This window comes from Quercus robur, chromosome 7, assembly GCF_932294415.1.
Source record: "Quercus robur chromosome 7, dhQueRobu3.1, whole genome shotgun sequence".
Taxonomy (NCBI): domain Eukaryota; kingdom Viridiplantae; phylum Streptophyta; class Magnoliopsida; order Fagales; family Fagaceae; genus Quercus; species Quercus robur.
In genome coordinates this window covers 37,274,575-37,335,522 of record NC_065540.1, presented here as the reverse complement: position 1 = coordinate 37,335,522, position 60,948 = coordinate 37,274,575, and the positions used below count along the sequence as shown (strand labels likewise).

At 36.6% G+C, this 60,948-nt stretch overlaps 4 protein-coding genes across 12 annotated transcripts; 2 read left to right on the top strand and 2 right to left on the bottom strand.

The window, feature by feature from the left end:
- The first annotated feature begins 1,053 nt into the window (after nt 1–1,053).
- Nucleotides 1,054–17,358, top strand: LOC126693290 (calmodulin-interacting protein 111). 9 transcript variants are annotated; one of them, XR_007645274.1, is made up of 13 exons: nt 1,054–1,311; nt 1,915–2,230; nt 2,329–2,484; nt 3,860–4,731; nt 9,328–9,532; nt 11,780–11,987; nt 13,232–13,710; nt 13,998–14,424; nt 14,613–14,693; nt 14,812–15,002; nt 15,079–15,242; nt 16,494–16,564; nt 16,866–17,358. XR_007645274.1 is itself a non-coding variant. In XM_050389209.1 (12 exons), exons 2-11 carry the CDS (start codon nt 1,937–1,939, stop codon nt 15,220–15,222), a joined length of 3,057 nt encoding a protein of 1,018 aa, XP_050245166.1. In that variant the 5' UTR covers nt 1,054–1,311; nt 1,915–1,936; the 3' UTR covers nt 15,223–15,242; nt 16,494–17,358. The 9 variants fall into 9 exon arrangements, 5 of the variants coding, with proteins under 5 accessions (XP_050245166.1, XP_050245165.1, XP_050245163.1 ...); XR_007645273.1 differs by having other exon boundaries at nt 15,079–15,255; XR_007645271.1 differs by having other exon boundaries at nt 15,079–15,265.
- A 3,382-nt stretch (nt 17,359–20,740) lies between these two features.
- On the top strand, nt 20,741–23,164 carry LOC126693289 (transcription factor MYBC1). Its single transcript, XM_050389205.1, has one exon. The coding sequence runs from the start codon at nt 21,205–21,207 to the stop codon at nt 22,201–22,203; it is 999 nt and encodes a 332-aa protein (XP_050245162.1). The 5' UTR covers nt 20,741–21,204; the 3' UTR covers nt 22,204–23,164.
- Nucleotides 23,165–28,107: 4,943 nt separating this feature from the next.
- LOC126693287 (uncharacterized) lies at nt 28,108–35,261 on the bottom strand. The gene is made up of 4 exons (XM_050389204.1): nt 34,907–35,261; nt 30,009–30,633; nt 29,213–29,492; nt 28,108–28,397 (listed from the first exon to the last, which is right to left on the bottom strand). The coding sequence occupies exons 1-4, from the start codon at nt 35,019–35,021 to the stop codon at nt 28,347–28,349; spliced, it is 1,071 nt and encodes a 356-aa protein (XP_050245161.1). The 5' UTR covers nt 35,022–35,261; the 3' UTR covers nt 28,108–28,346.
- A 23,971-nt stretch (nt 35,262–59,232) lies between these two features.
- LOC126691339 (uncharacterized) lies at nt 59,233–60,501 on the bottom strand. Its single transcript, XM_050386391.1, has 3 exons — nt 60,204–60,501; nt 59,587–59,798; nt 59,233–59,400 (listed from the first exon to the last, which is right to left on the bottom strand). The coding sequence occupies exons 1-3, from the start codon at nt 60,499–60,501 to the stop codon at nt 59,233–59,235; spliced, it is 678 nt and encodes a 225-aa protein (XP_050242348.1).
- Between the last annotated feature and the right edge of the window lie 447 nt (nt 60,502–60,948).

Sequence of the window (60,948 nt, the reverse complement as noted above, 5' to 3'; positions counted from 1 at the left end):
AATCGAGTTATGCCCGATCAAACTTAAAAAAAAAAAAAAAAATTCCATGGAACTCGAGTTTCAGGAAATCGAGTTCCATGCAAAAAAAAAATTTTATAAGTGTGATTGCCCTATATTCAGGGAGCCCTATAGTAGCGTTTTTAAGCCCTATAGTGACGTTTTAAAGCCCTATAGCGGCGTTTTCCTGCAAATTTTTTTATAGGTGTGATTGGCCCATATTCAGGGTGCCCTATAGTGGCGTTTTTAAGCCCTATAGCGGCGTTTTTATGCAAAAAAATTTTATAAGTGTAATCCCTCTGTTCTGGGTGCCCTATAGTGGTGTTTTTAGGCTCTATAGTGACGTTTTTAAGCCCTATAGTGACGTTTTAAAGCCCTATAGCGGCGTTTTGGAACTCGACTTCCCTAAAATCGAGTTCCATGCTTTTTTTTTTTTTTTTTAGTTTTATTCGGAATAACTCGATTTTCTACGAATCGAGTATTTCATTGAAACTCGATTTTAAGGTAATCGAGTATCAAAACAGGGGCATATCCCTATATAGTTTCGAAATAGGGGCATATTGCTAAATTTTTTAAAAATTAAGGGCAAAAGGCTAGAATCTCCTGTGGGGTGTAAGTGTCTTTTTTTGTTTTTGTATTTGTTGTGGTTCATGGTGTTCGATTAAATTGATTTCAGTAAAATTTGTTACACAAAGTTTAGGTTTTTTTTTTTTTTTTTTTTTTTTTTTTTAAGAAATTAATACTAGAGGAGGGAGATTTGAACCATAAATATCTCCATTGAGCATTTATACTTGTAGGGTGTAAGTGTCTTTTTTTGTTTTTGTATTTGTTGTGGTTCATGGTGTTCGATAAAATTGATTTCAGTAAAATTTGTTACACAAAATTTAGGTTTTTTTTTTTTAAAGAAATTAATACTAAAAGAGGAGATTTGAATCATAAACATCTCCATTAAAAACGTGTTTTTTTTTATAAACCCTTTAGAAATATTTAGAACATTCACGTTAATTTGTCTAAAATTTCTCATCTATTTTAGCATAAGAAGTTGCTTTTTCTATATACACAATCATCCAGCAACAGCAAAAAAAAAAAAAAGCCGAAACAAAAACAAAAAAAAAGAAAAAAAAAATCATCCAGCAGTCGATCGAGAGACAAAGACGTAGCAGCACGCCGCCCAATTCACCGCGTGCTCTCTCGACGACGACGACGGCGGCCGCCGTCACGGAGCATTGGATAGTGACGAAAACTTCTCTAGCCCTCTCCTCTCTTGCGTTTGCGTAGACTGTAGACTGTAGAGCACCCAGCAGCGAGAGAGAAGTGAGTAACAAAGCCCCACCAATTCTCTCTTCCTTTTATTTTGTTTCATGTTTAACCGTCGCTTTGGTTGTCTCTGAAAACGTTAAAGACAGAAAGAAAGAAAAGAAAAAGCTATATTGTTACGTGTTGTTGAAGTTTCTATGTGAAATTGAAGTTGATAGAGTCTGCCACCCATTTGATAAAATGTCACTATGAGACCATTTTTCTTGATTTTTGGGCTTCTCTCTTTATTGTTATAGTGTTTTAAAATCTGGGAACTGGGTTTTACACTTTATTGTTTAAGTATGAATTGCAAAATTGAAAAGCAATTCTGTACGTGTTAGGAGACCTGACATATTGTTGTTTTTTGCTTTTGGAAGTTTAGAGAGTATTTGTGAAATTGAAGTAGATATTCCACCACCCTTTTGATAAAATGGTACTATGAAATCGCTTTTTATTGATTTTGGGTCTATCCCTTTATTATTAGTGTTTCAAAATCTGGGAACTGGTACTGTATTGTTTAATTCTGAGTTGTAAAATTGATAAAAATGCTCATAGCCAAATAGGCTGTGTATGTGTTACGGTGTTCGGACCTGAAATATTGTTGTTTATTGGTTTTGGAAGTTTAGAGCTTGTAGTGGGAGAAATGCCTTCAAAAACCAAGAAGAATTCAAAGGCACAGTCGAGGCTGCTGAATGGTGACCAGTCTGCAGCATCTCCTCGGACACCATCATTGATACCTTCTCCCAATTTTGAAGTTAGTGAAGAGAATCTTGTGTGGTCTTTTGATGAGGCTTCCACCAAATACCCTGCATTGATTGGAAAATCCACTTTCATTGGCAAAGTTATTGAAGTTGAGCGTGAGTCCAGAGGCTGTAAAATTTGGCTCTCAGAACCTTCCATGGTTGCGTCTTCGCTTGCCCCTGGTTCCCTTGTATCGGTAATGCTCCGTTTTGTAAAATGGAATATGTGACTTATGATTGCATAATTATTGTAACCTTTTTTGGTTTTATTGCTTTATCTTAATATTGTTGTCAGGTGTCACTTGCTTCAAGGAAGAAATTTCCATCTAGCTTCCCACTTTGCTCATTAGCAGATGAATGTGCAGCGTATTTTGGGGTTGACACTGAAGAGAAAATGGCAAACAAAGCGGGGAGCTACTTTGCTCTTGCAACAGTTTTTCCTTCTAGCAAGGTTTGAAAGGCAATTCAGTTCACTTCCTGTTTTGATTACTAAAGAAAAAAAAAAGGGAAGTAAATGCATTGATGGATAGGAATAATGTAGGGAACATTTAGTATTATTGTGCTTAAATGTTCTTGTTTCAGATACTCTAGATTGCTGGTATTCCACTTAAATAACTTTGTAAGATTGATTGCTTGATTTGTTTCACTTCTATCATGCCCTTGTTAAATGTATCAGGTTTTTGATTCTTGTATTGGTTGAACTGGATCATTGAATCTACAATGTCATTCCTGCAATCGGAATTTTCACAACCTGATTATCAAATTGTTTTGCTCTAGTAATTTATAATAGTTTTAATTTGGTTCATCAAAAGATGGGTGAAGCCTTTGGGAGGTAGGAATTATGGGTTTTAGTATCAAAAGCCTTTGTCAAGGATATAATGCAGGTTATATTCTGAGTAACAAAATATATTGTTTTCCCCTTAGCATACTGCCTGTGTACTAAGGGATTTTTGTTTTTTTCATTTTTTGTTGAATGGAGCATTATTACTCATCAAAAAATAAATAGAAATTCTGAGTAAAATGATCCTTCATTTCCTAGTGTGGGTATTTAGTGGGAGAGGAATGCTTGGATTTTTGAAGTAACTGAAAGCTCAATTCAAGACTTGAAGCTGCCTTTTTTCCATACTTTTCTTGGGTGGACAACAGCATCGGGTGTTTTCATGTTTTCCTCAGCACACATCCTCTGTGCTTTGGCTCTTTGTATTTGATTATTTTTATTCAATGAAGTTCTATTATTTATCAAAAAAAAATTCTGAGTAACAGGATAAAGTTTGGAGAAATTAATGTTATTTTGTTTAACTGTTGTGGCATTGAGAAGATTAAAGTCATTTGTGTATTTGTGGAAATGTTTAAAATGAGGAGAGTATCACCTGAAAAGCCTGATTGCTGTTTTTCAGGGCTGCTTCTCTGAAAGTTTCTGGAAGGGAACTTTGGCTTGATTCTGTTATAATTTGAAAAATTAGAAGTATGATATGGCCCATAATGGTTCTTGCCTTCTGGAAATAGAATGGACTATTGGAATATGGTCCAAAGCATCTTCCAAAATATAAAGAGACACAAATAGTAAAATTTTAAAGAATATGTTATGTCATACTTCCTATGTCATGAATTTATGAGTTTATTTGTCTGGGTTTATTTTTGAATTTTGAAGTTGATGGTGTGTGTAATTTTTCATCTATTTAGTTCTTGGAGATTTGGATACATTATATTAAACAGAGCTTGGGGTCTAATCTATCATGTATGTGTGTGTGTGTGTGTGTCACAGATTGGGGTCTATCTTATTACTTAGACTTTTTCCCCCCCTTCATTTTTTTTATCTTTTCCAGGTTTTCAAGAATGAAGTGAGATTGTCTTCAAACCTTTCCCACACCATGGGCTGTCCCACTTCAGGCAGTGTTGTGTTTGTTTATCCTATACAAAGTCAACTTCCACCACATGGTATTGTAAATGGACTTGATGAACCAAATAGCAACGGAGTTCAGTGTTTTTCTGTTTACAATTGCAAGGAATTGTATCTAGAGCAAGCTCTTTCGCAGAATAGATCAACAGTGAGAAGTAATATGTTGTCTTCCTTGAACTTCCCAGCTGAAAAGAATCGTAATACATTAGAAATTGGAATGGTTTCATCTCCTAAGACTCCATTGTATCAGTCAAAATTTAGCTCTTCTAGTCCTAGTCTCTCAACCTCATCAATATGTGGAGATCCAGTATCACATTTACCAAACCCAAACAGTTCATATATTGATTCATTTGACATTAGTGATGTAATGGGGGATGAAAGTGCTAAGAAACTTCTTCAGACATGTGCTACTACGTGGTTGTATTCTCGTAATCTACTATGCGGAAATTTTGTATCCATCCCAATACTTTCAAAAGTTTACATATTTCGCGTGATAGGTGCTAAAGATTTGTCAGCAAAGAGTAGCAGTCATGATCTCATAAAAGAGAAATGTCATTTGCCCCCTGACACTCCTGAACTAGTGGACCATGCTTTTGTGATAAACCGTGATACAAAAGTCTGTTTGTATTCACCATCAACTGCGGTGTCTGAAACTTCTATTTCAGGTGTTGAACTTGAATATAAGGATGTTAAAGCTAGGGTGGTAGAAAGTTCTTTGAAATTGGGTGGTCTTTCAAAAGAATATGCAATTTTGAAAGATATAATAATTTCCTCATCAGTGAAAGCCACTTTATTGAGGTATGTCATATAAAATACTTTTCTTGTTTACTTGTTCAAATTTGTAGTGTTTACTTTTTTCCTTTTGATGTCGTACTACTATACTTCTGGAGCTTTGGATCTTCTTTGCAATTTTTTTTTGGCTGAAAATTTGCTTTTTGATTGATTGACTTAAAGAAAAGTTTTCTATAGATGGATTGACAGGACATATTCAATTGTGTAGACGGTACATTTTATAATAAAATAACATTACAAATTAAGTAAGGTTTTATAGTAATCAGTAAAGTTGTTAAGCACTCATGTCAAACAACTATACATGCATGTAGGTCTAGTAGTATGCTTCTTCTCCATACTTGCAAATAAAGATGCATCAACTTAGCCAGTCTGCCAATCCCAGTTAAATCTGGAAACCAATGCATGGGAAATATCAAGAATTTATTCAAAGTATACAGGCATCTACAAGTTTATCTTGATTCTTGACATACATATTTCAATGAACAACATATGGAGTGAAATATCAGAAATTTTTCTGTGTATGTTTGTCTGTCTTCTACACATTGGATGCCTTCTCCTTTGTTGCAAAGAACTGAATTCTCATTACTTCTGCTGTTGACATATACTAGTTGTTGTACAGGATTTTTCGTTTCTTACTTCAATGTTGCCAAAACATAAGGACTCATTATTATGCTTATTTCCAACACTGAAGCACTCCTAATTATTATACTTGTTAACATTTTAGTTCTGAAACTCAAAATGAAAAGTAACAAACAGTTGGAACAACACCTAACTTAAATTTGAAACACTGGTCTATGGAGAATTAGTTTACTGCAAAATTGTGGTTTCAAACAGAAAACACCATGATGGCCTAGATTTGATCAACAAATGGACTTAGGGAGAGCTGAATGGCAAAAGTGGGTCACTTATCCAAAAAAAAAAAAAAGGAGGCAAAAGTGGGTCACTTATCCAAAAAAAAAAAAAAAGGAGGCAAAAGTGGGTCATGGCATCGTCCAGAAGTTGCAATAAGGCTTTGTTAAGCAAATATTATTTGTTTATTATCAATATATTTTATAGGTAGATAATTTAATATGTACTCCCTTTCCTCAACTCTTGGCATTCTTTTTCCGTGGAAGCCTGTGTAGCGTTCAAATGTTCCTTCGAGGGTAGCTTTCTTTTCTTGGACTGCAACCTTAAGAAAGATTTTGATTATTGACAACTTATGGAATAGAGGTGTTACTATTGTGGATTGGTGCTATATTTGCAAAAGGAGTGGGGAGTTGGTGGATCATTTCCTTCTTCATTGTCCTGTAGCTTTTGAGTTATGGACAATGGTGTGGAATTTGATTGGAGTACTGCTTCTTGATTAAAGTATTGCTTTTAACTTTTCACTCTCTTCTTGACTGGGGTATTGCTTTTAACTCTTTTCCTTGATCTAACTTATTAGATATGTTAGAGCTTTGTAATTTAAGTGTTTGATTTATTGCTACTCAAATACACCGTCGTTGTAACTGGGTATTTCCTTTTTTTGATCAATGAACTTTTGTTACTTAAAAAAAAAAAAAGGATAATTTAATATGTAAAAGTAGTTAGAAAGTTTCTTTAATGTTGCCAAGAGTCTTGTAATTCAACTGGTATCTCTTAGTGTTGCCAATGGAGAGTTCAAATCCTCTCCCCCTGCCCCCCCAATTGTTATAATTGAATTATTTAAAAAAAAAATTCTTTAATGTTCATTGTAAGTATGGTTATCATCCAAGGTCATCATGTGCTTGTTTAAAAGCCTTTCTTTGAACTTTATTACCATGGATCTTCCCAACCATAAATTTTTGAAGCTTGATGAATCAATCAAGGATATTTAGATACTTTTTAATCTTAAGTGTCAGCTAAATTTAATATTGAGAAGGCAGCTGTGCTGTTTGATACTCCATAGAAATGTAATACGTGAGAAGGAAAATTTCTGAGGTCTTTATCGATATTTTTTTGAGTGCACCAGTGCCTTCTATTTGGGTTTTTGTGTGTGTTACCATGTGGGTGGATGCATTACTCTTTCATTAATTGGATTATAAGGGTGCCTTAGAGGGCCTCTTTTTCTTCATTCTCTTTTCTTTCAATCCTCCCTCTCAAACTTTCATAACTTTTTCTTACATATAAAAAATTAAAAAAATAAATAAATAAAACTTCAATAAGTTTCTCATCTCAGTTGCATATTTTAAAATGTTCAAATCAATTCAAATTCACCCTTACAAGAGAAATTGGAACCATTCTAAATCAGATAAGAGTTTGAAAGGCTGGGGTTCACTGTTCTGAGATTGTTTAAATCATAATAATTGATTATGGTAAAAAACGTGTATTACTTGTTTTATTCATGGCTATTTGTATTGCATTCAATTAAGACTTTGGAAAATGCAAGAGAGATTTTACTTGGACAGTTGCATTTGTCAAAATTCTTTTTATTTGTCCAGTTGCAAGATATACGAGGTTTCTAGTATTTTTGTTCTTTGGTGTCAAATAGGTTATATGCTTAAGAGAGTGATTGACTATTCCATTGCTGGAACTGGGTGTGTAAGGCAGGCAAAGTAGTAGAAAGGTTTGGAATGTAGTGCCATTATGCCATATGTGGATGTTTTGGTGCAAGAAGATCAAAAGAATGTTTGAAGGTCTTAGCTTCCTTTTAATAGGCTGAATGGTTGTTTTTGAGTGCCTTTTTCAAGGGGATATCAACAGAGGGCAGAATACCTTCTTCTCATTTGTTATTAGATATTTTCAGATTCTCTATATGTTAACTTGTAGTTCTTAAAGGGACCAAAAGTACACTGCCTGTAGTAAAGTCCCTCCTTTTCTTTCCTTATGCTAGAGAGAGAGAGAGAGAGAGAGAGAGAGAGAGAGAGAGAGAACTTTGGACAATGCAGTTGTCCATGATTCAAATTTTCAAAACCTAATTTCTGTATGATTCTTTGATGTGACTTGTTTGATAAGGGGCAAAACTTAGGTACAGTACCTTATGTACAGTACCTTAGGTTCCCCACTTAAATTTTTGACATCTGTCAAATTTAACAGACCAGACAAACGGCGTTAAAAAAAGAACAAAAAAAGAAAGAAAAAATATCTCATACCTCTCTCTCGGTGTGTGCACTGTGTATGCGTGTACCTGTTTCCTTTCTTTCTTTCTTTTCTAATCTATGATTCTTTCTCTCTCTCTCGGTGTGTGTATATGTGTTTACTTCTACTAATCTGTCTTTTACGTCTTTGATTCTTCCAAGTTTTCATCCCAATCCCCATTTCTAAACCCAATCGAATTTGGGTTTTTGCTCTCTCTGCTCTATGCGTGTCTGAAATTCAGAGAAGAAAGAGAGAAAAAAAAACCAGAAGGTAGTCAGTCCAAGATCAAGAATGAAGAAGTCGTGTCTCGATGCAAAGATCGAAAGCTCTACATGAAAGAGGCAGTTTCTGCGCGCAACGCCTTCGCCGCCGCGCACTCTTCTTACGCCACGTATCTCAAGAACACCGGCGCCGCCCTCAGTGACTACGCTCACGGCGAGGTTTCTCACCACCACCACCACCACTCGCACTCCACCGCTCACTGTCCCTTCGTCCTCTGCCTCTGCCCCAATCTGAGCCTCACCCCCTTTCCCCGCTTTTAGATCTCTCTCTCCTGTGTGTGTTTTTTGGTTTGAAACCCAGTAGATCTGCTTTTATTTTTTGATCTTTCCTGTTTGGTTACAGAGAAAACTGGAGATTTTAAGTTGTGGGTACGGGAAAAAGAAGGAAGAAGGAAAAAAAAAAAAAAAATTTAATTGTAACGCCGTTTGCCTGGTCTGTTAAATTGGACAGATGTCAAAATTTTAAGTGGGGAACCTAAGGTACTGTACCTAAGGTACTGTACCTAAGTTTTGCCCTTTGATAAGATTCTAGATAATTGTTGGTGCTATATGAGACATGGAAGTAAAAGTATTAAAGTAGATCTTGATGTTTCTGCCTGTTGGACTTTTCAGTGTTTTTTGTCCATTTAATTCTCAGAAGTCATGCTAATTCCATGTCTGAGATTGGCTCTTGGGTCACTTTGAATTAAAGTGAATCTCCCCAGCAACGTAATAACTAATAACAAGCTTTGCTGTCCCGTGAAGCATTATTTTTAAATTGCAGATAGAAGTCCAGCTCCACTATCTTGATCATTCCCTTGCCCATGATAATCATGTGTTGATGATGTTCAAGTTAGTCATGTTGTAATCTTGTCTTATTTGGTATGTCGTGTTAATCATCTAAGTATCAAAGGGCATAAGATGTGCTTGTATCAAACTCTTTTTTAACCTCTTTTCAGATCTTAACCTGGATCCATGTTAGAAATATCAATGTAGCAAATTTAGCTGAACTTTGGTCAACCTTGTGATTAGTTGTATAAGTAATTGTTTTTTCCAGTAGATAAGTGAATCAATACACTGCACAGGATTGAATAGACTGCCCCTACCCATTTCTATAATTATTTCTGATTGTCTACCTCTAGCTATAAACTACTCAATGTAAGATTTGAAGTTATTGTCTTCCTTCAATTAAATACATAATGTAGCTGTTTTTATGGTCCACATATTCAACATTAGATGTTGATAATTGATGTAACTATTTTAGTTTCGGTTTACGAACTACAAAGGGAGTGCTTCTGCATGGTCCTCCTGGCACTGGAAAGACTACTTTGGCCCAACTTTGTGCCCAAGATGCCGGTGTTGAACTTTTCTGTGTGAATGGACCTGAAATTGTGAGTCAGTTTTATGGAGAAAGTGAGAAAGCTTTGCACGAAGTTTTTGAGTCAGCATGCCAAGCAGCACCTGCAGTGGTTAGATTTCTTTACTCCAAAATGTCTAATTTCTCTTTCAATTCTGCAACTTATTTTAAGGGATTATTGCTGTTCTGTGGTTGAAGTACTGATGGACACAGTGTTGAAGTTAGGGATTTGAAGCACTAAAACAATTAAGTTTAGAACATATCAATTTCACATGGAGTACAGTTTTGTGTTATTTATGTTGTAGTAGCATACATTTTAACCACAGGCATTTTATCTGCAGTGAACTCTAATTTGATGGATCATAGAACTATAGCCTAAGAGCAGTTTTGTGTTTCTTCAAGGCAATAATGGAAATGTTGACTGTAAGTTCTGACTCATCCTTCTATAACTTGCCTAGACTACATTATTGCTCTAGGAATTCTCAAAAAAAAATTGCACTTAAAAGAAAAAAGAAACAGAAAAACATTTTGACAGTGGGAAAGATATAGAAAGAATACTGTGGAGTGGGATTGGTGAGGAGCTTAAATTTTATTTTGTGGATTGGAATGTGGTTTGTAGCCGTATCAAGTGTGGAGTTTTGGGAGAAGTTGAGCTCTTCCTTTGAGCTTTGTTAGGGAAATGGTTATGGAAGTAGACAGAGGAGAGGAAGCAACTTTGGAGACAGGCTATTGGAATGAAAAGAAATCATTTAATCAGTGAACTACTAAGATGGTGATAAGGTTCCATGGATGCAACTTATGGAAAAGTATGAGTACTAGAAATAGCTGGGAGTGGTTTTTAGGATTTGTAAGGTTGGGTAGGGAATGGTGAAGAGTTTGCTTTTGGCATGATGTGTGGTGTGGACTGTAGAGGCTTCATTAAAGGATATTTTCCTGATTTGTTCTTAATTGTAGTGCACAATGATGTGTTGGTAGAATCTTTTATTCATGCTTTTTAAGATTGGAAATTAGAGCTGGTAGATTCGTTTTTTTAGCTGCTCTATACAATATTCCTTCTGGCGGAGGGGATGGGATGTTTGGAGACTTAACCACAGTGGCAGGTTTGATGTTCAGCCATTTGTAAAGGTTTGCTGCAAACTTCCTTGGAAGTCTGTTTGGTGTGTTTAGGTGCTTCAAAAGGTTGCTTTAGTTATGGTCGTTAAATTTCCTGTTCTTTGGGTTATTTGAGTGATGCCTAAAAAGTCAATTGATATGCTTTGTTGTTGGAGAGGGTCCTCTGGCCATCATAATAATAGTATGATTTGGAGTGATGTCCTGCTTTTCATTATTTAGATTATGTGGAGAGTATGAAATGGTTGGGAGTTTGATGGAGCTGAGCTTTCTTTGAACATGGTGCCGGCATTTTTGATGCGGCTTATTTGGAAGGAGCAGAATAGATGCACTTTTGAAGACATGGAGAGCTCATTGGATCAATTGAAAACTTTGTTTGCTTGTACCATTTTTGATTGGTCCTGGGTTTGGGGTTTCACTCTGTGTTCTATTTTAGATTTTCAAGTTGCTCTTAGATTTTCCTTTTAAGGCTTCTGTACTTATTTGACACTTTGTGTTCATCATTGTGAACATAAATTATATTTGATATTCAATAAATTACATTACTTATTTATCAAAAAAATAAATAAATGAAGAGATGACTGTCCTGGGTAGTCTTCCTTCTTTATCTCTTTTGGATTTTCTTGATTGTTAAACTTCAGAATGTAATCTTCTAAGGGTCATGTATGCTTGCTGTTTTCTTTAGACTGCCTTGGATCCCTCCCTTAACTATTAATCTTAACGGAGAGGAGACCAAGGATGGAATTCACACAATTAATAGTTGAGGGACCCAATTGAACTTTTTCCAATAGTTGGAGGACCAAATTAGTAATTCAAAAAAAAAAAAAAAGTCTTGACCCTTGGAATATTTTAATTAATTGAAAAAATCTGAATTAAGGCTGTTGACACATCATAGGAACTGTAACGATTGACTCACTGATATATTGGAAATGCAAACTGTGTAAACAGTATTAAGGTGGAGATATTCATGGCTGAACCATTATACAAATTAAAATCTTCAGCGTATTGTGGAAATTGATGAAAATAAAATGATTTTAGACATTTCATGGTAGTGCTGAATACCAATATATTGTGTTTACATTCTAAATACACATTTCTAGAAATTAAAGAAAGAAAGGGAAAAAAAAAAAACTGTATATAAAGTCTACCAAATATAATCAAAATTATAAAAATTTTCCTTTGAGTGTGATTTATTCTTGCTTAGTTGACTCTGCGTTTTAGATGGGTAACTAGTGGTTTCTTATTACAGGTATTTATCGATGAGTTGGATGCCATTGCCCCAGCTCGGAAAGAAGGAGGTGAAGAGCTGTCTCAAAGAATGGTTGCTACATTGTTAAATTTGATGGATGGGATTAACAGAACTGATGGACTGATTATTATTGCTGCAACCAATAGGCCTGATAGTATTGAGCCTGCTCTGAGACGACCTGGCAGACTTGACAGAGAAATTGAAATAGGTATAATGAAATTTATTTGTGAATATGTTATGTTATCTTAGGAATCTTACTGAATTTGTTCTGGTTAAGATTTCGCATGATTCACACTGTCCAGTATTATCAAACTTATGACCAAAAAGATAAAAAGGATACTGTTGAGCTGTTTATGCCATACATCTGTTGTGTCTTTTATTCTAGCCGCCTCCTCATGACTATTGAGTAACACTATCCATAATCTATGTGTAAGTAGGAAACGTTTTTTAGTGTACTAAGGATGGCCTCATGAAATCTGAAAGTTTGAAAACAACCTGATTCCCTGTGTGGTAATGCTTCTGTGTACATTGTCATGCGTCATGACTGCAATCATTAATGTCACATTTCTTCTTAATAAATTGAATTCCTTTTATTGATATGCCTTAATGACTCTGTAAGTCCATATGTATTTGGATAAGCTTATTTTTACTACCAGTTTATGTATAACTTTTTAAAGCCTCACTTTTTCTAGTTACAATTGTATTTTACCAAGCTTAATTTAAAAGCAAAACAAGTCAATGAAAAATAAGTTGTCCCACTATTCTTAAATATGCCTCCAAGATAGTGTCATATTATAGGATCAGACAAAACTAATAATATTTCTCTGAAATTTGCAAAAGGGAGGTGCTTAAAACTTATGTGTATTTCCATATCTGGAATGAAGTTAATCTTCTTGGCAATGCTTCTAGGTAAATCTGAAGAAGTCACACTAAATACATTTTATGAGTATTTTCCTTCAAACTTCAAGAATAGAAATGTGGAATCAATGTCGAATTATCCATGACATTGAATTATGAGTACATTAATAGGCTTAACTTTCTACTTTTTTTTTTTAGGTATAGGCTTAACTTTCTACATGAAGTGGTCCAATGGACATTCTAAGATGTACAAGTATGCTGTTGGTCACAAAATTAAAAATGAAACAAATGTAGTTGTACTGCCTCTGTGCATGTGTGAGTGAGCGTTATTTGACCCAAAGTTTAAAGCGAAAATAAGATGAATAAATTATTGAGCTGGAGCTGAACTAAATAATTACTAGATAATAAATATATTTTGGAAAGTTGTGTGTTAGGAATGCACATTTGTTATAAGAGCACTAAATGTTTACTAATACCGTGGATGAACTTGGAGTAGTTGTCCACCTGACTTACTTAAATACTTGATGAGATAGAGTTTGTAGCATTTCACTGGATGTGATATTAACTACGTTTTCCACTAAAACTCATATGTAGGTGTGCCGTCTCCCAAGCAGCGGTTGGATATATTGGTTACTCTTCTCAGTGAAATGCAACACTCTCTATTAGACATCCAAGTTCAACACCTTGCTACAGTCACACATGGTTTTGTGGGTGCTGACCTAGCTGCCCTTTGCAATGAGGCGGCCTTGGTTTGTCTTAGGCGTTATGTCAAGTTTAAACATTCATGTCATGATTTGCACTCCAGTACCTTATGTGAAGGTTGGTCCGGTGGTATACTTGAAAGATCTGATTGCTTAGAAGATACAAGAAATATTTCAAGGGATTATGCAGATTCCTCTGTTTCAAATTCAGGTGTATCCTCAGATATTCAACCATCCTTTTGCTTGAAGGGTACCATTCCAAAAATTCTGGATAATATAATGGATGGCATTGATGAAGAATGTAGGTTAAGAGTAACTTTTGAAGATTTTGAACGGGCTAGGATGAAAGTGAGGCCCAGTGCCATGCGGGAGGTATGTTGGAAAAGTAAAAATATGATCAGTTTGAGTTAAGATACTAGATCTCAGTCACATATTAATCATGATAGCTAAGTGATTGCTACAGTTTGAGGAGTCCAATTCCCACAACTGTTCTTATTTACCCCTTATTGCATACTTCACTGCCTCACATATAATAAATTGAAACGTTATAAATTGTAATTGTGGCAGAAAGTTTTTTGAAAACTTTTACAGACAAGAATATATTAGTTGATCTAAATATCTAATTTATCAACTCTGATCTTGTTATTTTTTCTTCCCAGGTAATACTTGAGGTTCCAAAGGTTAATTGGGAAGATGTTGGTGGCCAAAGTGAGGTTAAAAATCAATTAATGGAAGCAGTGGAATGGCCTCAAAAACACCAGGATGCATTCAAGCGCATTGGGACTCGTCCCCCAACAGGGGTCTTGATGTTTGGTCCTCCAGGTTGCAGCAAAACCCTCATGGCACGTGCAGTAGCTTCTGAAGCAGGCCTGAATTTCCTTGCAGTGAAGGGTCCAGAACTTTTCAGCAAATGGGTTGGTGAATCTGAGAAGGCTGTAAGATCACTATTTGCAAAGGCAAGGGCCAATGCCCCATCAATTATATTTTTTGATGAAATTGACGGTCTTGCTGTTATCCGTGGGAAGGAAAGTGATGGGATTTCAGTCTCTGATAGGGTTATGAGTCAACTTCTAGTTGAACTTGATGGTTAGTGATAATTTTTTTAGTATTAATTACGCCAATAGAAGCTTTCTTTCCATATGGCATTTGCTTTACACAGTATTTCATTTTAGCTTATATGAAAGTACCTAAAATTTGGGAGATTTATTTTGAATCTTTTTTGAGATTAAACCATGCTCTCTCTATCTCATAGATAAATATTTTGCTGAATTCAGGTTTGCATCAAAGAGTTGATGTTACTGTTATTGCTGCTACAAATCGACCGGACAAGATTGATCCTGCCCTTTTAAGACCAGGTTCTCTCTCTCTCTCTCTCACACACACACACCAGGTGTTGAGTAGTTACCATTATCTTACTATTCCCCTTTTCAGAAAGTTGGTAACATTCCTAACAATTGATGAAATTTTGGACAGGACGCTTTGATCGGCTGCTATATGTAGGACCTCCAAATAAGACTGACCGAGAAGAGATATTCCGCATCCACTTGCGCAAAATTCCTTGCAGTGCTGACATCAGCATAAATGAGCTGGCCAGTCTCACGGAAGGCTTCACTGGGGCTGATATATCTTTGATCTGCCGAGAGGCAGCTGTTGCAGCTATTGAGGTTTCTTTGAGTTCATTTCATTACTAGGTGGCTTTGTGTTTTGAACTTGTTGACTAATTGACATTTCTTTTTCAAGCAGGAGTGCCTTAATGCTTCTGAAATAACAATGGAACATTTAAAGACTGCCATTAAACAAGTACAGCCATCAGAAATTCAGTCTTATGAGGAGTTATCAGGAAAATTCCAAAGGCTTGTTCATTCTAGCAACAGAATGAATTAGGATTTCAGCAGCGCACCCTAGTAAATCTAACTGGTTCCCATCTGTAAACATTTCATCTCATGCTATTTCATTTTTTTTACTGTTTAAATATTGTTATTTTGGTCAGTAAGTGGAATTGAATACTGCTTCTTAATTGAGATGCACTCACTCTCTCTCATGTACCCTACACCCTATTTTATGAAACATTAAGCTTAATGCTTATTCATGTAAATATAGGTCTAAGCTTCATTGTCTCCCCCTGCTCACCTTGATCTGCATTTATAGAGTTAAATTAGCTAGTAGAAAATAGAAATACTATTATTAGTTTTCTATTTTTCTTGACATGTTACAGACAAATAGTGACCCTTATCAAATTAGTTTTAAGGATTATTGTTTATTATAGGTTATGATCATAATATTCTAGATGAAGAATAATCGTATACCTATGTCCGTAAAAGATAAATATTCCTTTATCAGTGTCTTATCACCTTCTTTATATCTTCACCCCTGCATTTGCATGTGATATGTCCGTTGCACGTTTAATCCAAGTCTTGTAATGTGTCTGATAAACTAATACTTTTTCTAAAAGCTTAAGCCATTAGAAAATGATGAGTTTAATCATTTAACCATTATTTTAACACCCTTCTCACACATGGGTCCATACTCCCTTAATAAGTATCCAACACGTGGGATTTTTAACTTTTTAAATGGGAGATAGTGTGGAACCAAGATTCAAACTTAGGGCCACCTGATCTTAATACCATGATAAGCTACCACTTGTCCCAAAAGATTTAGTTCTCAGTAAAATGTGAATTTAATAATTTATTATTCTAACAGTGTGAATGCCAAGCAGACTTCACCATGTGTATGACGGAAATTGATGCTTCATGGGGTTGAGACTTATCAGTCATCATTGTATTCCAAACGAATATTTATTTGTTCTTGTTAGTTTGAGAATAAAGATAATAAGGTATTATAATAATTTTTTGAAGGGCAGTTCAGTTTGCAATTATTTCCTCTGGTAACGTTACATTGATTGATTGTTCTTCAAAAGAAAAATGAAAAGATTCTGATTAAGATTTATATCTGATTTGCATCATTTACCTTCTTTTTGTTAAAATTTTCTTCTGTAATTTGTTACATTTTATGGTTATCTCTCTCTCTCTCTAAATGCAGACATTTTCTTCACTTATAATAAATCTTCTGTTGTGGCTATGTTTAAATTTTCATCTTATTTGAATGATAAATTAATTGATCATTTTCTTTCTTTTTCTTTAACTTTGATGAAGCAGGAACTACATAAAATCTGTTGCCTTCTTTCTTTATCAATTCCCAACAGTCCTTTTACTCTCAAAGTCTGCAAGTATGTAGCCCAATTTTGATGCAACTTTCTACTATCTTCATCTCCATTTCATCACAGCATGTCATTTACATAAACCCTTCAAGAAGAGAAGACTACACCTTGTCTGATTTAAATATGGTTTTTGAGGCAGATAAGACTCGGAGTTCCTTGTGTTTGGGATTCAAAAAGAATGTCAAACAGAACCACCATATTTTGATGGGGTTGGACTCTTGTAAATGGTGAACATGGAACTCTGAGTGCAGTGTTTTTTTGTTTTTTTTTTTTTGCCTTCCATGTTTACCAATCTGAGCTCCAATAACAGATAAAGCAAATGATCCTTTCTGGTGGGCCTCAGACATTGGCAGATGATATTTTGCAACAGTGAGTTATAGGTTGCATTTGAAAGTTGTGATTAAAGACTAAGGGGGCAGCCCGTGGGATGTGGGGACAAGCTTCTTTGTCCATCCTAAGAACTGTCTTTTAGTCATGACTCATGTACAAGCATTTCTACTTTTCTGGGTATTGCAATTTCTACTACATAAGTACACAGGAGAAACTTGTGAGCTCATCACTATGGCATTTGACCTGCTGTGGAAACCATGATGACTGAAAATGGAGGGTTGACGCAGGTTCGGTTTAGCCAAGGTTGGCCAAAAGCACATTATAGCTTCCTCAGACTAGGATTTTTTTTAGTATTGCATGATCTAAATATCTAAATTTTGGCCTGCATCTCAATGATCTCATGTAGAAATTTTTGTGGTTGAATTTTGATTTTTTACAAGTTGGTAAAATGGGTTGGACAAGTGAATTGATGATGACCCCTCTTCGTATCTTTTTATCCTTTCACTTATTTTTTATTATTAATTTCATAGATCACGACTCCTCTTCATATCTTTTTATCCTTTCGTTTCAATTTATTTGAGATAGACCTTTTTATAATTGGGTCCTTTTTTCTTGTTTTTTCCGAGCCACTTTTATGATGGGCCTTGAAACTTGAAAGTATAGATTAATTTAACGGAAAGAGCGGGGGATAAAAAAAAAAAAAAAAAAATTGCGGCTATTCTATATGTATATTGAGTAGAGATCTCAGAACAGTTGGATTACTTTCCTTCATTGTTATGATGTTAACAGAAGAAAAATGACCAGATTTATCAACAAAATAGTCATAACTACATAATTAATATGGCTGAAGTTTTAATATAAGTTTGGCTTTAAGTTACAACCGCACTTCAATAAAAGCTGTTATATATATATATATATATAAATATATATATATATATTAAATTATATATTATTTTTTGTACCCTTTATGTTTAATAATTAATCAATCTATAGAACAGTTGAATTTTAGGTTTATTGCAATTTGAAATTATGTAAAAAAAAAAAAAAAATTATATATTGGACAATGAATTATGGTTAACAGAAATTTGATTATGTATAAACTACACAAAAAAAAAAAAAAGTAATACAATGGTAAAATTATCAAAATATTAATCAAATTGATAACTATTGAGTGGTGTAACTTTCTGTTAATGGTATTTTTTTTTTTTTTTTTTGCCCAAAAAAAAAAAGAAGAAAAACCTCTATGTTTTCGTTGGAATGACGCAAAATCCATATTTCATATATCTCATCGAATACAGCTATTGGATGGTGCCTCACCAACGTGAATATTGCCTACCAAGGCAAGGGTTTTGCTTTTTCCACTATATTCAACGTAGGTGCCTCAATACCTCCAACATTCCATAAAGCAATTAATATTTCTTTGAAATTTAAAATTAAAGTGGCAATGATTTCATTTTATTTATTTTTTATTTTATGCGTAACATTCCTAATCATGAAGGAAATTCCAAAAAAGTAAGAGAGAAGACAAGAGTGAACATCACGTGCCCAAATGGAGGGCGAAGCTGAAAGAGAAAACACAAGGATCACATTATACCTCAATTATTATCAAGCATTGATTGATTTATAGGTTTCTTCACCACGATCACAACCCAAAAAAAAAAAAAAAAAAAAAAAAATCATGCTCTTTGTGAAAGGAATAATTATGCCAATTTTATGGTTATCTCTCTCTCTCTCTCATTTTCATGTGTTCAGTCACTTCCCAGTTCCCAAGTATGTTAATGGGAAAATTGATTGGGCGTAGGTATAACTTTTGGACCCAGTAACAAATGCAGACAATTCTCTTCTGGGAAGAACTCTGTGGTTTTGTTTCAACCTCTGGAAGGTGCTTAGCCTCTTGTCACAGTTTGGAATTTTTTATTTGTCAACTTGTTTATTGTTGAAAGTGCAAAATATTACAAAATCTTAGAAAGTTTGGAATCCCTAATTTAGAGTCAACCCCAATTGTTTTTATAGATTTATCATTTGAATCAAAGCATAAAAACATTTTGGGTACTCAATTTATGTATTCTTTTTAGTAAAAGCCTATAAAAATTTTTAAAATAAAAATGGAAATCTTATCTTGAGAACCAAACACTAACTCAGTTGATTCCCCATCAACAACCTAAAGGAAAAATCCCACAAAGTGACCAAACTTTGCATCTCTCTCTCTCTCTCTCTCTCTCTCTCTCTCTCTAATCCTTTTCTAATCCCAACTCCAATCCCGTACAACAAGCCAACTTTGCAATAATGTAGTTCTATCCATACTCTCTCTCCACCGAGCGTGACACACACCCACTTAAATGTTGCAAATGATTAATTATAGGTGTACGATTGGAGTAAAATGATATACCTTTTTAAGCTATTCTAAAATAAACTAGTTTTTTGTTATAAAAAAAATAAACTAGTTTTTAATTTTTTTTTAACACATTTAATATAAAAAGTACCACAAGCTATATATAAATATATATAAATATATATATATATTTATATATATATATATATTAAATAATATGCAAATAAGTTAATGAAAATAAACAATTCACAAATGAACATAATTCACATCCAATTTTATAATTTGTTGACTTATACGATTGTGAGTTGTCATAATTTTTTACTTTATGTGAGCCACCAATTTACTTTATTTACTCAAAATCGTACAAATTAATAAGTTATAAAACTTAAATACACCACTGGACTTGATACAAAATGGACACATCATTCAAAATTGGACACATGTCCATATGGGAAATTAAGTATGAAAATGATGGTGCATGGAGATGGATTTACAAATAATATTATGAGTAATCTATATATATAATAATAGGAAATTGAGAGAAATTCGAATTAGAATTCCAAATTAGAGTTCCAATTTTGCACCATATGTCTTAAATTATTTATTTTTAAAGAGTTTTATTTCTTAATTTTAGAATCAAATGTTGGATGACATCATAAATATTCATCCAAGTGAATTATTAAGTACAAAAACCAAAGAATTTAGAATAAATTAATCGTAAAAAAATAAAGTGCTTCACAATAATTAAAAAAATGGACAATTTACATTTTATATCTATTAATATCCTTACAAAATATTTTAAAGAGTTAACAAAATATAAAAGCTACTATCAATAGTATTTAAATGATATATATAGGAATTATATTATACATTTTATTATATATCTTTAAGTATATCCATGTATATGCATGTGATTACAAGCTAGTGCTAATAACACATAAAACAACACAGTTTGTGCCACAACTCACTTACGCGATAAATTGTGAAAGATAAATATATGATGATAGGTCCATATAAAGATATCCCTATGTTATTTCCAACTCATAAATGAGCCAAATTGTGTGACACAAATTATACTATTTTACGTGGAACCAACATTTCTCTCATATTATATAGCACACATATCAATCCAGGGCACGGGGACGGATTAACAAATGGTACGATCTCTGGTGACCTGCAACTGCAACACCCAGCAAATAGAAGCAGCAAAAATGCCTGGTGGCCTCATTATTACAATTTACCTAATAACACGGTACACTACACAAACCCCCTGGCAGACACAATCTGACTCAGTGAACAGTAGAGCGTGTTCTCACGCGCTACCAAAGGCCCCTGGCATGCCGCATGAGATGAGATGAACATTAATAACAAGAAACAAAAACAAAAAAAAAAAAAAAAAAAAAAATCTATTAGATCTTGTTGTAAATGTAAGTGAAGTTTGTAACACAAACCACATTTACAGCACGACACAACACTCACTCTCAAAGTATAAGACCCTGAAATCCCGGGAAAAAAAAAAAAAAAACATTAAAAAAAAGTCCCATAAAAATCATAAGAGAAAAGAAAAGCATCATCAGCCACAACAGTAGTCATTAAATAAAAGCTGAAAAGAAGAAAACAAGATCCACCTCGAACCTCTCTCCACCCTCCCTCTTCTTCTTCCTCCACAACCCTCCATCACCAAAACACAACCCTCTTCTCTCTCTCTCTCTCTCTCTCACAAAATCAATATCTTCTTTTTTTAAACAAACCCATCTTGTTAGTTTTTGTATTGAACCACAAGCTCCACCACTACTATACCCATATTATTAGCTTCTTTTTTTCTTTTTCTTTTTTCTCTATTTTGTTATTGTTGTTGTTGTTATTGATTTTTTTTTTTTTTTTCTGTACAAGATTGGATTTTTTAATGTTTGTTTGGTGAATTGGGTGAAGGAATTGAGAGAAAAAGAGAAATAGTGAATTGGGTGTGAAGGAGATTTGAGAAATAATGAGGGAGGAGGACTCAAATTGGTTCTCAAGATGGGAAGAAGAGCTTCCTTCCCCTGAAGAACTTATGCCTCTTTCTCAAACCCTAATCACTCCTGATCTTGCTTTGGCTTTTGATATCAGAAACCCAAATCCCAACAACAGCAACAACAACAACAACAACACCATCAGCAACAACAACAACAACAGCCCCACCCACTACCTCCATCAACAAACAGGCTCAGTTCCAGTGAATCCTTTGGGAAACACCACCACCTCAGCAAGTACTCCACCTCCACAGCCAAACTCAGCTGAATTCGGAGCTGATTCGGCTGAGTTGGGTTCTGGGGCCGCAGGGGAGGAACCGGCTAGGACTCTCAAGCGGCCCCGGCTCGTGTGGACGCCACAGCTCCACAAGAGGTTTGTGGATGCTGTGGCGCACTTGGGGATCAAGAATGCTGTGCCCAAGACTATAATGCAGCTCATGAGTGTTGATGGCCTCACTAGAGAGAATGTTGCTAGCCATTTGCAGAAGTACCGCCTTTATCTCAAGCGAATGCAGGGCGTATCAGCTGGTGGTGGTGGTAGTGGCCCGGCTAATGGTGCCGGAGGATTGGCCGCCGCGTCTGCTGATCCTGCCACGGACCATTTGTTTGCCAGCTCGCCTGTTCCGCCACATTTTTTGCATCCGGGTCGCCCCAATTCGGACCATTTCTTGCCTTTCGTGCAGGTGGCTGCTCTGCCGCATCACCACCACCATCACCCGCAGCAGATGGTTGCTACAGTAGCCCACCCGCAGTTGCAGCCTCCGTTTCATAGGCAGGTGGGGCATTTTGGGTCACCCCCCAATGGGCAATTTGAGCATCCATTTCTGAGTACTAGGCAGTCACAGCCAGTTCATAGGATGGCGGCACCACTGCACAATCAAGGACCAGGAGGAGGGTATGGGGAAGATTTGGAATTGGCTAATGGGGCAGGAGGAAGGAAGGTTCTTACTCTATTTCCAACAGGGGATGATTGAGTTTTTGGGTAATTGTTATTTGCCCCACTTTACTTCAAAACTTCCATCTAGTTTTTTTTTTTCTTTTTTTAATTCTGTATCTGGGTCTTTTTTGTATTGGTGTCTGGTGGTGGTACCTGTTAGATTTTGGTTTTTTGGGTCTTAGACTTTTTAGTTGTTGTTGTTGTATTAGCTGTTCTTAGTAATCTTGGTGATAGTAATTGGTACTGTTGGGCTTCCATTGATATCTGAACATTTCTGGGTTCAAATAATCTCGGTTAATTAATTAAAAATCTGTTCCCATTGGGGTGTCTTTCACCATCCTTTATGAGGAGGTTAGCTAGCATTGGTGGGTAGTGTCAGTTTTGGTATCCTTCAGTTCTGTGGGCTTCTACTTGTGTAATTACCAGTGTTTGTAGCAGTCTATATATGTCCCCTGTCAGCTTCTGGTGACGGATGTTGATCGTGATGTCACTTTGGGCGGGAATTGTGTTTTGTAATCTCGTCTATGACGACGACAACTATTTTGGTGTCATGATAATGAGTCAATCTGGATATCTTTGAGGTTGATTTATCCCATTGTAGTCTGGGAATCGGCTGGTTTTCTGCTATCTCAGAGTCTTCTCACTCATGGAGGGTTCTTATTGGCGGTGAAGGTGGGCATGGCTGAAGCATCAAATTGACTAAACATTGAGCTTGTAGGTGAGGATAAATAATGCAGGCAAGTGCTATTATGTTTCTCTAGAAATCCAAAAATGGGGCTGGTAACCATGGTTGGCACATCCAGTACCGAGTTTCTTGGCAAAATCCAGGAATCTCTTATCTGTAAGATTTATCTCATGTTTATTAGTCTAATTTCATGTAGAGGTGAGTTGTACTTGTTGTACATTGTGTGACTCTATAGAAGACTTAAAACCCCTGATGCAAGGGTACCTCTTAAAGAAATTTCTGATTTTTATTACAATGTTGGATTTATTCTGAAGCTCTGAGCACTTAAAATTGCTTGATTTTCTGAAATTTCTTAGTGACACTTATCTGTTATTAAAATGTGTATCTTGCATCAAATTGCTTATATTTTCTCTCATGTAGCATAGAATAAGGCGGTTAGAAATTCTTCATCATTTAAGCATGCATGTGTATATGAAACAAGATCTGTTTTTTCTATGCTATGTTCAATCTTCTTTATACAGGCTTTTGCTTGAAACGTGAGACATTCTAAGGCAACAGGTAGATTGTAAAATTTCATATCAATTTTTAATTTCTTTCTGTCTAGATAATGATTGAACTGTACCACATTATAGACAAGAGATATATTGAAAATTTAATGTGGAGAGAAATAAGTTGAGAGTGAGGAGCATCCTCAAGATTGGGGATCACATAAGCCATTATGTTACCCTTATTTATTAAACTTGTTTAAATAGATATTGTTTTCAACACTTGAGAGTGATGAATATGAATAAACTGAACACCTTACTAAAAAAGCACTCAATTTGGAATAAATTACTTTTTCAAATCTTCAATCTGTAAGGAGATTGGGTGGTTGTCATAAGATGTCAAAGAATACTTACTTTCTTTAAAAAAAAACTGTAGATTAAATGAAGGGAAAAGTTAACAAATGCCCTAAGGACATTTGTTAGTGAACCAATTTAGGAAAGTTTTTATAGGAAAAGAAAAAAATAATTAATTTTTTGACAAATTTTTCAATTTTCCATAAAAGTGGTATAAAAACTTTCTTAAAATGGTTTATTAAAAATTGTCTTAAGGGAACTTATTAACATGACCCTTAAATGAAACATAAAAAACTATCTACTTGTAGAAGGACTGTGAACTTCTGGAATTTCGACGTAGGTTATCATTCTAGATTATAATTCTTAGAAACTTCTTACTCCTGGTCATGCAGTATGCATCTCCATCATAATTTTCTTCATTTTTTCCAATTTTGGAACTTTCTCCATCACAATGTTCATTATGATTGCAAAATTTTAGTTCTGGCCTAAGTTTTTTCAGCTTCCCAGTTAGGATCAGTGTTGCCCCTATAGTCAGGTAGCAGTATCGTAATTTGTCGTTTACCTTACCTACATTACTTTCTGATCATAGAGAAACACCCCTTCTGATTCGATAGAATCTGTTTTTGGCTTCTCTAGTACAATATCCGCAACCAATTTTGCCACAATTCCGTGCATGCCATACTGCTTAGTCTCTTGCTTGAATCTGTTGATCATATACTAAATGACAGATTCTTTCACAAGAGAACCATCTTGACCAATTTTGGAACTATATATAATGTACTTGATATTTGATAGTATACTTGTAAATTGATATTTTAGTCTCAGACAAGATGTGCTTTCATTGTGAAGAACAAGTTTGGGGAAAGACACATTCTAAGCGTCCAAGTAGCCAATAGAGATTTTATTTATTTATTTTTTTTAAGTTCGAAGTAGCCACCAATAGGTTTAAGTGTGTGTGTGTAAGCATAGAAGGGGATATAATGATTTACAGGGGAATACAAGAGTCAATGCCTAAATTCAAGCTAGACAATAAAGCTATTTGATGGAATCCTCATGTCTTTCCTCAGCTTTTGAATTATCTATTCTGATGGAGTTGTGCAGTGTACTGCCTAGGACTGATCTTGAAGTGGCAGCCTAAGCTACTTCCTTATGCTATCTCTTTGTACCCATGGGCTGTCAAGCACTAGGCTGAAAGTTCAAAGTTTTGACAAAAGCGTTTCCCTTGATTCTTTGAATAGCTTGGCATTGTCTTTGGACAAAATATATCTTGTCCTTTGAGATCTCAACTCCCAATATATTTTTTTAAAAACATTACCTGATGATCTTTTTTCATAATATTTCCATGTTGATTATTTTTTACTCTTTAAACCAGCTTGACCTGTTCTTGGAGCAAAATTTACCATGCCCTATGGAAGTCTGAAGTTTCTAGGCTTCCTTTCAAGTTTTATGAATTTTCTTTGATAATCCTCACCTGGCTCATCCTATATATTAGATAGTTAAGCCTAGCATGAAAGTGTAAGGCAACCTATACATCAGTAAGGAGTTGTTTGTCATATATATATATATATATATATAGAATTTATGTATAGATATGCATAAAATACTTGAGAAAGGGTTTCTTCGAGTTTTCCCCGGACATTTATGTCTGTCTGGAGTGTGATGGACTCTCAAATTTTTTGCAATTTTTTGATTTGCTAGGTATTGTTTTGTTCTGCATGTCAATATAACAGCGCTCAGAGTTCTTCAATGCTTCAGCAAGGGAATACTACAGTAGATACTTGGCTTGAAATTTTATCATGGTCTAGTTATAGGACAACTTTGAGTATTGTAAAGGTTTACAGTTGCAGTGATTGTAGTGACATTTCAGTCTTCTCTTTCTTCTTTTTTTTACTATTTGCACTTGTCAAGCACGCTTTGCTTTATACTGGAGGATTCATGAATGAGATCAAGGTTTTTTATGATAAGGCTCATTGGCTTGTTTTTATGGTTTTGCTAAATATGCTTCAACCTCACTGGCGTAATAATTTAAGACTGTCTGTCCTCTAATTCAAATGTTTCGCATCATTTAATATTTTTCTCAACAATCTTTAAGCAGAAGATCATTTTCTTTGGAACATATTTAGTGTTATTTTTAAGATCATCAGCTTTGGTTGATTTGTGTTGTTTTCTCTGCCAGCATATGTGACAATCATGCCCTCCTAGTTTGCAAACATTTTGAATGAAATTTCACTGTTTTAGAATTTGAACACTGCTAGTTTAAAGTATATCCAAACCACTGTTCGCCTCTTTTCCATTTACTTTTTTTAGTTCAACCTTGGCTGCTGTGAGAATTTTGATATTTTAATTCAGCGTTAAGTCTATCTTAGTAAAAACAAAAAAAGCATGGTACTAGATAACTTCTCGGTACATGGCACGTATAAAGAAGCAGAAAAAACTATATTATAAATGGTTATGTGCTTATCTGAGATAATATTATTGAATAGAGCCAGCACGTTGACACTGTGACCCAAGCGTTAAAATTAAAAAATAATTTAAAAATGTATTACCGGCCGAACACAATAATTTTTACATTTTTTTGCGATAGTTAAGTAGACATTACAACTAATGTCACTTTTATTTTCAATTAATAACTTGTTACTTTGGCATTTGTAAAATATTTTGTGAAAATTTTTGCGGTTCTAAAGTAATTGTAAAGGAAATGAGAAGGTAGAGAGAAAACGTGCCAAATGTAACAGTTGACAAACTCAATTTCACACCTAATTTCACAATATACTTACATGTCATTTGTAATTGATGCACAATATTTCATTTGTCACCAAGTACTAATGGTGAGCTGAGTGATAAATAATTTAATAATAAATTGCCACTTAAACATGTCCTGAAATTAATAAATTATGTGTAATTTAATTATAAGTTGACAGCTAAACATATCGTGAAATTAGGAAATAAGTGTTCATCCAAAAAAAAAAAAAAAAATCACTTTTTTTTTTTTTCATTTGATTTGTTTCTTTTGTTCTTTTTTCTCTCTAGTATTTAACCCTATGGGGAGAGGAATTTTCAAGGCAGATCTCACATGCACCCCATCAAAGTAGTGACATTTATAACTGAGCTAGTGAGCCTACTCCTTTTTTTTCCCCTATCCAATATGCCTCGAGCTGACATGATATGTCAGGTTCCCAGCACCATAATAAGTTGCAAAAAGGTGGAGGACACCCTGGATCTCAACTATCAATTGTCTTTTAATAGAATATTACCCGAATTTAACATGAAAGCAAAAAAGTCACTGTTACTTAGACTATAAGAATTTGCTTTGTTTAGAAAATCAGCTCCCTCCCAAGTTCCAAACTAAGAAAAAAAAAAAAAAAAAAAACAAACAAGCAAATTGCTTGTCTTGTGCCTGTGCAAATTTAGGCTTGATTTGCATCTTTCTTTTTCTAACATTTGCAAGTTGCAACCTGTTAAGGACAATATGAAAACCTTGTCCCTTGTCTCCAACATCCCGTTTGGTACATCACATTATTCCTAACAGGTAGGCCCAGCATTGTGGAATTTGATAAGCATCATACGTATTTCAATCATGGTATGCCAATAATTTACCAATATTCATTATTAGGAATCAAATAACATAATAAGTTCCATAACTGCTAACTTGGTCAGAATCAGATATGATTTTCATTGTCAGTACAGCTACACGAATCAACCATTAGAAGAAAAGCTTTCTTTCTTCTGACTAATTTTGGACTTTCAACATTGGTACAAAACTGCTAATTTTGTCAATATGATTTTCATGGTTAGTCACATGAACCAACCACTAGAAAGAAAGCGCAATTCAGACTAATTTTTTACTTTCACATCGGAACCAAACTGATGTGATGTGCACTAGTGACCACAACCAAACGCTAGTTAGTATGCTTTGTTTGTATGGTTAACTCAGAGATGACACACTCTTAAAATGCTTTGCCAGCTCAGTGTCCAGATAAACAAAGCCTCTATTATCTATCTATAGTCTATACTATAGATATAATATGCTTTTGAATAACTTATATCTCATTACTAAGTTATCAATGTCTAGTAATAAACGCATGATGGAATTATTCAGCCCAAAAAAAAAAAAAAAAAACGTATGATGGAATCAGAGCTGGCAATGATGAATTCCAGTTATCCCAATTTTTTTTATACTGACGCCCCATGTGAGATGATAGCCTTTATTTTAAGGGTCAACGAGTCCAAAATGTGAATTAAACTATTGGGCATAACTTAAGCATATGCTAATTAAAATATTTGGCACTTCCTAAAAAATTGGGCTGCTGGACATTGAACATAAGCTAATTACAAGATGCCCCACTTCCTAAGTAATGCATGCCTCTGACATGTAAGAAAGACAGCAGAAGATTCACAGAAAAGCACTAAAAAAAAGGAAGAAAAAAAAGGTATGATTCCACTACAATAGAACAATGGTTTGATTAAGAGTAAAATCATTACACTCCATTACTAATATTAAGATCCAAAATGAGTAACAAAACAAACAAGCTAGAACTGCATCAAAGGTCTGTAACAAAGTCACAAAAAACAATAAACCTAATCTCAAAGCACTCTAAAGGTATAATAATAAGATCTGCATGTAAATCAGTTGTACAATCCCCATCTAAATGGCTCTTAATGATTTTGTGAATAATCAAAAGAAAGTGGCTGCTGGCAGAATGGAGCCTGCAAAATTAAGACAGAAAAAGTCAGTCAGATGTAAAAGCCATTAAGCAATGAGCACACAATTGCTTATAATAGCATGCATACATTGTAGATCAAGGTTTCCCAAAAAAAAAAAAAAATTCTATGCATCAGGAAAGTCTACTTTTAAACTTCTTGTTCATAATTTCCCATGATTTAAAGTGACTGAACAAAATTCCTTCCTAGAAATTCCTGCAACTCCCAGTCACATCACCATTCTGTACTAAATTAGTGACATGTTTAGAGTTATAAATAGATGATCCCAACAACAAAGCCTTGATTTGGTTAAATGAAAAATGCAAGAAATGTCATAAAACAACATTATATTATAATAATCAGTAGGTTGTAGCCCTAGGATAAGGATCCTCTCCATTTTCTTTGAGATGGAGATGATCCATTCATGGGTCGATTTAGTTTTGAGGTATCTATATCCACATGATGCCACGTAATTTAAAATTCCAATGACAATGAAATTTTAATGACGCAGCATCATGTTAGATTTGTTAAATACTAAATCTTAACATTTAGATGGACCCTACCATTTCTAAGACAAATGCAGAAGATCCCTTTTATGCCTTGTGGCTTATATTTGCAAACCAGGTATCAAAAAATCAACAACAGGTCATGAAGCATACCATCAAACACCTGTCTGAGTCTTACCCACCAGAAAAAACTGAATCTCAATACAGTTGGATACTATGACTAATACATCCTCTTTACATTCATTCCTAAAAGCATTAGCTAAGACTGGTCTTCTACCTTGGACAGAATAAAAATATTAAGGAACTGTGAACTACCTGGAAAACAGCATGTCTAAACGGCTCATATGAATGTGCATACATCATCGCAGTACTTGACCACTGCATGTAAGCAGCAGCATCTCCAGACGTCTGATCCAATCCCATGGCACAAAAAGGGCTCATAGCTGGGCTTGAAGGAGGCCCGTAGCTGAGTGTCCTTGGCATCTGACCCAACTGAGAAAAACCAGTATCGTACTGCACAAATGGAGGTTGTACCTTTTGCATATTGAAAGGGACCAGGTTATAGTTTTGATTGGCTGGAAGGTTCCTAACATACCTGAATAGTATAGTAATTCAATTTTATCAATAAACAGAGTTTAATTCATAATAAAGAAGAGTAGGACAACAAATTCTAAAACAAAGCACTGAATTAAGTATCACAAAAGCGAGGAGTAGACAATATGTGCCATAAGAAAGCATTGTCAATGTTTCATATCTAGTGAGCAAATTAACCCCATTCAATGACCCCCAAAACCATACCACTACCCTCAAAGGAACTGAGGAAAGGGGAAAAAAAATTATATATATATATATATATATATATAATATAATATGACAAGACAGAAAGGGAATATAATTCTTGAAAAAGGAGAGGCGGAGTAAATTTCAAAAAAGACACCAAAGCCCAGTACTGGAAATGGTTTGCAGCAAGTGTTTTATCATAAGTACAACACAGCAAAAATACTAAAACAGAAGAATCCCTGCTACCTAAACAACCACAATCAGCATAGCTCTTTTTTTTTTTGGTCTTTTGGGTGTGTGTGTGTGACTGTTGGGGGGGTGTGAATCCTACCTTTCATAACTACGATCATAATCTGGGTCAGTACGATCCTTTTCCCTATCTCTGAAAATGGCAACTCGAGACGAAGAACCAGCATCCTTGATGGTAGTATTCTTTTCCGGATCAATCATAAAGTTCCTGAAACCTTCATTCTCATCCCTGCTCAAACAAACATTTTTCCCCTCAGTTGAGACCTGAGACAATGTATCATCTGAATCAGGACTGCTAGGGCTACTAAAGATGCGAGCTCGTGCCTTGTCATACTCCTCCTTCCTCTCTTCCACACTTCTCATAGAACTTTTTCTGATCCCACCATCATTAGCGTCATTTAAAGAATTTCTGTTAGGCCTAGGCCTGATGGCAATTTTAACTTTCTCAGGTTTATCATTTTCTGGCTGATTTGCAGGAATTTCAGATAAACGGACAGCAGGGTATCTGCTTTCTCCTATTTTTCTCACCAAAATTCTATTACCCTGACCATCTAAACCAGTATCCTGAACCAAAGTTTGGAGGCCATAGTGTTGAGCAACACGATGTGCAGCAAGCCGAAGGTAGGAAGTAGGAAAATGTTGGAATTCAAATTGCTGCTGATCAGGATTGTGCAAAAACCTCTGGATATCAAGTTCCATTCGCAAAACTGAAACAAATACAGACATTATATTAACAGCTGATCTAGTTCTAAAAATAATTAACTATAAAAAAGAAAAGAAGAAGAAAATAAATGTAGTTAATGTGGAAAAAAATAAATAAATAACAGAAGCAACTAAATGAGTTGCTCTGAGGAAAAGTCTCTTGAAGGAAACCTAAATTTTTTTTTCTTCTTTTTTTTGGTAATAAAACTCTTGAAGAGAGCAGTAAAAATCTCAGACAAAATGCATTGGAAGATAAGGCCAACTTAGAGACACAATTAAATCTGAAAATTTAGATTAGAGGAAGAGAACGAAGACCACAGAACACTCCAAAAAATCACAGTCCGCCTGGGTTGACAACCTTATTTATGATTATGACAAAAAAAGAAAACCATCCAAACAGACAATACTATAGCTACTCAGCCCAAAACATACAAAAACGTCACAAATCATGATAATATGTGGGTGGCACTCAATCGAGAGCAAAAAGCTTCATTACTCTGTAAATGAAATGGTTAGCCTAATCAGACCTATACCTGGGACTTATTTGTGTAGCCTAGGTTAAATTTAATCTAGTGCTACATCATAGATGATATCAAATACTCACCACACATCCAGTCACCAGGCATGCTGCAGCATTAAAGGGAATTAAAACATGACTAAAATCAAGCACTACAGATGGCAGTAGTAATAAGGTCAGCAATGAAGTGTCAGACAATTCCTTGTGACTTAAGCCTAAGTTCAGTAGAAGAAATGAAATGTATGAGGGATGAAGAGGGGAAAGGAGAGGGAGAAGAGTGCCTATCCCTCATGTTGTTTGGTTGAAGAGGGGAGGAATAGAAGGCAAGCCTTCAATGCCAAATTTCCATATGCTGCGCATACTAAGAGCGTAAAAATTGTAAAAATGATGGAAGAAGTAGAGGGAGAGCCCCAGTCGTCCCACTCTTGGATGGATTGGTTCTGCTGACCACTGTAGCATGGTTGGAGAAACAATATCCTCACTAGAAGACTTGGAATAAGTGTTCATGGAAGCTCATAAGGTTTTTAGTAAGTTATTTTATGTTTTATTTCGGTTATTCTAGAGTCAAGGGTATTTTAATAATTTCATAATCGTTGGGTATGAGACATAGATGTTGACCCTGGGTTTTATTTTCTTGATAAGTCTTATTAAATTTATGAGACTTCACACATGGCCTTTGGTTCAATTCAATTAGTGCTTGGTTTACTAGTCAAGTAGGATTCCTACTTATTCTAGGAAAAGTTAAGATTTAAGGTCTTTAAATCTGTGTTATTGTACTCAAACAAAGAGTAGTTGAGCAATAAAAATACCAAGGGTTTTGAGTACTGAGTGTTTTGAGTGTTGAGGCTTCTCCGTTTCTATTCTCTCTAATTTCTTTGGGTTTGACTCCATGTAGACTTTATACCATGATGCAATTCAAGTCAAGTTGCATGCCAAAGGAAAGAAGAGTATGAAAGAAAGCCTTAATGAGAGCAGCAAGCAAGTTTAGAAGTCAAAAGTGAGAAAACAATTGTGGATGCCAATTGGGAGAAGTTTGTTGACATGTCAAGGTAATTCATATGCCCAAGAATTTTTATTCTCATACTTGCTCCGAAGGAAGTAGTAGTTCTAATTCTAGAGTAAAGTGTCATACTCATCACAATTTTGGCCATACGTCTTTTCAATGTCCAGAAAAATCAGTTGCTATGCTCGAAAAGGACAGTCCAAAAAGAAGTCAAAATGCAATCAAGGAATACAAACAACTTTTACTTGAAGCAGAGTTCCTTATTTGGGAGACTGTGCCCTTCAACAGAATTCTTGGTCCAGCACCTAACTTGAGGGAGTTAAGTTCTTTTTGGAGGGGAGGAATTGATGGCAAACCATATCGTGGTTAAAGAAAAAAATCCCTCTTTGAAAACCTAAGGTTAAAGAAAATTCTCAACGAGGGGAGTGTCTTAAAATGATCTTCCTTGAATCACTCACAAGCACATAGGACACATATATAAATCACCTTCCCATTCACAAGAACATTCCTACAACCACTCATGCTCATTTATAAAATCCCAATCAACAGAATTATAAAAAAAATCTTCCACCTTGTAAACCCAAAAGCTGTCTCTTCTAATCTATGAAGCACGGGTGCGTTTCGAGACTCGGGTGCGGGTGCGGGACTCGGCAATTTTTGAAAAAGGTGGGTGCGGGTGCGGCAGGACTCGGCGATTAAAAAATTATTAAAAATATTTTTATAATATATGTTTAATATATTGCTAAGCATACTTTTACTTTTTCACATTATATGTTTAATATATTGCTAAGCATACTTTTACTTTTTCACATTATATAAACAAATATTTTACTAATAATTTATAAACAAATATTTTACTAATATTTATAAACAAATATTTAACCAAATATTTATAAACAAATATTTATAAACTAATATTTAACCAAATATTTATAAACTAATATTTAACCAAATATTTATAAACAAATATTTAACCAAATATTTATAAACAAATATTTAACTAAGTATTTTACTAATATTTATAAACAAATATTTTACTAATAATTTATAAACGGTGCGTTTGCACCTCTTTTTTTTTTTTTTTTTTTTTTTTTTTTTTTTTTTTGAATTTCGGCCTGACTCGGCCGTTTCGGCCGATACAGGCCGATACGGCCGATACGGACCGAGTCGGCCCGATTTCGGCCGCGTCGGCGCCGATTTCGGCCGCGTCGGCGCCGACTTCGGCCGCGTCGGCGCCGACTTTGGCCGCGTCGGCCCGCGTCGGCCCGATTCGGGATCCGCCACGTGGCGCGACGCGGCACGACGCGGGACGGACGCGCGGTCTGCGGCGTCCCTCCCGCGTCGCCGCATCCCGCCGCGTCGGACGCGGGTACGCCGGCCTGGGAGCCGCGTCCGTGCATCCCAGCTTCTAATCAATTGAGGAAAGTGAACAAATATTTGATAAGCATAGTTGTGCTATAGATATTTCTAGTCAAGCCCAACCTTTAAACTACAATGGATAAATTCACTCCTTTTTTTGATAATTCAATAGTTGGGGGTGAGGGGATTTGAACCCTAAACGTCTCTATTGGAAACACCAAAAGGTGCCAGTTAAGCTACAAGGCTCTTGGCAAATGGATATGTTCACTCCTAACCTTGTCAAAACACAATTCTGTTTGTAAGACAAGATTAGCGCAGCAAGATAAAGCTCAAAGAACACCCCAACTTAATAAATATAATAATTTAAAAAATAAAAATAAAAACAAACAAACAAAAAGGATATGGGTTGGTTCCTTCCACACACCACCAATATAAATAAAATCATATTCTAGTACCCTAGAACAAAATTTATTTTGATGACATGCAACCTTGCCAAGGTAGGGCCCTTTGGACCTACCCTTGAGGGGAAACCCTGGATACTTGCAATCGCCCTTTGTAACACAGGTTTTTGCTAATTGACTTTGATATGTATATAATTTTCTATTTAGTTGGTAAACATTTAGATCTTCTAAAAGCCTGTTCAATCTTACTTTTCCTCCTAAATCTATTTCTGTTCCCCCCCACCCCCCCGGTGTTCGTGGTTAGGCAATGGGAAAAATAAGCCAAAAGGCCCATTAACTTGAAGCATAACTCAAGGACAAACAAGAAATTACTAGACAGGTTCCTAACAGATGCGACCACGCTAGAATACATAATTGTTCCCATGATACTATGTAACGGCAGAGGTGAACTTTAAAAGATAAGCTCCATCAATTTGCAATTGATTTAATTTTTTCTTAAAATTCTTTAATGGGTTAACAAAGCTGCATAATTCATTTGAGAACTATAGGAGCCCTTATTGACTACAATGATAATAATAAAAATAACAAAATACAGATATATAAACATATGTTTGGAAGAAGTCAGAATTAGCATCATATACGTGTTGACTTCAGGACAAATATTAAATAACAAAAATTGGGGCTTCTCAACCAATTCAGCATATATCAACAAATATTTAAGTTTTTTCCTCAATTTCCCAGATACCAAAGAAAAGGCAAACCCCAAAACAAACCCAGATCTGACAAAATCAGAATCCCAACATAGCTAAAAGCTAAACCCAATCCAATCCAATCAAAGCAACCAAAACCCATAAACCCTAAAGCCAAAAACAGCACCACAATACACCCACATACCATAGAGCAAAAAGCAATCAGACCCATATGCAAAAAATGAAATAAAATCAAAATTTGAGGTTTGCAACATGAGATTTGAGGGGGAAGAAAAAAAAGGTACTTACTTGTGAGACGATGACGAGGGTTCTGGAGAGCCTCAACCAAGAAGGGGTCCACCATGGACTCCTTATCTTTGAGCCCAACAACAATACCACCAACAATGGTAGCAGAGGCGTCCATAGCCACAAGCTCCCTCTCTCTCTCTCCCCTAAAACAATAAAAAAAAACCAACTCTCAGAGGAGAATCTTCTTCCTATTCTTCTTTGTCAAGAAGAAAAAGGAAAGGGTTTTTCCGTTGATAGCATTTAGAAAGAAAGAGAGGAAGGGAAGGAAGGAACCCCTTTTTCCTTTTTGTTATCTCACAAATACCATATGGAAGAGAATTGTGTGAGATAGAAAGAGAGAGGGCTGTGAAAGCAAAGGGTTAGATTTTATTATGTCCCCAAAGAAAAAAAAAAAAATCTTCTTCTCAATGTGAAAGCACACAAAAGTCTTTACCACCAAAATTATCCTCTCCTTATTGGGACTATAATAATGGATTTCTGTTCTTTTTTTCTTTTTTCTTTTTTTTTGGGGGTGGGATTTTCTAGTCTCTAAATTTGGTCAAGCCCAAACACATCTTCATTGGGGCTTGATGTCAAGGTTGGGTTCAGATGGGTACACTCCTAATGGGTTATAGGAGTAACATTTTTGGTTCCATAATTGGGGTCCATAGTCAGCCCAATTTGAAACTTCATGTGTGGACCTTTTAGCCTAGACGAAGAAGAAGAAAAAGGGGACAATGAAGACATAGCCCAAAAGATTAGGAATTAGACCCAATAAAATTGGATTGAATCAGGTAACCCGAACAAAGGGTTGACTTGTTTTTTCTTTGTTTTCAAGGGATAATATTTTCATGTTTTTAGCTTTTCTTTTTTAGCTTTATAAGTATATGTAAATGTGTTTTATACTTTCCCTCATTGCTCTTTTCTTTATATCCTTTCTTTTCTATGATTTTTTCTTCTCATAGATGCTCACTGATTCTTTCATCACAAGGTCGAGGTTTGAATGCTTTAATTTAGTGGACTGTTGAATGTGTAAACTTAAGAATTTATTCATATATATATATATATATATTTAGTTTCTCAAAAAAAAAAAAAAAGAATTTATTTTTATTTTTTAGTATTTTTTATTTATTTATTCTCTTGTTTGTATTTAAGGAAGACAAAGATAATATTATCAACTTTCTTTTTTTATATATATTATTGTTTTTTTGGCATGTGAACACAAAAAATGGGTTATACTAGGTTGACCGTTTCCTCATAAGACTAAGTAAGAGTCATAGGTATTGTAACCCATTTAGGACGACCTATTTAATCCAAACTCAATTGAGTTAAACCCAATTGACTTGACCCATTTGTCAAGTCTATTAGGGATGTTGCTTTCTCGAGTGAGAAACACTGGGATTTTAAGGATTTGTTTGGATACCGCTTATTACTGAAAACTGAAAACACTGTAACAAAATAATTTTTAAATGTGTGAATAGTGTCGTGGAACTCAGGTTAGAAGTTATATTTGCTGAAAGAGATACTTGTAAGTCCCATGAACAATGCACGGGACCCACCCAAGAAAACGCAGATGCAGTTTGCGTTGCTATCCAAACCCACTCTAACGGGGTTTTTTTACAAACCACAAAACTAAACTAAGCTGGAATAATATAAGTAGACGTGGTTGTTGTTTTTTGCTTTAAAAAAAATTTGTTAAAAAAAAAAAAAAACAAAACCTGTTTAAAAAAATTAGTTGAAAATGGGACTAGATATAACTTTGGTTCTTTAAAACACATATTTTAAATTTCATGGTTTTAACATCCGTAATTACACCATTAACTAATTTTAAATTTTGGTGCTTTTAGTTTTTACATACATAGGTCTTTCAAAGTCAATTTTTTATTTTTATTTTTATTTTTTAAGAAACTATCAACTTATATCGTTAATAAAGTAGTGTTGTCTTCAAAGTTTATTTATTATCCCTCAAATATTAATGATCAACTTTCCCCTCTTTTTCTTTTAATTTTTTGAATTTTTATTTTTATTTTTTATACGTACAAGAACAAAATGCATTGATTAATCAAAACATAAAATTCATGGTGCAACCATTCCTAACGTAAATTTAATTGAAGATTAAAAGTCAAGAAGTCAAATAGAAATGTGCATTTTTAAGACCGATCAAAATAAACCAGTTAACAAATTTTAACAATTAAATGCAAAGGTCTTATTGTTGTTTAAGCCTTTAAGGACTCATGCAATAATCATTTATGGTATTGACTATTGAGACTTCAATTAAAAGCAAAATCGAGTTGGTAGGCCGATGGAGGCAAGACTGGCTCAAGGTATTGTGGGGCCTAAGGCGATAACTTCAAGTAAGGTCTATTCTTATATTTTGAATATTAATAGAATATTTATTTAACTTTTGTTTTTTTTTTTTTCATTTAAAATCTTTTTTTTTAGAAAAAAAATTACAAATTAAAATGAACCCATCGCATTATTGAATGACCAACTAAAATAAACACTATTCATTGAATGAAATAACCAAATACTAAAAAATTATGATTGAAAATTTTAATAAAGTTATATATTTGATATTTCTAAATAGAATTTGAGTATAAATTTATTTACTAGTGTAAGATTAATGAGTTCTTTTAACATTTATGTGTGAGAGATTAAATGATTGACCCATCCAATGAAAATATTTTCTTTAACTAGTTTTTCTTTGATAAAAAACAACAACTTTTTATTTTTTGGTGAATATTTAGGGCTTAATTAATACTTCTATTGGTATAGGAATATCTCTATTGGTAAAAATTTAGGGGCCTTTTTCATTGGGGGCCTTAGGCGGTTGCCTATTTAGCTCACCCATTGAGCCGGCACTAGATGGAGGTGAAAAGATGACTTTCTAATCAATAAGGTCTTGAATGGCATGTTGCAATTTGATGCACTCTTGGTGATAATCACAATGCTCATGTCACTTGTACCCTTTAGGTGATGGATTTGAAGGAATACCAAGTTCTAGGGTTAAGATATCCTTCAATCTTGAGCTTCATATTGGATTGGAAATTTGAACTAGTTATTTGCATATTCTTGATAATAGAATTGGGAACACCTTTGAGGTTGGCCTAATCAATAGCTTCTCTTTATTGGTCCACTAGAAGTGAATCTTTGAAACTTAGGCTGAGTTTGTTTTGGCTGAAAATGGATTCGGAAAAACAATTTACACCATACCATGTGTTTGGTTGCGCATGGAAAATTTGGTCAAACGGAGAATCATTTTCGTTGACTGTAAAATACCCACCCCACACCCGTAAATTATTTTAGACTTTCATTTTACCTTCAAACCATTTCCACTATCCTCAGAAAATTTCTCTCCTCACTCACTCTCATCACTCACGCCAAGCCCAAGCCATAGGACGGAGAGAGTTATCGCCAATGAAGCCCAGATCCAGTCCCCAACCCACGGCCCCATCGATCTGATTGCACTGCTCAAACCTATCGCCGATTTGATCGCGCCGCCTCAGCTTCTCCCTCATGCTCAAACCCATCTCCAATGAACCCAGCTAAACCCACCCCGATTTCACCACATCCTAGACCCCGACCCACGGCCTCACCGTCATGCCTGCAAGCCCTTCTGCCGGTGAAGGTAGTTTCTCATCTACTTCACCTTTGTCCTCTCTCTCATTCATCAGACCCATCCTTCTTCCACTCACGCCATCACTACCTTAAATTTTTTTTTTTAATTGTAAAATAACATTTTTGTTTGGGTTTTGGAGGATTGGTGGTTGGGGTGATTCATTGGTTTCAGTGGTGGTGGGTTGAGGGTGAGTTTAAGCGTTGATGGTGGTCGATTGGGGGTGGTGGATCGTTGACTATGGTGGTTTGTGGGTTTCAATGGTGGTGGATTATGGGTTTTGGTAGATGGTTTTGATATTGATTTTGAGATTAATGGGTTTTGATTTTGATTATGATTTTTCAGATTAATTGGTTATGTGGTGGATGATGGTGGCTGGGTTTGGGAGCTGAGAAAATATGAAAAAATTGTAGGAAAATAGCATTTTCAGAATGTTACCAAACACCAAAAATCATTTTCTGGACTATTTTCCATTGCAGAACCAAACACTCAGATTTCATTTTCCTTACAGGAAAACAATTTCCCCTGAAATCATTTTACGCTCGGAATTGACTTTCTGTTGAACCAAACGCAACCTTAAGGTTTGTAGTTTGCTAGACTTGAGTCTTTGAAGATTGATTATTGTAAATTGAGTTTTGAGTTGATTGGAAATGGACTTTTTTTTTCTAAATGGCATACTTAATGTTTTAAATTGAATCAATCTTTCGACCTTAGATCCTTCTCAAGTTTAACCATACAATAAACTGGGCATTTTAAGTCTCTCTTTGTTTGTTGGTGTTTCTTTTTTTCTTTTTTCTTTTTGGATTGCATGTTCCATTGGGCTTTGCAATTTTTATTTTTTTTTGGGCTTTGTCTTCACTTTTTTTTGGGTGTTTAGTTTTTATGCACCAAGCATTGAGATTAAATTCATTTACAACAAACAAAACCTTGCAATTAAGGTCAACCACAAGCAATTTTTTAATGCAAAATTACATGGGCTAGGTTTATCAGTGTATGATATATTTGGGTTTCTAGATGAAGGATAAATGTTGGCTTTAAGATCACATACAAGATACAATGTTATACCTCCAAAACTGTGACGTACGAAGCATGGTGTTGATCAAAACAATAAGGTTTGAACTTTATTCTACCTACTCAAAAGGGTTGTGTGGTACTATGCAATAGGGTGGTAGGCTCGCCCATGGATAACCAAGTTCAAGAAATATCGTGATCCAAAACTTCTACTGCTGAGCTTATAGGTGTTGAGGGCCATTTGTGAGAAACCAGGTGGAAAGAAAGAAAGCCCAATAACAAGGGCAGCAAAGAATTGGCAAAGCAGACAGCAAAACCATTAGGCCCAAGCGGCAGGAATAATGGATCACAGGTCCAAGAATTAAACAAGTGGGCCTTGAAAAGGCAAGTGGGCTTAAAGAAGCCCGGAAAGAGAGAAATAGCATCCCATGGGCAGTGTATAAGGTAGAAAAGCGAGAAAAGGCTGTCGCAGGCCCAAACTAATGCAAACTAAGAAAGTAAAAGGTTTATGGCAGGCCCATAAACCCCAAGGATGAGAATAAGGTTATTAGGCCGGGGAAGCCCAATGAAGATAGTAAAAGCCCATGGGAATACAGAATTAGCAAAAGGGCCGAGGAAGCCCAAAGAAAGCAAACGGGTCAAGGATGCTCAAGGGAAAGACAAAAGGGACATAGGAGCCCATAAATAAAAGCAAACCAGTGGCCATGCCAAGCCACTGGGAGAAGGAATAAACAGCTGGCCTAAAAGAGGCCCAGCAGGATTAAATCATTACAACAGGAATAACAGAATGATATTGCAAGAAATGAGGGAAACCAAGGAATGAGCCAAAGAAATGTAAGGCCCATCATCAAATAAAGCCCAACTCCAGAGGGGAGCGGGAAAATAAAAAGCAGCCCACATAAGAGGTTAAAGAACACGGACGACGAGCCTCCAGACCACGGCAGATGAATGGGTAGCAGGCAAGTTTTGGACACATATGGAATGAAGGCACATGCAAGGCCCAGACACTACCAGCCTGTACCCAGCCAATACAGAGCATGGTGAGGTCGGGGGGTCAGAGATTCAGAGGGCATGGTTTGGTGGTGGGGAGAGGGGAAAAATCTATTTTGAAAGTTCCGGCTTAGGCTCTTTCGGGGAGATGTCCTACTGGGATGGCTTACTACCCAAAAGAGGCAAGCTGAGTTGGAACCATTAGGTGCATGCCATGAGGGATAGGGAGAGAGAAATAACTCAGACCGTAGCAGGAAAGGGTGCCACAGCAGACTAGCAAACAAAATACTCTTCCTTGTCTGGCGATGGGAGGGCGACACACAGACGGAACTGTGATGGTCGGCCAGTACACCCAGACCAGACAAAGGGAGTTAAAAGCTAAAACAGTAAAATCTGATCACGGCAAGCACTATAAAATGAGGGTCTTGCCGTGAACAAAGCAGAGGAGGAACAACGGGAACTTTGACTAAGAAATAGAAAACTTAAAAGAAATAGCAAAGAAAACGAGTGAGAAGAAAGAAAGAAATAGTGAGAATTAGAACGGTGGGCATGCACCGGTAGATTGGTCCTTTCTCTCCCTTATGAAATCCGGCCTTCTGTGAAAACCTCGAGAGTATCTACGTAGAAAAACCACTCAGACCCGTTTCCCTCAAGGCGGTTAATCTCCACGGCAGGACTCTTTCCTGAGAGATTGACTGCGTTGAGAAGGAACGTTCTTCCCTTTGTGGCTTTGCTCCTGTGGATTGGATTTTTGGTCGATTTTCCCTAATATTCTGACTAACCCATGCATATTAACATTTGATATCCTCTGTTATGCTTTTTCTCTTCCGCAAAAAAGAAAACAATTAGTATTGCTGTTGTAATTGATTTTAAGGGCTATTTGGTCAATTCCCCATTAAGTGGCTAGATATTTTTTGTTTATTTTATTATTATTATGTCTGCCTACCACGATTTGTCTGAAACAGTTTCGCCTACCATGAACACGTCCCTGGCAGACTTGGCCTAGTTTGTGCACAAACCGGACCAACTTAAACTGAAGCTGGGCCGGTCCCAACTCTCTTATCCAGAAAACTTGGGCTAAGTGCAGCAGGAGGCAGCCCAACACCACTAGCACATTCCACCCCCTTACAATAGGTTATCACACATTAAGCAATAATAAAACAAGCATGTGATGCATGATCAAGCTAATATGAAAATTATGGAAAGCATGTAACAATTAAGTACAAAGAACATTATATGAATGATCATTAATTAGTTCCAAATGAAGTTTAGGCCTTAAAAACCTCACTGGAGTTGCCACTATATGGATTTGCATCTTCATTGATGACAGTTAAGCACTAAAAATAGTTACTTAACCAATGATGCATTACTCCTAAAATTGAGGGTTTTACAATAAAGTTTCCACTTAGCTTAATTCATTGATGTGATAAAAATTACATGGGTTTGGTTCTAGATACAATATAGAAAATATATACTACATGACTTGCTTCCCAATTACAATCTAGAAAAGGCAAAATTACATTGATAAGGAACAAATCTACAAACCCAAAATCTAAGTTCAAATGTTAGGTTAAAAAATGAGAAGGTTTTAGACATCCATTATGCCCAATCTAAAGACTAGTCTTCTAAAAATTAATGGTTATATTATGTTACACACAAATCATACATTCCATCATGTTCATCATTATACTATGGAGAAATAAAATAATGCTCACCATGTGATTTGAATCATATTTAAATATTTCATCCTAGTATGCATGTTCATCATATTCTATGCATGAATAGTCAAACATCAACCCATATCATAAAAATTCAGCATTTTATGCACCTATTATAAGGAGAATTATATTATATTAGATTCAAAAACTTGCATGCATGCTAGTTGTTGGATCCTCCTTTTGATTGTTTGTTCTTATATATATATATATATATATATATATATATATATATAAATAGATTAGGAAGTTTAAGGGTTCGTTTGGTAGTAGTGTTTAGTTATTGGTTTTCAAAATGATGTAAAAACTATGATCTCATGTATTCAAAGAACTCATAATGCAAAAAAAAAAAAAAAAAAAAAGTGTTTAGTACCATGTTTTTAATAACATATTTTCAAAACTCTCTCAAAAAAAAAAAAAAAAAAAACATATTTTCAAAACTAAAAAAACACAACTATGTGTTTGGTATGAGTATTTTTATTTTATTTTAAAGTTAGTACATTTAACAACTACAATACATTTACTATTATTTTATTCTAAGATGAGAACTCCCACCATAACATCATTGTGCTCCCCCTTCTTTCACTTTAGAAAACCCATTGTGCTTTTCTTTTTTCTCAATACTTTAAGTCTCAATCTTGAACAATCGTAACTCCCATGTAAAGACCCAAGTGAAGCAGCACAACACATCCTTTAATGTACAGATGGATCTCAAATTAAAAATTCGTAAATGCCACAAATCTAACAGAGAAATAGGGTTTGAAGAACTCTTTAATGACTATAGTGATATCTTCATACTCTTAGCACCCATTTGGTTTAGCCTTTTGAACCCAAATACCATGATATGTTTTCAAATTGGCAATTTTTAGCATTTGGTAGAATTTTCAAATCCTGTATTTTGGGCCCGTGAATGTGGAAAATCTTGTTTTCGCATTAGACCCTATAAGCAACAATGCCAAAACGCAATACCAAGATAGCTAGGCCTATTCAAAACCACACTATCGCCGACAAAATCACCCAAAGCCTCACCAATCCGACCATCTAAAGGCTCCATCGAAGCCTCTTGGCACGATGGTTGGCATGCGTTTTTCGTTACCGAAGTTGGCTAGTTTGGTAATCGATTACAAAATTTGCACACCGAAGAGAAACCAACCAACTTTATATACATACACACACACACACACACACACACACACACACACATATATATATATACTTCTTTTTTTACACTCAACTCGATCTCCTCTTCAAGTGAAACAATGTTGTTTAGGTTATTACTATTGTGTAATATATTTTTTCATCTCTTTTGTTCTCAGCCACATATGTTGAAATCTCTCAACCACATGAAGGCCAACCCACTTTAAGTTACCAAATTAAAAGAAAAAAAGGGGGACGAAGATGGTGTTAATGAGTTACTGGTGAGAAAGTTTAGTGTGGAAAGACTTAGGATGACTTTGGCTAAGATAATTACAGTTGATGAATTGCCTTTTAGGTTTGTTAAGCATGACAAGTTCATTGAATTTATGCCAAAGGTAGAGCCTAGGTTTGAAATTCCCTCCCGTGTTACTGTTGCAAGGGATTGTCTTAAACTTTACATGAGAGAGAAGGACAATTTGAGAAAGGTTCTAATGGGTGGTCAAAGAGTGTGTTTGACAACTAATACTTAGACTTAAATACAAAACTCCAACTACCTTTGTTTGACTGCACATTATATTGATGTTGATTGGGTTGATCATAAAATAATTATGAATTTCTTACTAGTATCCGATCATAAGGGCAGGATCATAGGTAGGATGGTTGAATCTTGTTTGCTTTAGTAGGGGATAGATCATATATTTAGAGTTACTGTTGATAATGCAAGCTTAAATGATGTGCCTATAGACTACCTTAGGAGGGAAACAAATGATAGGGTGGATAGCCTTGTAAGTTGTAAGTTCTTTCATATATGATGTTGTGCGCATATTTTGAATTTAATTGTGCAAGATGGGATAAAAGACCTTAATGAGTCAATTGTTAAGGTCCATAATGTAGTGAGACATGTGAATTCCTCTTCTAACATATATGAGAAGTTCAAGGTGTGTGTTGAAAAAGAAAAAATTCAAAGCAAAAGTTTGTTGTGTCTTGATGTATCTACTAGGCGGAACTTACTTGATATTAGAAAATGCACAGAAATTTATGGTTGCATTTGAAAGGATGGAGGATGATGATGGACATTTCCTTCGACATTTTGAGGATCCATCAAGTGGTCATCGGTTTTTAGATTGGGAAAATGTGAGACTCTTTACTAAGTTTCTAGGTATGTTCTATGAGGCAACTTTAAGATTTTCTGGTTCTTTTTTTGTGACTACCAATGTGTATTTCCATGAGTTTGTTACGTTTTAAGACCAACTTAATCTATTGTGTAATGGTAGGGGTGATCCTTCGCTGAAGGGCATAACACAAAAAATGAAATTAAAGTATGATAAATATTGAGGAAGTGTTGATAAGATATATTTGATGTTATTTGTGGCTATTGTAGTTGATCCTAGATATAAATTGAAATATGTGAAATTTTGGTTTAAGCAATGGTATGACAAAGAGAAGGCCGATGAGCTGGGATTGAAAGTCCAAGATGCTTTGAATAGATTATACAAGCATTATAATAGAGCAATTAGGTCCTCATGTGGTGCAAGTGTTAGTGGGATTAGTGAGAATAGTGGCAATGATAATACTTTCATGTCCTCCATGCTAAGTGGCTTTGGTAGTGCAAAAGAACGAATAAGAGGTATAATACCATATACAAGCAGTTCTTGGCTGATGAGGATTGTGTGAAATGTAAATCCGAGTTGGTTCGATATTTGTTAGAAGCATGTGAAGATCCTAAGAAGGAAGAATTTGATATTTTGGATTGGTGGAGGGTGATCTATTCTAGGTATAAAGTCCTTTCTCAGGTTACTTATGATGTTTTGCCAATTCTAGTATCTACAATTGCATCAGAATCTGCTTTTAGCATGGGGGTCGAGTATAAGATCATTTCTGGAGTTCATTGTCTCCTTAAACTGTTGAGGTTTTGATATATACTCAAAATTGGTTGAGGTCCAAGTATGAACCAATTAACTTACAGGAGGCAATGGATGAAGTGGAAAACTATGAAGCTTGATTGGGTAATGTGTTTTTTTTTTTTTTTTACCATTCTATTTTTGTCATTTATTTGTGAGTTATTATTTATATGAATTTTTTAGAGCTTGCATCAAAACCCACTATGGGTACATATTTTATTATTCTGGATTAATGTGGAATGTGGGGGGGGGGGGGGGGGGTTGGACTTAGCTTAAGCTATCTAACTTAAAATTTATTTATTTTGTTTTATATTTGTTGGCTATTGTTCAGTGCGTTGTTGACTATCATTTTTCCATTTTCTACTAATTTTTATATTTTGGGTATTAACTTTGTAAGGATGAAGTTTTTCTATACACAATTACTTGAAGTTAGAGTTGTTGGCTAGCTTATTGTAAAGAATTTTTTGTGGATATAACAAGCTGACTTGATCATGGAGAGGACTAGATTGGGAGTGGTTGGGCACTTGGGTTGCAATCTATTGACTAGATTCTGCTGCTTGCTGGCATATGTTGTTCTGTCTCTTATTTTGATTTACTAGAACTAGATGCACTCAAGTGACAACAAAATCACAAAATCACAATGAACACACACACACTTGAAAATTACTAAACTTATTAGTCTTAGTAGACTAGACTATCTCATATTTTTGTGTGAAAAAATTGTAATGTATAGTGTGCCAATTGACAATTGTATTATCTAGTCCTACATCATTTTTTGTATTGTTTTTCTCAAGCACTACTGACTACTGTGTAGTGCTACACTACTCCTTATTGATATGCTATTGCTATATTATATAGAATGAATAATAGTAAGACTATACTAGAAATACTAATGTGAATGTTGCTGGAATTCACTCATTGAATGTTTTGCATTATGATTTATATGTGTTACTTTACAAACTGTATCAAAGGGTCTTTTTATCAATTTGTTTGTGTATTTGATTTGTAGTGTGACAAGTTGAGATTTATCCCCACTTTGTGTTTAATGAGTGGTACTGGTATTGTGTTTATTAGATTGAGATTCATACTTTGTTAATGTGATAGGTTGAGTTTTTTTTTTTTGATAAGTAGGTTGAGATTTTATTACTTTCTTTACTAAGTTGATAAATCATTTTGTAACCTGATTATATGACAAGTTGAGAATCTTCAGATAGATCATTTTGTAACCTAATTATATGACAGGTTGAGATTTTATAAATGATAGTCAGTATTGAGTTGTTGATTTGTGAAGAGTTTAAGCCCAACATGTATAAAGAAAAGCTCAAATTACAGAGTAAAAATTGTTTCTTATTGCCCAATATCTTTTTAGAAAACAAAGCGCAAATGGCTTACAAAAAGGTCCTGTTTGAAAAAACAAGAACAATGAGCTCAATAATACATTGCTTTTTACTGCCCACTAGCCCAAATTAAGAAAAAATATATATAAAAGCTCAACCGACATTACTGAACTAATTGCACCAAACCGATAGGATGCACCACACCTTGTGTAGATTAGTTTTTTCCTTCTATAGGAGAGGGGTGGTTCGTTATTGGAGGAAACCGCGCCCTATAGGTGTGGTGCAAAAAACCCCTCCAAAACCGACCGCATCGAACCACATACAAGCCTAAAGATGGTTGTATAACCATTGAGATTTTTTACTATTTTCTCCAAATTACCCTCACATTTTTCAAAAATACTTCCTTTTTCTCCATCTTTAAGAAGAAAACAGCAAGTGGCAAAAAATGGGCTCCAATAAGCATTGTTGGAGTCACATAACATTCAGATTTTTCGTTATCAAACCAACACAAACTATTTTATTAGTGCTTTGAAGTTAGTAGGATATCATACAGTTTTATCCCAACTCAGTTGATAAACAAAAGAGTAAATAATAAAAATATATGATATTTTTTTTAATATATATTAAAAATGGGTGGGTTGGGTTTGGTTGGGTTAGCAGATTTGTGAATCTACTGACATGCACCCAACCCAACCCATTGGAAAAAAAAAAAAAAATGTTGACAATTCAATCCAATGCACCAACCCCTAAAAATAGAACCAACCTAGTAGGTTGGGTTAAATCGAGTTAATTTTGATGGATTGGTAGGTTGGCTGCACACCTCTGCTCATGACACTTAGTTTACTCTCTCTTTCTCAGTGTGTATATATTATTATGCATGAAAACATTCTTTCAAGTATATCATATTTTTTTACTAAATTGTCAAGTAGATACACACTTGCCCTTATACATATATGAAAATATGATTTGACAGCAACATTGATATGTGAAAAAAACGTAGCAAAACAAATCAAATCATCCATAATTGCAAAATCCATTGTAGAATCATGTCAAGGGCTTTAGACAAGTGGACTAAAGCCTTTATTATTTAGTATGCATTTGATGACTTGCCTTTTTGTTAAACATGAAGTGAAATTTGTCGAATATGAATGCTATTTATTATTAAGTTAAAATGCCAATTGATTTTTGATGTAAATGGAAATTAATCTCAAAATTTCTTACTTAACAATAAGAGACTTTACGGTACTTTATAATTTTAACAAACCTTTTTTTTGGCCATTAGTCTAATTATTGGAAAGTGTGTAAAAGGCCTCCTATTATTATATAGTATGGATTTGATGACTTGGCGTGTATATTTTATTTTATTTTTTTTCTTTTTTTACATGAATGACTTGGCTTTTAGTAGAACATATGGTGAAAAACTATCAAATATCATGTGGAAAAGAATTACCATTGCCCAAATAAATAAATAAATATATAACTTTGATTGGACAGTAACATCCACAAATAAAAACAAAGAAAAATTACTAAAAAGTTTAAGATTTATACCTTATTTAGACTTGTTCTCAATTTTTTAAATTTGTCAATTAAAATCTTAAACTTATGAAATTATTTTAATTTGAACCCACTGTCCTTATGAGTTATTCAATTTTTTTATATATATATATTCTAGACAGTAATAAAGTAGAGAAAAAAGAAAAAGCAAATAGTTGATAAAACTTTGTAGTTCACTTAGATAACTAGTTTCGAACAATTATTTTTTCACTCTAAGCAAAACTTTCTCTCTAGACGGATATTTCTCTCTCTATCCACTCTGTTCAATTATAGCCAATTTGATTTAGAAACAAGCCTTAATGCAAAGTTTAATAAATGATTTTCTACTTCTGTCTACTTTGTTATTGTTTAGAATAATAGAAATGAATAAGGTGATATGTAGAGATTTCAAATTAAAATCATTTTCTAAATTTGGAGCTTTAATTAATAAAATTAAAAACTTGGGACATAATCAAAATATGGTAAAAACTCTTGGCCTCTTATGTATACATCTAAAAAGTATAAATAAGAGTATATCGCTCTGTTTGTTTCAGCAATGATGTTTTCTAGAAAATGAGTCATTTTTCAAAAATTATTTTCTATAAAACTATCTCATTTTCCAATGTTTGGTAGCAATTTTAAATGAGTTGAAAAACAATTTCCTAACTTCCCTTATTTAGCTTGCTGTGAGATAAAGTTGTTTTCCAAAAAAATTTAATGGAAAACAATGTCTAAAACCTTGTGTAAAAATAGTTTTCCATGTTTTCCATCAAAACAAACGGAGCGTATATAAATGTAAAATCATTCGAATGTATTAAATTATAGAAAAGTTAATAGTAAGATCTACGTTTACATGTCTCATCGAAAGTCATCAACATGGAAATTGTGAACCCTCTCATTAGCAATTTTTATTTTGTATTAGGGAATATACAACACCCATCGTGATACAAAGTACCACCTCCCTCATTAGCCTCTTGTCATGGACTTTATTTTAATAGATTGTTAATCTGTTAGAACAGTAAAGAGAAATTACTTTAGACCAAAAAGGATTAAAGACTTTATCTAAAAGATTTGTTAAAAATATTGATGTAAAAAATGGAATAGGCTAGGGTTCCTAGAGTGTTTGATGACTTGGCCTTTTGAAAACATAAAGAGAAATTTTTTTAAGTAGGTGGGAAGAGTGAAATCATGAGCGTGCACATATATAAAAATCATAAGAGACACGATCGATTTTATTGATTCTAAAAAAAAAAAAAAAAAAAGTAGTAAATTTTATTCATTATGATTATTTATTATTAAAATGCTACAACGGTAATTATTTTAGATTTTCTAACAGTCTCTACTCTCTTTATTCAATTATTGCCAGATTGATTTAGGAATAAGCCTTTTTTATTTTTTTAAATACTAAGTATTTTAAGACACATACGGAAAGGTCTTAAAGAAACTGACAGTGGTGTATATCCAAAATAGTCTAACTTTGGGATATACAACACATGCTTTAAACTTCTTTAACTCACACTCATTTTCCGATGTGAGATTAACCCACTGTTTTTTCTTTTGTGAATACTAAGTATTTTAATATACACACAGGGAGAGTGGAGTTTAATAAATGATTTTCCACTTTTGTCTACTTTTTTATTGTCTAGAAAATGGAAATAAATAACGGAGGTATATAGATATTTCAAATTAAAATCATTTCATAAATTTGGAACTTTAATTAATAAAATTAAAAACTTGAGACCTAATCTTAAATATGGTAGAAACTCTTGGTCTTAATTTTATGCATTCCTCTAAAAAGAATAAATAAGATTATCTATAAATGCAAAAATCATTTGAATGGATTAAATTATAGAAGACTTAATAGTAAGATCTACGTTTACAAGTCTCAAAAGCCAAGGACATGACAATCGTGAACCCTCACATTATAAATTTTTATTTTGTATTAGGGGATATACAACACCCATTGTGATACAAAATACCACCTCCCTCATTATTCATTAGCATCCTGTCATAGGCTTTGAATTAGTAGATTGTTAATCTGTTATGACAGTAAAGAGAAATTCCTTTGGACCAAAGGATTAAAGTCTTTATCCAAAAGACTTGTTAAAAACATTGATGTAAAAATGAAACACTTGGAGTAGGTTGGGGTTTCTAAACCTTTTCAAACCTTATGATAGACAGAGAGAAAGGAAAAAAAGAGGAGCCACATAATAAAGCTTTTGATAACTTGGCCTTTTGAAAAACATAAAAAGTGAAAAAAAATTTCAAATAGGTGGAAAGAGGAAAATCATAAGCATGTGTGTCTATATATATATATATATATATATAGGGTTGGGTTCAAGTTACACCTGGTGTAACTCTAAGCAATATTACACCATCCAATAACTTGTTATAAAATTCATATTTTGAGAATCCCGCCATTGAATTACATGTTCTATATATTCTTAACATGCATGCTAATGTTCATACCAATTAGATATAATTTACCATTCAATCCATAAATTCATCTTTTGTACATTATTTTAAATTACAAAAACTTGAATTCAAACAATTGATTGATGACATGACCATTGATCTTTGATCATCTTTAAATTTTGCAAGTATGAAGAATATATGGAGATAATGTAATCTAACGGTAAATTTGTCAAAATTTGCATCTAATTAAAAAATATTGAGTGGTGTAAAATTGCTTAAAGTTATACTAAGTGTAACTTGAACCCCACCTCTCTCTCTCTCTCTCTCTGTACACACACAGGGGCAGAGCTATGTTATAGGGTTGGGGGGGGGGGGGGGCATGGCCCCCCCAAAATTAATTTTTTTAATATATATATTATTTTAATGTTTTTGAAATTTAGTATACAAAAATTAAAGTTGGCTCCTCCAAATATTTGAATTAATTCAATGATGCTCTTAAAAAAATAATTGGTCTAATAGTTATAGAGATATATTATATTTTTCACAATTCTAGTTTTTTATTGTAAAATATGCTCTTATATCTGTTAAATATTTGAGAAAGTTTGGCACAAAACATGTTTGAATCTATCTTTTTTCAATCTGTTATGTGGCAATTAACAAATTACTGACTCATTAAAAAAAATCTTGTCACTAAAATTACACATGAAATGTCTCTTTAGTTGCCACACAATTGGTTAAAGCAAGATAGTTTCAAATTTTTTTGGAGAATAACTTATTCCTCTAAGTTTTGGATCATTCATATTTTTGAAAATTTCATTAATTCAATTGAAAGATTTTTTTACAATTTGATAATTTGTATTGAAAATGAAATTTTTGAAGAATTTCACTATGAAAATGATAAAAATGAATTTTATTTTATGAAAAATTGCTTCAAACATAATTTTGATTGAAAATACTAAGTTTTTTTTTTTTTTTTTTTTTTGTGTGCATATATATAACTTATCAAATAAAAAAGTGTGTGTGTATATATGATAAAAAAGAGTGTGTGTGGGAGTTGTCTTGATAAATATATTAGTGCCACAACTTTGCCCCTCAAACAAAAATTTTTGCCTCTGCCCATGTATATTTATAAAGCAAGGTGGAATTAATCAAATTGTGCATATTAAATTATTTGATTTCATTATCCTGAAATGGCAATAGAGAAAGAGAGGAGGCTAGGGCCAAGAGTTAAGTAACTTGTTATATGATTAGTAAGTGCCAGTATGTTTTTTACTATGAGAGTATGAGTAAGTTTTTTTAAAGTTATTTTTATTTAAATAAAAAAGTTGTCCGAAAAGAATTTCAGATTTGACCCACGGGAGAAAGAAAGAAAAAGTTAGTTTGTTATGTTAATAAGTAACATTAAGAGAATATATAATAAACCATAATTAGTTATGTGGGGCCCGGCCCAAAATAATGGGCTAGTTAAATACGGGCCCGTTCGAGAAGCATCGTGTCCGAGGAGAAGTCATAACCAAAACATTATTCAAGCCCAACTGCGGTAAAAGAAACCTGTTCGAGGAGTAACACCTCCTCGGACACTACGAAGTCCAGACCAAGAGCTCGCCCCAACCACTGCAGTTCATCCTCCAAGCATATAAAAAAGAATAAAACTCAAAATATCTCATGGAAAGCTGCCACCACCACATTAAATGTGTCACAACTACCCTCTTGGCCGCATTAATGAGGAAAAGACTCCTGAACAGTACTACTTTGGCCACTGCAACTCACAAGGGAGTGATAAGGGTGTCTGATAGGACAGGTGCTCAAGTGGGGGCTTAGATGATCAACAAGTGTAAGGTTCAGATAAGAAGGAAAGAGCTATATAATGTAGTAGAGTCCCTCAAAGAAGAGGACGGAGAAATGTATTATCTGTACCCAGAAAATATAATCTTCTGTGAGACATCCATTCTTGTGTTTTTGTTTTTGCAATGACGTTGTCCATGCATCAGACCGACTAAGTTCACTGAGGCTAAGTTCTTTGACCCATCCTCTACAAAGATTTATTGTGTGTTGTACCTTGGGCCAAGGCCTGATCAGTAGGATTTGGACCAGGAAAATCGTGCAACTACAATTGGCGCCGTCTGTGAGAAGAACTAGGGCATCAACTAGCACAACGGTCGAGTATGGCAGAACTAGGCCCACACCAGGAGAATCCTCACCAGGCTAACTCCTAACAGACACAATCCGCCGAGTCCCAGAGGCAAAATAACCCCACCAACCCAGGCGGCAGGGGGAATCGTGAGGGAAGTGTGCATACTATCCGGACGAGCCAGAGCCACACTCAGATAGGTAGTCACGTGTCCCAGAGGCGAAATAGTCATCAGGCCATGCAGCGAGAGATAGATAACCTGAAAAGGAAGTTACGACGTGTGCGGCGAAAACGATCTCCCTCTGACTCAGACGAGTCTTCTAATGCGGAGGATGCGAGTTACCGACAGAGGTCAAGGACCCCCCCAAGTGAAACCTTTTCCTACGAAAGGGAACCACGCCCTGTACGGAAGTATGAGAACCCATCCAGTAAGGGTTCGGGGAACGATGTTATGAAGAAGGCGCTGGACCAGGTTTCAAGGTCACCCTTCACGTATAGAATTGAAGGGGCTAAGTTGCCTCGACGCTTCAACCAACCGGCGCTCGCCATCTATAACGGCCGAGCAGACCCGGTAGAGCATGTGAGTCAGTTTAACCAGAAAATGGCAATCTACTCGCAAAATGAAGCCCTAATGTGCAAAATCTTCCCATCCAGCTTGGGATCAATGGCGATGAGGTGGTTTAACAGCCTGAAGACAAATTCCATAGGCTCATACAAGCAGCTTACTCAGGCTTTCTGCTCCCGTTTTATCACCAACACTAGAGTCCCTCAACCCCTTAGTTCCCTATTGTCCTTATCCATGCACGAAGGAGAAACCCTGAAAGCATACTCGGATAGATATTGGGAGGTGTATAACGACTTAGATGACAACCATGATGATGTTGCTATCAGCACGTTCAAAAGTGGCCTTCCCACCGTGCATGGCTTAAGGAAATCCCTCACTGGTAAACTAGTTGCCGACGTTCATCAGTTGATGGATAGGATCGACAAGTACAAAAGGGTGGAGGAAGATCAGCTGCAAGGAAGGGGAAAGGAGAAGGTCATCCCCCCCAAAGCAAATGACTTTAGGTCGGAACGGTATAACCCTAGCCAGCCGAGGAGAGATTTTTCGCGACAGGCTGGACAGAGCCACCCACAAACAGTGAATGCCGTGTTCAGGGAGCCAGTACAACAGGTGCTGGAGAAAGTAAGGAACGAGCCCTATTTTAGATGGCCAGGAAAGATGGCCGGAGACCCTTCCAAACGTAACCAGGACCTGTACTGTCACTACCATCAGGACCATGGGCATACCACTGAGGACTGCAGGAATCTATGGAATCACCTAGATCAGTTGGTCCGAGAAGGGAAGTTACGTCACCTTCTGCACCCCTCGAGCGGCCATCCCGGTCAAGCAATACAAGAGTCTCGAAAGGATGTGTCCTTAAGACCCCCCACCGGAACGATACATGTCATCCTCACTACACCAGGAAGAACTGGGCCACCCATCCCCAGGGTACTGGCTGTTGATCGGCTCCCCTCCGAGGACAGGCATAGGGAACCCAAAAGGTCAAAAAAGCGAAGCTCGTTGATACTGGGATTCTCGGACGAGGATAAGAGAGGAACTATTCAACCTCACGACGATGCCTTGGTGGTTACGTTAAGAATTGGAGGCTTCGATGTGAAAAGGGTGTTAGTAGACTCGGGAAGTGCGGTAGAGATAATGCACCCTGATCTATACAAGGGGCTGAACCTGAAGCCGGAAGATTTGGCAGCTTATGATTCCCCCCTTCTCAGCTTCGAAGGGAGGATTGTTACACCAAAAGGGCAGATCCGACTACCCGTGCAAACTAGGTCGGAGGTGGTGGAGGTAAATTTTATCGTGGTCGACGCTTACTCACCCTACACTGCAATAGTTGCCAGGCCATGGATCCACGCCCTAGAAGCCGTATCCTCCACACTCCACCAAAAAGTAAAATACCCATCCAGAGGACAAGTAGAAGAGATCCGAGGAGATCAGGCCGTAGCCAGGAAGTGTATGGTTGCCGCCATCTTACATCGGCCCGATGCCGAGTCCTCGGCCCCACAGAGCTTATAGCAACCAGCCTCCTCGGCCAGGCAAGGGGACGGGCTAGCCGAGGAGATAAGGTGTGAAAGTTTAGATAAGATCGCTGTCAACAACGACCCGGAGAAGTTTTTTCAGGTCGGCTCTGAGTTGCCTTCTCAAGAAAAAGAGGAACTGGTCAGATTTCTCAGAGGAAATGTCGACGTGTTTGCATGGGACGCCTACGACGCCCCGGGAGTTGATCCTAGCCTTATTTGTCACCACCTGAACGTCAACCCCTCTTCCACTCCGAAGAAGCAGCCACCCCGACGCCCTTCAAAGGAACATGCTAGTGTCGTAAGAGACGAGGTGGCAAAACTGAAAAAAGCAGGGGCTATTAAAGAGGTCTTTTACCCCGAATGGTTGGCAAACACGGTGGTGGTAAGGAAGAAGACAGGGAAGTGGAGGGTCTGCGTGGACTTCACAGACCTGAACAAGGCGTGCCCAAAGGACCCATTCCACCTACCCCGAATCGACAGGTTGGTGGATGCAACTGTGGGTCACCCTCGGATGAGCTTCCTGGACGCCTTCTAGGGCTATCATCAGATCCCCCTTGCGCTAGAAGACCAAGAGAAGACGGCTTTCATGACGCCCATCGGAAATTATCACTATAAGGTGATGCCGTTTGGACTGAAGAACGCAGGCTCAACCTACCAAAGGATGATGACCCGGATGTTCGAGCCACAGCTGGGCAAGATCATTGAGGTTTACATAGACGATATGGTTGTAAAGAGTAAAAGGGTGTCCGAGCACGTGAAAGACCTCGAAAAAATCTTCGCTATCTTAAGGGAACACCGGTTGCGGTTGAATGCTTCCAAATGTTCATTCGGGGTCGGGTCGGGGAGATTTTTAGGGTACATGGTAACCCACAGGGGAATAGAAGTGAGCCCCGATCAAATCAAAGCAATAAACAGCCTACAGGCTCCTCGGAACTTGAAGGAAGTGCAGAAGCTCACTGGTATGATTGCAGCATTAAACCGGTTCATATCGCGGTCAGCGGATCGATGTCGACCTTTTTACCTCCTGATAAATAAGTGGAAAGGGTTTGAATGGTCGGAGGATTGTGTTCTGGCTTTCCAGCAGCTTAAGGAATACCTGTCACGACCACCTATCATGTCCAGCCCTAAGGCAGACGAGGTGTTGTTTGCATACATCGCTGTAGCTCCCCATGCTGTAAGCCTGGTACTGATACGGGATGATAATGGGGTGCAGCGACCGGTTTACTATGTGAGCAAATCATTACATGAGGCCGAGGTGCGATACCTACCTCTAGAAAAGGCAATTCTGGCGGTAGTACATGCCACCCGGAAGCTCCCTCATTACTTTCAGGCGCATACGGTCATCGTTCTAACTCAGCTTCCCCTTCGAGCAGTGCTTCGAAGCGCTGACTACAAAGGAAGGATCGCTATGTGGAGTGCGCTTTTGGGGGCCTTTGATATTAAATATATGCCCAGATCCTCCATCAAAGGTCAGGTCCTCGCAGACTTGGTAGCGGAGTTTGCTGAACCCTCTATAGAAACAATATCCGAGAAGAAAGACATGGATGGAAAATCGGTTGGTGTAATTTCAGCAGGGGGGACCTTGCATTGGAAGGTCCACGTGGATGGTGCGATCAACCAGAGAGGATCTGGAATTGGGATAGTTTTAATATCACCGGACGGTGCCGCCATTGAAAAATCACTGAGGCTCGGATTTTCGGCTACGAATAATGAAGCCGAATACGAGGCCTTACTTTGAGGGATGACAATGGTTCAAAGATTGAACGGAAGAGTAATAGAAGCATTCTCGGACTCCAGGTTGGTCGTCGGACAAGTGATGGGTGAGTTGGAAGCCAGAGATGCTAGGATGCAAGAGTATCTAGGACAAGTCAAACGCCTACAGACGAGTTTTGAGTCATTCAATCTGACGCACATTTCCAAGAGTGTAAACACCCATGCAGACTCGCTGGCCACTCTTGCCACGTTCTCGGCGCATAATTTGCCACGAATGATCCTTGTTGAAGATCTAGTCCAGGCAAGTCCCATCAGCAGAAACCCAACCCAAGTCCATCAGATCAGACAGAGTCCCAGCTGGATGGATCCCATAAAGAACTTCCTCCAAAACGACATATTACCAGAGGAAAAACTAGAGGCAGAGAAGATACATAGGAATGCTCCTCGGTTCTGGCTATCAGAGGACCACAAACTATATCGGCGCTCCTACTCTGGACCGTACCTACTCTGCGTACATCCAGAGGAATCCGAGTCTCTACTTGAAGAGTTACACGAGGGAATTTGTGGAAGTCACACCGGAGGAAGGTCGCTGGCGCACAGGGCACTCACCCAAGGATACTAGTGGCCGAACATGCAAAGAGAGGCCCAAGAATACGCTAAAAAGTGCGATCAGTGCCAAAGATTTGCCCCGAATATCCACCAGCCCGGAGGGGTTCTCAACCCACTCTCTAGCCCATGGCCGTTCGCACAATGGGGTCTTGATATTGTCGGACCTTTCCCCAAAGCCGCGGGGAACAAGCGATACATAATAGTCGGGACCGATTGCTTCACTAAATGGGTGGAGGCTGAACCTTTGGCCAACATTAGGGACGTGGATGCCCAGAAATTCATCTGGAAGAACATCATCACCCACTTCGGAACTCCACGTACACTTATTTCCGACAATGGTCTTCAATTCAACAGTAAGAGCTTTAGGGAGTATTGCCGCGAGTTTGGGATCATTAACCGATATTCCACCCCCGCTTACCCCCAAGGAAATAGGCAAGTCGAGGCCGTGAACAATGTCATAGTGAACGGATTGAAGAAAAGACTAGATGAGGCAAAGAGGAGATGGGTAGAAAAGCTCCCGCACGTCTTATGGACCTATCGGACAACGCCGCGACGCTCAACCGGTGAGACCCCCTTTTCGATGACTTATGGGGCTGAAGCCGTGCTACCAGTCGAGAACAACTTTCCCACACTGAGGTCTAACTCGTTTACCCCAGACGGTAACGACGAGTTATTGGGAAGAAGTCTAGACCTAGCCGAGGAAAGAAGGGAAAAAGCAACGATTCATATGGCCTATTATCACCAAAAGCTGAGACAAGGGTATGTTGCCAATGTTAAACTGCGACCTCTAGGTCCGGGTGATCTCGTGATGAGGAAGATTCTCGGCAGCGCAAAAAACCCCTCTTGGGGCAAGTTGGGGCCCAATTGGGAAGGACCATACCGTTTCACATCCGTGGCCGGATAGGCGCCTACTACCTAGAAGATTTGGATGAAAAAACTGTACCTCGACCAGGGAATGTAAATAACCTCAGAAGATATTATTATTAATGAAAATGGCTTAGCCCATGTTTTGTTTCATGATTATCCTCTGCCTACTGGTCTATTTACGACTATTCATAATTTTAAACAGAACCTAAGTCCTGCATGGCTCCTCGGACCATGGACTTAGGGGAAATTATTACTCATGACAACTTATACAAGTTTTAAACAGAATCTAAGTCCTGCATGGATCCTCGGACCACAGACTTAAGGGAAATTATTACTTATGGCGACTATTCATAGTTTTAAACAGAACCTAAGTCCTGCATGGCTCCTCGGACCACAGACTTAGGGGAAATTATTACTCATGACAACTTATACAAGTTTTAAACAGAACCTAAGTCCTGCATGGATCCTCGGACCACAAACTTAGGGGAAATTATTACTTATGGCGACTATTCATAGTTTTAAACAGAACCTAAGTCCTGCATGGCTCCTCGGACCACAGACTTAGGGGAAATTATTACTCATGACAACTTATACAAGTTTTAAACAGAACCTAAGTCCTGCATGGATCCTCGGACCACAGACTTAGGGGAAATTATTACTTATGGCGACTATTCATAGTTTTAAACAGAACCTAAGTCCTGCATGGCTCCTCGGACCACAGACTTAGGGGAAATTATTACTCATGACAACTTATACAAGTTTTAAACAGAACCTAAGTTCTGCATGGATCCTCAGACCACAGACTTAGGGGAAATTATTACTTATGGCGACTATTCATAGTTTTAAACAGAACCTAAGTCCTGCATGGCTCCTCGAACCACAGACTTAGGGGAAATTATTACTCATGACAACTTATACAAGTTTTAAACAGAACCTAAGTCCTGCATGGCTCCTCGGACCACAGACTTAGGGGAAATTATTACTTATGACAATTTGGAAAACTATTACCTAAGGGAAATCATTTTAAGGCGTGCGCGCAGTCTAGCACGATTGCAACCCTCATTCAAATTCGCTACATGACATCCTCTTCACCTTGACCGTTTATATCATTACTAGTGTTAAATAAAGGGATGGTACCAGCATAAATCCATAAAAACAAAGGAAACATTCTATATTAATACTCCGAGATCAATACAAAAAGAGAGGTCCTTACAAGAGAACACCAAAAACAGGACAACTCTCATTTAAAAATAAATAAATAAATAATAAAAAAAAAAACTGAAAGCCTAAGTGCTAAGCCTTAGCAGGGGGATCCTTCTTCTGCTCTAGCTGAGGAGGAGGAACGTCGGAGATAGAGTCAACAGCGGGATCTTTCGCCTTGTCAGGCACGGGGACGGCATCAGGCACCGCCAAATCCTGCTCAGAGGCTGCTTGGACGCCGTCAGGATTCTCTCGGATCTCCTAAGGGTAGAAAACATTCTCAGGCAGTCTTAGCGCCGAATCCGCAGGAACTCCTGTAGCATCAAGGGCCTGAGCCCATGAGATGCTGCAGTAGTCCCTACACACCTCGGGGATCTCCTCGGATAGCTTGGCCTCCGTTTCTTGGACCCCGAGCTGGCGAGAAGCATTCTTTTCAGCCTCTGTGGCCTCTCGGATCAGCTGAGCCTCCTCTTTGACCCGCCGCAGCTCATCCTCGACTTTTTGCAGAGCAGTCTTGAGATCCAGCACTGCCTGCTTCTCGGTGGCAAGGTTGATCTGGGTTGAGTATAGCTCTTTGCGCTGGTCCTCCGCCTGGGTCTCAGCACTTTTCAAACCAGCCTCTACACTTTTGCGTCGTTTCTCCGACTCCTTGAACTTCTCTGTGAGTTCAAGGTGATCGTGCTTGAGGGACCCCAAGGCTTTCTCCATCTCCGTCCGAGACTGGGTCTCAGCCTCAGCCCGACTGCGATTATCACGACAAAATTCCTCAGCCACAAATACCTGCTGAGTAATCTGCGAACGAAACAAGATTGGTTTAGAATTTAACAGGGTTAAATAAATTAATAAAACAGTAAAAGGATTACTTACCATCGCAAGATCCCTTTTGAGGGATAGGAAAATCTCGGGCTGAGAGAACCGCCTATAGGCTTCCATATCCCGAGGAAGGAGTAGGGGTTGCTCCAAGGCATCAGCCACGTACCCTGCTCGGCCCCGGTTGTACTCTCGGATCGACGAATTGTAGGGAATGGCAACCCCATCTAGCTCCAACTTGGGGCCCCATGTACGCGTGGTAGCGCGCACCTCAGCACGGTTCTCCTTGTCCCGGCTCTCCGAGGAGTTTGCCCTCTTACTCCTCTGTCCCTTAGTAGCCTTTTGCTGCTTAACAGGTCGGGAAGCCAGTTTACCCTCCTCAGGAATGTCAGCCTGCCTCTTCTTTTTTAGGTCAAGGTTAACCTTGAGGCCAGGGTCAGTAGGGACCTGAGGGGCGATTGGAGGAGGGTCCTGGGTTTGTGCCTTGGCAGGCGCCTTTGAGGACTGACCCTTTCCTCGGCTGGACACCAATTCTCGCAAAGACTTTCTCATATCACCTACTTCTCCGTTCGAGGAGTCGACCGAGCAGGTTATTATGATTGGACCGCCAGCCACGGAATTGCGGTTTTGCTCTCCTTCAGGATCAGAAAGCTCAACCACGGGGTCTTGCTGAACCTCCTCCTCAAAATAAAACTCGTCTATCTCTTCCTCAAGGGAAAGACGAGATGATTCGGTTTGCCCCCCAACCGGAACAGCAACGCCAGGCTCGTCTGGCGGAGGTAGTTGCTCTGCTTGATAGGGATCTCGAACGCCGGGTAGTACGACTGATGGAAGATCACGTTGAGCTAGGAACCCGGTCTTAGACACGTCAATCCTAGCCAACCTTGGACTGCCAGCCCTTATGGCGTGACCGATAGCTTGGAAAGAGCGGCTTAGAGGTTGATAGCCCAGAACCAGATGAGCCGCACGTAACTGTCCGTCTTCAGTAACGTAAATTTC

Bases quoted from the DNA above. Each gene is read 5' to 3' on its own strand.
- LOC126693290 (XM_050389209.1), top strand. From the start codon at position 1,937: ATGCCTTCAAAAACCAAGAAGAATTCAAAGGCACAGTCGAGGCTGCTG. The intron at 13,711-13,997 runs GTATGTTGGAAA...TTTTCTTCCCAG, and splicing joins GGCCCAGTGCCATGCGGGAG to GTAATACTTGAGGTTCCAAA. The intron at 15,003-15,078 runs GTTTCTTTGAGT...TTCTTTTTCAAG, and splicing joins CAGCTGTTGCAGCTATTGAG to CAGGAGTGCCTTAATGCTTC.
- LOC126693289 (XM_050389205.1), top strand. From the start codon at position 21,205: ATGAGGGAGGAGGACTCAAATTGGTTCTCAAGATGGGAAGAAGAGCTT.
- LOC126693287 (XM_050389204.1), bottom strand. From the start codon at position 35,021: ATGGACGCCTCTGCTACCATTGTTGGTGGTATTGTTGTTGGGCTCAAA. The intron at 30,634-34,906 runs GTAAGTACCTTT...TATTTGTTTCAG, and splicing joins CCCTCGTCATCGTCTCACAA to TTTTGCGAATGGAACTTGAT. The intron at 29,493-30,008 runs GTAGGATTCACA...TATACTATTCAG, and splicing joins TATGATCGTAGTTATGAAAG to GTATGTTAGGAACCTTCCAG.
- LOC126691339 (XM_050386391.1), bottom strand. From the start codon at position 60,501: ATGAGAAAGTCTTTGCGAGAATTGGTGTCCAGCCGAGGAAAGGGTCAG. The intron at 59,799-60,203 runs GTACATGGGGCC...TTGAACTCACAG, and splicing joins TGAGGTGCGCGCTACCACGC to AGAAGTTCAAGGAGTCGGAG. The intron at 59,401-59,586 runs GCCACAGAGGCT...TTCTACCCTTAG, and splicing joins AGGCTCAGCTGATCCGAGAG to GAGATCCGAGAGAATCCTGA.